Below are 62,170 nucleotides of genomic sequence, written 5' to 3' on the forward strand. Positions count from 1 at the left end.
AATCCATGGGCCGGCCATCAATGATGACCCGACCATCTCGATAGAAGGCCTTCTTGCCTTCTCTCCTCGCGTGTAAGACTCGTGGCATGCAAGCTCTCCTATGCTCAAGCTGCATCCTCGTGAGATCATCATCCAAGAAAATAGGAGCTCCCTCTAAACCTCGTAGTATGACCCTCTTCCTCATGAAGGTGACCCTCTTCGTCACATGAAAGTGACCCTCTTCCTCATGAAGGTGACCCTCTTCGTCCCTGCGAACTGTAGGATGAGGGCTCGCTTGCGTGTTGAGTCTTTCCCGGCTTTCCATGTTTTGGTGAAGGGGAGAGGGTCCTCTTCCCTGTAGCCGAGCTTCATGCATAGAAGCCGTCCATCTTTCTCGGGAGTGGAGTCGGGTGTCTCGGCTATACCTGTGACTCGAATGTTGAGGCGACGGGCATGCCTCATCTTCTCCTCCTCAATGGTGGTGTGAATGATTTGGTGTTCTTCCCTTTGAGTCTCCTTCCTCACTTCTTTACGGATGTTCTTCTTCACCACCTCAACCCATCCTGACGAGAAGAGAGATAACTGTGTGTGTGTGTGAGTGGAGAGAGAGAGAGAGAGAGAGAGAGAGAGAGAGAGAGAGAGAGAGAGAAACACAGAGAGAGATAGAGACATGGAAGTCTATGTGTGAGAGTGTGTAGGGGGGAAGAGTGTGTGTTTGCATTAGTACGTGTGTGTGTGTAAGAGAGAGAGAGAGAGAGAGAGAGAGAGAGAGTTTTGACATTTGAGAATGTGTGCATGTGTATGTGAGAGAAAGAGGGTGTGCATGTGCATGTGCATGTGTGTGTGTGTGTGTGTATGAGAGAGAGAGAGAGAGAGAGAGAGAGAGAGAGAGAGAGAGAGATTACATGTAAGATGCATTTATTTGACAGTGAGCACACCTCACCACTCATCCCTACCATTAAAATTTAATCTAAAATTTAATTAATTAAAATTATATATATGTGTGTAAATCTATTTAAGTGTGTGTGTGTGTGAGAGAGAGAGAGAGAGAGAGAGAGAGAGAGAGAGAGAGAATTTCTATGTAGGAGATAGTTTGTGTGGGAGGAGATAGTGTGTGTTTTCATTAGTGTATGTGCGGTGTATACATGTGTGTGTGTGTGTGTGTGAGAGAGAGAGAGAGAGAGAGAGAGAGAGAGAGGCAGATAATTTCTACGTAGGAGATAGTTTGTGTGGGAGGAGAGAGTATGCGTTTAGATTAGTGTACATGTGTGTGTGTGTGTGAGAGAGAGAGAGAGAGAGAGAGAGAGAGAGTATATGCATGCATGTGCGTACATCTGCATCTATGTGTAGAATGTGCTTGAGAGAGAGTGAGATGGGGCAGACCTGGAGAGAGAGAGAGAGAGAGAGAGAGAGAGAGAGAGAGACATGTAATGAGGGAGGATGAAAAGAGAGAGAAAGAGAGTGAGAGATAGAGAATAAAAAGTAGCTTTTAATAAAATATAAATTAAATAGAAAACATATATGTATATGTGTGTATACATGTGTGTGTGTGTGTTTTTTTATTTACATTTATATATACATACATATATACATATGTATGTATGTATGTATATGTATATGTATATGTATATATATATATATATATATATATATATATGTTTGTGTGTGTGTGTGTGTGTGTTTAGATGTGTGTATGATATATCTATCTATATATTTAAAAGTGACCACAACTTATCACGCATCTCCGCACATTAAAGTTTAATCAAAATTAATTAAATTATGTCGATGTTTGTATTTATATTTTTAAATACATGTATATATGTATAAGTATATGTGTCTATGTATAGGTTTATGTATCTAAAACATAATATTGTATATACTATATATTTACATGTGTATGTGTGCGTGAGAGAGAGAGAGAGAGAGTGTGTGTGTGTAAGTGAGAGAGAGAGAGAGAGATTGAAAGAGAGAGAGAGAGCGCTTCTATGTGTGGGAGAGTGTAAGAAGAGAGAGGGAGTATGTGCATGTGTGTGTGTGTGAGAGAGAGAGAGAGAGAGAGAGCAGGTGTGTATATGTGTGTGCATGTGAGAGAGAGAGAGAGAGAGAGAGAGAGTTTCAACATTTGAGAGTGTATGTACGTGAAAGAGAGACATGTGCATGTGTATGTGTGTGTGTGAGAGAGAGAGAGAGAGAGAGAGAGAGTTGTAGAGAAGGAATAGTTCTTTTCTGGAACCTTGGTCGGCCTCAGCAATGGGCGGGTGCAATACTAGTAATATATTTAATGGAAATGGAAAAAAACATTTTGGTGCCATATTTTAAAAGCTCAAACCCAAGTAAATTTTATTGAGGAGTAGCAGGCCTTGGTTGCAGAAGCCATGGCTGGGAGCACAGAGGGGGTGCAGTTGCCCGCAAGGGAGGCGGGCGTCCTACGGGGGCACGAAGGCGCAGTGCTGGCGGTGCGCTTCAATGCCGACGGAAACTATTGCCTCAGCTGCGGCCGCGACCGCACCCTCCGCCTCTGGAACCCCCACCGCGCCATCCCCATCAAGACCTACAAGGCCCACGCCCGCGATGTCCGAGACGTCGACGTCTCTAGGTTGGTCTACCTTCAGCACCACTCTCTCGCCTTCTCCATGGCTTCCTGCACTTGAAATGGAAAAAAAAAGTGTTTATTTTCTTGTTTTCAACAAAGCTGTGCTTAGTCCATCGCTCTGTTGTTAGTTTATTGTGTTCAAAGGCTTGCTGTATCGAGAGAGAGAGAGAGAGAGAGAGAGAGAGAGAGAGAGAGAGAGAGGGGGGGGGAGGTGTTTTTTTGCTTGCACTCAACAAAGCTGTGATTGGTTGGAACTTTTCGTAATTATCATTTGGATTTAGGTTGGGACTTTTGGTAACTATGATTGGGATTTATCATCTATACTCGCCCCAAAGGCATCTTGGGAACTTGTGGGTTTGGCCTTTTTCATGTGCATTATGGGAAAAGGAGGTAGCGGTGTCTCAATTCCTCTCAAAGTCACTTCACCTTGAGACGGAATAGGCCAATGCATGACTAACAGAGCTACCCAATAAACCTTGAGAGAGCCCGAAAACCCTTATTGTATAAGCATTGTGTCTACTTCCTATCTCATAGTAGAGAGGAGTTCTCGAATCAATTGTGATGGTCGCAGGCTATATAATCTACTCACAATCCTATAGTAAAGAGGGCACGTGAAAGTTTCAGATTAAAGCTTCTTCAGTTGATTATGTCCCAGAGCATTGTTACATGCTCTTTTACACTTGCAAAAAACCAACTACTCTTTAACAGACAATGAACTCTCATGTGCTAGCAGTTAGCTGTCCTACCATTGATGGACATACTCATGGCAACAAACGCAGCACACGAAAACAGGCATGCATCTTATGAGTGATGCAAACACACAAATACACTGGAAATCTCTTGTTCTCTTAGCTTGGACGTGTACGCTCAATTCTAGTCACACTAGGGTATCCCATGGTTGTCCTTCACACAGAATGTGTGCTACTAGTCACACTGGCTACAGTGTGAGCCTGCTAATTGGAGTCATATTAGGTTGCTAGTCACACTAGCTGATTCTAGTTACATTGGATAAAAGAATGCTATTTTCACTAGTTGATTCTAGTAACACGAGCAATGAGGATTTCTAGTCACACTAGCAAGATCCAGTCACATTGGGCTCTCAAACTCAACCAGCAGTTAGACACAATGGCTAGTCACATTAGCTCATTCATTATGCCCCAAAAATATAGCCATAGAGGCTAATGATGTACTCACATTCTACCAAGCATGATCAAGTGGGTCATATGGTGACAACATCTCTAGTCCTCGTAGTACATGACCCATGTGAGGGGGCCAAATATGTCATAGAAGAGAGAACGAAGTCTCCCTCCAATCTCATAGTAGGGTGGGCATCTGAACAAATAGTGCTCCTCATCCTCCCCCTCACTAGTGGTGCATACTTTGTATATACGTGCAATGTGCATCTTGTGGGATTTTCCAGACTTGAACCCTAAGGCGATGAGAAGATACCCTTAGCTATGTAACATGGGTGCTTGCTTGATTGCGATTAGTGCTTAATTAGAGACTTCAACCCATGCACATACCGCTGCTTCTTCATGCTTAGTACACAGTAGAGAGAGTTGACCTAATATACTATGTATTACTAACATGAAATGTATACAATGTTGAATAGAGATACTCAATGGTAGCACTGCTCCTGAGCTTTCAATGACTCAATGATGTTTGACTTATCAATGAATGAATATGGTTAAAGCATAGATTCCTATTTATAGTGTCTAATGTCGCTACCAACTCTATCAACCCTAATAATAATGTCCAACTAAGTGTGTTCACACAATAACTGAATAACTATGTCCACACCGGGCTGCACATTGTGTGCCTGGACAATATTACAATAATGTGTCACAATAGCCTACATGAATTTGGCCATGTATAGGTGACCAATGGGTTAGTAGCATGTCCACATTACACTTGGGAGAGCGTGCACGTGATATACAAGGTAGATTAGGTGATATAATTATGGTCGGCTCTTATTGGTGGGGTGTTGGATACTACCAAGGTTTAAACTGCAAAGCTCAAAGTGTAAGGATAGGCTAGAACAAAAATAGAAAATAGAATGGATATAGATAGGGTAGTTTGATACTCAAGGCAAGACAAAATTAGAGACTCATGCTTTTTCATATTATTGTTCATGTTTGTGTTTTTTCCTCTTAAGGAGTTAACAATGGCATGTAGAAGTTGTTAGAAGTCATCTCCTGTCTTTATGTTGACACCAGGGCCTTTGTTGTGGGTGTGCCCGCCCTTGTAGGTGTCACATTTTTCCTCACTCCCCGTATTTTTCCCCATTTTTATGTGGCTTGGATGGCAGTCTTGAGTTGGCAGGAGGCTCTATCTTTTGGCTGACTGTACCCGCATGTACCCGACCTTAGTTGTGTGCTGGCCGACACAGGACAGCTGGCCGATTGGTACATGTGGCTGGTCATGGCGTTTCTGAGCCTGTCGGCTGCCTTTGCTGTAGGCCGACTGTTGTATGGGGGCCATATAAAATGGCCCCACAGCCCTTGCCACATTGTGTATCATTACGGGATCTTCTTTGTGTATATAGAGCAGAGTTACACGCCTCTCTCTCTCTCTCAAGGTTGGATCAAAACGTACGTACGGATCCATTCCGTGCCGTACATCCGTACAGTACGGGGATCCGTACGTTTTTTTTTGGTTTTTTTTTTGGGGTGGTCGTTTCGGGTTTTGCCAGCGATAGCGTCTCATATCTTTTTTTTTTTTTGGGTTCGCCGATACCGCCTGGACTCCGTACAGCGTGTGGTGGTCGCCGATACCGCAAGCTGTTCGCCCGTCTGTGTGTTCGCCGCTTGCTGTTCGCCACCGCCCTCCCTTCTGTGTTCGCCGGCTGTAAGCTGTTCGCCTCCCTGTCCGTACAGCGTGTGGTGGTCGCCGATGATACTGTAAGCTTTTTGGCTCCCTTTCCCCACCCACCCTTGCTCAGGCCCCCAAGGCAGCAACATAACTCTCTCTCTCTCTCTCTCTCTCTCTCTCTCTCTCCCCCTCCCTCTCACACTCACTCTCACCTGAGCGGCCCACTAAATATTATGCATTGCATGATTGCTGAATCCTGATTGAAATTGTATAGTTGCTGGCATTGTGCATTAAATTTGTCAGAGCAATCATGCCGAAGCGAGAGAACCCATACTGGAAGGAGCACTGCTGTTGTTTTTTGCATTGCGTTTGCTCGTGTTCCCAGATCTGGTCATCATCTCTGCTGCGCATTCTGCATTTTCATTGTTTTTGGCCTATTGTTGCTTCAGTTCTTGGATCTCCTCCTTTAGGGTAGCGATATATGCATCATTGACTTTGAAAGCTTCTTTCATGAAGGACTTCAGGTTCTCCATCTCTTTCTTGATCTCACAAAATTGTTTTTCATGACCGTTAAATGTTCTATATGCGATCATCCTATTGTCTAATGTGAGGGATTTCAAGTTATCTGGAACCTTGTTGAGTTCTTCCTGGAATCCCATGTCCGCAGCACTTCTCACAGCGGGGAGTGTGTGTTATAATGTAGAAAAACCCCAAGCTGCAGTGGGAAGAAAGATCGCCAAAGCCAGCACAAACTTGGCACATGCAATATACTGTATTATGTGTAACAAAACCTTTCGCCAAGATTTCCCTTTGGAGAGAGAGAGAGAGAGAGTTATATTAACGTCTACAAAAGGCCAAAATGACCTATGAGACCAAAAGATGTCCATGGAAAACATCGTCATGGGTACTAAAATGAAATAAACTGACAAAGCTAAAGTGCAAAAGCTGAGATGCTAGGGCTGATCCATGTACAAAGGGCATAAGGCTCACATATCATCCTAAGACATCCCGCATGGGGCGCTGCAACATGGCACTCAAAGTGGTAAAGCTGAGCCGCTGTGAGGAAGTTGTGTGATGGTGTAAGATGATGGCCCTGATCCTCCTTTGGTGGTGCGGGCGTGGGCCTCTGGGTCGAGGTCATCAACCTCTGCATATATATATATATATATATATAGAGAGAGAGAGAGAGAGAGAGAGAGAGAGAGAGAGAGAGAGAGGGTTTTTGTAATGCCATGTACAACATATTCATAATACTAAGTTTTGGTGTGATAGAGACAATGCAAAGCTGTGCTCATGTGGAGGTGATCGCCAAATCTTTTATTGGGATGTCTCTACGGGACGGGTTATCCGCAAATTTCGTGGGCATGATAGTGAGGTCTTTTGTTATGAGGGCTTTTTTGAGTTTACTCTTTTCGTATCAATATCACATATTGAAGGATCCAATTGTCAATTGTCCTCTTTTGGTACATGCAGGTCAACTCGGTGAAATTCAATGAGTCCGTTTCAGTTATCATCTCAGGCGGGTATGATCGCTCTATTAAGGTTTGGGATTGTCGATCTCAAAGTGTGGAGCCTGTTCAGGTATGGTTTTGTTTTCTTTTACATGCACACACAAACATGCGTTCATCTCCTGGTTATTGTCCACCAATCACACTGAGCTAAACACACACACATTCTTCTTGTTCACCATCACCTACATACATACACACGCACCTAAGTCATTTGCAGTGACTATACCCATGGTTGGTTGCAGACGATTGACACTTTTTCAGACAGTGTTACATCTGTGGTGGTCACAACAACTGAGATTTTAGGTGGTTGTGTAGATGGGACCGTCCGCACCTTTGACATTCGAATTGGCAGGTATGGAATAGGGTACCCTGGACCAAAAAGCTTACATAAAAAGAAATGTTAACACGGTAGCATGCTTTTATGTTTTGATTTGATTCCAGGGAGTATGTGGATAACTTGGGGCAATCGGTCACAAGTATTTTTCTATCAAACGACAAGAAGTGCATATTAGCAGGGTGTTTGGATTCAACCCTACGGTTGATAGAAAGGTCTTCTATATATTCTTGTCTTTCAACCCTTAAGTCACTAAACATTACCTTGTTTCAAATTTTGGGACTCATATTTTATATATATTTTTTCAAGGTCCACTGGCGATCTTCTTCAGGACTACAAAGGGCACCTGTGCAAGGTGAAGTTTCACATGGAAATGTCCAAATACTGTCTATAGCCTATTTGCACTGCAGGTGGTCACCCTTGAGCGGTCAATGGTTTGTAGGTTAGCCTTGAAGGTCCACTGCAAATGATATAATTGGTTGTGGAGAAAGTCTTGTTTTGCATGTATGCTTGATGAGGCTCATTAGAGGTGGGAAACCTGGATTTTTCTTGGTTAACTTTGGATTTTTAAAGCACCCATGGCCAGCTCACTGTTGGGTCTACTGCTGGATGCTCCATACCCACTCTGGGTTCCTTTGGCCCCTGTCGTTGCTAGGTGCTGCCTGGCATGCAGGTGCCTGTCCAGACGATGTGTGTTCCATGAGACACTGTCCGTATGAATGCACTGTCTGGTCACTGCACTCTTTGCTCATCCCAGCCTTATGGTGGCCGTATGAGCCATGGACCTCTTGTCATGTTTGGGAACCAAAGTGGCTTTTCTTGGTGACAAGGGCCCTACACCTAAAGTGAGAGGGAACCCAGAGTAACAAAAAATGAGTTTAGTCGGGTGGTCTAGCTTTCTCTCTTGCACATGTTGGCATGAGCATGTGCGTGTTGTCTAACCTCTGCCCTTCACCTTACCATCACAAGCTCGTGGCACAAAGGCAGTAAAGTGCACTATCACAAGTTGTATGAGTTAGGCAAATCCTAGACACAATTTTGGGTCTTCTTGATTGAGATTTCTCTGGTTGATGGGGGTTCTAGTTTAGAGGTCATAATGAGCCTGGCATTTATGATGAGGCTAGGCTACCAGGTCGCTGTGGATAGGGACATACTTGGCTTTACGGGCTGGTTATAATGATGAGGCATCTAAAGTGACCGTGAAAATAAGGACACATTTTTTATAAATGATCCAATGCCTACATAAGTGAGTGGACTGCAGGTTCCCTTTTGGTGGATATGGACCAAGACCTGGATGAGGCCTTGTGAAGCTTTAGCCATACATTCGAATGGTGGGCTTTGGTGCATGGGATGTTAAGGTTTGGGCAAACAATTAGTCTTGTTGTTGGTCTAGCCTTAGGCTTGGGTTACTTCCAGAGGAGTTATAGCTTGGTGGGGTGCTAGCCAACTTTCCTTCTATGGTCTTTGCTACTGATTAATGTCTATGCGTAGGTTAGATTGGGAGTTTATGTACAAACACTCAGGTGAGGACTTTGTTGAACCCCAATTGCTGTGGGTTTGTGCTCCAGCTAGAGACGTGTCATTGAGCTTGTTTAAAGCACGGTCACCACGAAGTGCGTTTCGTTGCTGCTAAAACGTGAAACACGTTTTGCTATTGAGACGTTTCAGGCGTGGACGTTTCATCCAATGTTTCAGGGCAGCTGAAAAGTCGAGAAGGAAGAAATAAAAACGTTCAATATTGAACATTATTGCAATTTGTGCTTGCAGCTCCACTTTGTTTGTGTAACATGTATACAGTATGACTCAAAATGAGGAAATCACTCAGAATTGTCCATGGATACAATAAACAATGCATCGTAGTTTTAAACTTTGTTTGGTTATTCGCTATTGGATTTTGATACTTTTGTTTTCTTGATTGTAAATATTAGAGTAAAATTGTAAATAAGTTTGAAGGCCCAAATTGGATACTTGGGAGTGGATTCTAGACAGTGGTGCTTTCAGGCACATGACTCCTTCTCGTTCAGATTTACAGGATCTCTGCAGGTATTCTGGTCACATTCTTACTGGGGATACATCCACTATCCCAGTTCACAGTGAGGGACAGTTGGAGATAGTTCGCGATGGCAGCGGGGGGAAGCATTCCCCTCAGGTGTTGTATGTTCCGTCACTTGGTTTTCATCTGTTGTCAGTGCATCAGGTTTGCAAGATTGGCGTACGGGTGGAGTTTGATGAGCATTTTGTTGCTCTCCGGGACAAAGCAATAGGCCAGGTGGTTTGGGAAGGCGGAGTGGAGAATGGAGTTTACAAGCTTTCAGCACTCTCTCTCCCAGGTCCTCAGGTTTGTGATGGGTAGCAGTTTGGTAATGGCCACTTAAGTGTGGATATGCTGTAGGTGCAGCTTTCCGGGACCAGATGGTGGATAGCTTGCCGGTTGATGGCAGTAGTTGGCAGGAACTTTCTAGTACTGATGTTGGTGGTTCTTGTGTTCGTCAGTCAGAGGAAAACTGAACAGGTAACTTATGCTCTGATGTCTCGTAGTATTCGGGACAAAGAAACTCCTGTAGATGAGGATGTTCTTTCCACGGGAACCTCTCGGAAAGCCAGGCCGGTGGCAGTTGATTACTTGCAGAAGGAGGTGGATTCTCCAGGCTTTGTGGTTCCGGGTTGAGAGGGGGTGGTCAACAGGTTCAGAAGGCCTTGCGTGGTCTTCAATAGGTTTCCAGGACTTGGCTTTGCACCGTAACAGGTGTTGATCCTTGTGAGGAGTGTGATGTCTTTTTGACTCAGAAGCAGAATGGTTCATTGATTTGGTTGATGGACACCAGATTGGACGGGAGCTTCTTGATGTGGCAGTTGAGCTCATGGTTGCTGATGACTCTTTGGGAGGCAGGATTGCGTATCTTGTGGTTTCTGCGGCATGTGAAGGATCATGGACTCTTTTACACAGGAGAGGGATTGATTGATGGAGTCCGACTCCACGGTTGGAGTGACTCAGTTTGTGGAGGAGATCCGGACACGAGGAGATCTACTTCAGGCCCAGGAGCAGTTTTATGGAGCAGTAAGAGGCAGTCATCTTTTGCCTTGTCGTCGACAAAGGCAGAGTACCGGGTTGCTTGTGATGCTGCTTGTGAGGTGGTGAGGTTGCAGAGGTTGCATTGCAGGATTGGGCTTCCACTGGAGGAACCCATGGTCATCTAGAGGCACTTTGTTCGTGAACAGATTGTTGCTGATGACATCTTGCTAGAGTTGTGTTCGACGGAGGACCGTACGGTGGACCTCTTCACGAAGTCGCTATCTCAGGATTTGCTTAGGCGGCACCCCAGCTCCCTGTGGTTGGTTTCACAGCCAAGAGCTGAGAGGGGGTGTTCGAAGTCATCTCCTGTCTTTCTGTAGACACTAGGGCCTTTGTTGTGGGTGTGCCCGCCCTTGTAGGTGTTGTTCTCATTTTTCCTCACTCGTATTTTTTTCCCCATTTTTCCCTATTTTTTGTTGGCTTGGGTGGTTGCCCTGTAATGTCAGGAGGACCCACATGCTGGCTGACTGCTCCTTCAGGTCCCCGACCTCTTATGTGTGCTGGCAGACTGCTGTAGATATCTGGTCGTGGAGTTTCAGGCCCTGTCGGCTGCCTTTCTACAGGCCGACTGCATGCTTGGGGCCATATAAAATGGCCCCATTGCCCCCATGCCATTGTGTATCGTATACGGGATCTTCTTTGTGTATATCGAGCAGAGTTACAGGCCTCTCTCTCTCTCTCTCTCTCTCTCTCTCTCTCTCTCGTGCTGTCGTTTTCTCCATTGCGTTTGCTCGTGTTCCCAGATCTGGTCATCATCTCCGTTGCGCATTCTGACACATCATTGAAGAGGGGAGAGCGCATGGGCATCACATATACTATTGCTTTGTGGATTTCTACAAGGCTTTTGACACTGTCCCATGGGCTAGATTTATGAGGAGACTGCAGGATATGGGAGTATGAGCAGATATGCTTTGGGAGATTCTCACTGTATGAGTCCGTCGCTAGCAGAGTACGGGCCTGTGGAGGGTGACTCAGATGTCATACACAACACTATCGAAGTGAAACAGGGCTGCCCCCTGTCTCCTACTCTCTTTGGGCTATACATTGATGAGATATCTGACTGCATAGATAGACAGGGAGGACCAGGAGCACAGTTGGCAGGAGTCTTGATACCTATCTTATTGTATGTAGATGACATTGTCCTTATCTCTGATTCACCAGAGGGGTTGCAAAGGCACTTGGATGCATTACAGGCTTTGCGAGGATCGGGACCTCACGGTGAACCTTGGGAAGACCAAGGTTATGATCATCTTTAACACATCCCCACAATGGGTAGACAGATTCGCTCCTCAGTTTACATATAGTGGGCAGCCTGTGGAGTATGTGGCTCTTATGTATATCTTGGGATCACTTTTGCCGGGCCTCAGTTCTCTGGGCAGCCGAAACCAGATTGATGTGAGGTTATACACCTCTGGGCTCACTTGAGAGGCATTGCACACAGATACAGTTTCAAGAGCCGAGGACGAAGCTTTGGCTGTTTGACACATTAGTCACCTAGATAGATACCCCGGGCTTGCCGTAGAGTCTTCCAGAGAGCGAGCACTTGATGGAGACTTGCAATATTAGTACGCACAGGTGAGCACTTGGTTTGGTATGCATGGCATGCAGATGGGGGCACTCCCACCGTTTTAGTACAACATAGAGGCCCCTTCCTTTGTTCTCAGGCGCACAGAAGTGAACATAAGGACATTGTGAGATTGGATACTCAGAGGACTTGGCATCCACCCCTCGAACCCCTAGGGATGAAGATGGCTCTCTATAGAGACCATCTTCTTCACATGATGGGGGATGGCTTCATCATACACCCACACTACATGGATACACATCTCTCATTCGGGGTGTGGTGTGCGATTGGATAGATCTGCACCTCATCCCACTGGTTGTGAGTGGAGACCCTCCATATATGGGCCAAGAGCAGTTGCACTAGAGGACGAGACATGCCAGTTTTGCCATAGAGAGGCTGAGATAGAGGCTTATTATGTATGCAGATACTGAGTATACTATGAGATCAAGGGGTCGTTCCATTGCCTCTTCCGAGAGGGATTTGGACCGCTCTCTAGGATCATGGATTTTCCACACCAGAGATTCGTTGGGCTTTTTCTTCTGGAGCTCTGTAGACATAGGGAATCCCTACTGCGGCCCACATCAGCTGCACCCGCCCGACGACCAGCACAGAGAGCTCTCGCTGACTTCTTCCAGACTAGAGCTTTGAGAGCAGATCCACCCACTCCCCCTGACCTCTAGGCTGATACAGGAGCGTGGCCGAGAGGAGTGACATTAGACAAAGCCACTGAGCTATGTAGAGCCCGATGCCCTCGGACATGGTGGCCACCGCCCACACTCATATCACCTCAGGAGGATCACAGCCATCATTTCCCACCACTGTAGGACTCTCCCACCATGTAAGCTTCACTACTCAGGGTACCATGTTGCAGCGCCCTATGCGAGATATTCTTGGCTGATGCAAGAGCTTGAGGCTCTTTGTTTTTTTTAACGGATATTTTCTTTTAGTTTTACTTTGAGTACCATGATGACGTATTCCATGGGCATGATGTAACATTTTGGTCTCATAAGTCATTTTGGCCTTTTGAAGACGTTAATACAACTCTCTCTCTCTCTCTCTCTCTCTCTCTCTCATGCAGGATTCAAGAGGAACTATTCGACCCCAGACCACATCTTTACACTGCAGGCTGCCGTTGAGGAGTCGAGAGCTGGAAGCAACTGGTCTTTTGTTTTCAAGAAGGCTTTTGACGAAGTGCCAAGATCATGGCTTCTCGTTCACCTACAGGTGCTCCAGAGATGATGCGGGGGGTGGTGGCACTGTATGGGTCAGTGACTGGCCTGGTTTGGACTCCAGCTGGTATGTCAAGTGAGATTTGTAGCACCATTGGGTCAAACAGGGCTTCCCACTCTCTCCACATTGATGAGATCTCAGACTCCATCGACAGAGGGGGTGGTAAAGGGTCACGGCTAGCGAAAACAGTAGTACCCATCCTCTTCTCTGCAGATGACATTATCTCGGATTTAACAGAAGGTTGCAATGACATTTGGATGCAGTTCAGACTTTTTGCGAGGGGAGGAATCTCACATTGAACCTTGGTAAACCAAGATCATACTCTTTAACCTGTTATACTGGGTGGCAGCCAGACACTCCCTTCTCATATACCATGGAGATATTTACTTCCGAGTCTACCTGGGGATTACCTTCACCGGTCCTATCTTCACCATGCGCCCAGCTGCACAGGCTTGCCTGTCAAGAGGATATGCAGCTTTGGTCTGTTTGGAGCGAGAATGCTTCTGGGCCCACTTCCAAGAATCTAGCAGAACGGGTTGGTTTTTTGACACATTGGTGAGGCCAGCTATGATGTATGGGGCTCCGTTTTGGGGAGGTGATTTGGGAGATGAGGACTCAAGCAGGACAAAGAGAGTGCAGGTGATGATGTTTTCACACTTGATCAAGAGTAAGTCCTCTGTATCGCATGAGATAGTCTTGGTTGAGTTCAGGACAGCACCATTGGTTATTGATGCCCCCTTCATCACCTACTTTACTGCGTATACACTTTGGACAGGGATCGTCTTCCGAGGTTGGCATTTGATTTTTCTAGATGACCTACACAGGAGGGCTATAGCAGGTCCTTGTCCTCACAGATCGTGAATTCATTTGACATGCATGGTCTGCAGATGGACCGCCTTCCCCCTTTCGAGAATCTAGAGTCTCTATCTGACAAGAGATCAACCACACCATCCACTTGGACTTGAGCCAGCTTCTCACACGAGTCGGACATGGGTGTCCCCACAAGAGCGTCCCCTTAGTTCTACAGAGTGTACTTTGTGAGGGTTTTAGAGGATGGGTTCATTGAGGCACTTGGGGAGGCAGTATCCGGAGGACATCTCTCAGACCATATTTTGTAGGTACTTGATATAATCTTTTTCTCCATCCATGTAGTTGAAGTCAGACCCACCATCACTTGGGATGTTGACATCAGTAGTAACAGCCCGTGAGAATTACGTAGACATCACATTCCACACCAGGGAATAGAGAACGCCAATTCTTAGGCAAAATCTAGGAGTCTAAAGGGCACTGCCTTCTGGAAGTTCAAAGAACTCACACTAACAAAACGCAGACAACATCAGTACAGTCAGCCAGCAGTAGGACAGCAGCCCGGCTCACATGTGTGAAGCAATGATGGGATACATGGCATTTAATACTTATTTCAGCAGTCATGGGCATAATTGAACAGGCCGACAGCAGTAGCATAGACTGACCAGCAGCAAATAGACATATATAAGAAGCCGCTCAGTCCCAAGCATAAATCATCTCATTCCTCATATAGAATTCAGCAGTCAAGCATTTGCAGAAGTATGTGCGCTTAAGACTTTGGTCTTTGTGCATACATCTATTCAGCCAAGCACTTTTTGTGCTATAGTCCAAGGAAACCGAAACTATCTTCAGCATTATTCAAGTCAAGAGCTTACTTTAGCCTTGCGGAAGTATGTGTCATTGGGTCTTGCCTTAGAGCAACCTACAACCAAACCTATTCAGCATGCATCCATCAAGCAAGCAAGATTCAATAGCATACAAGCAAGCAAGAAGAGGGAAGAGGAGAGCTCACAAGTAAACTATTGCAAGGGAATGATTGTGTATTGCTTATTGTAAAGAATGACTTATATACAAGTGACTAGTTTTCACACTGGGCCGTCCAAACTTCAAAATGGTCCGGCCTCTATTACTAATCTTAAGCAAGAATGTACCCGGAGCTTGTAGACTTTCCCTATTTGACATTAAGCACAAGGTAAGGCTACTTTATATGTTTTAGCACTGTCTTACAAAAGATAAGTGCCCGTTTGAGCGAGTAAGATTGCAAAACGCCTTACGGTAGGTTGGGCTGGTGAAACCATGTTAACCTACGAAGTGGTTAACACATCCCCCTTTCTAATGATGATAGCATCTTCATGTTAGCCAAGTCGGCAGTGAAGCTGTCTTTGGGTGGTGGAAAGATGTGGATGATCCAAGATACGCCATGAAGTTGGCATGTGAAGCTAACTGGTGTGATTCGGGACCAATCCGCAGCCGGTTGCACGGCAAGGTGGTGAGAAGATTGGGGAGTCCAGGTGGTATGTAGCGTGTTGAGGCGGCATGGAAGGTGATAGACAATGTAGAAGTTCTTCATGCTAGGCCACGGGTGGTTGTGGAAGTGGTGTTGATCCTTCAAAATAAGGTAGTTGGTAGAAGCGGTCCGCACCTTGTGATTTGCAGAATGAGTGTTCGAACCACAATGGAATGATTGGCATGGGGAGATGGCGGTTTGGATCTTTGTGGCACGACATGAGAGTACGTCCAGATCTCATAGCGTGATTCTGAGAGATGAGGCTTCTTCGTGGTGAAAACGTCGACCAGGGCAAGGGTGTGTTGGTGATGAATTGGAGGTGAAGCCGGGGTTACATGCATTAAGCTCTTTGGAGGTACCTGCAAGGTCAAGGGTTTTCCAAGCGATGGGTCGTGCCATGGACTAGGCTTGTGCCTGCCATGGTCCCCCCATTTAGAAGTCATTTAATAATTCTCTCTTTGGCGGAGTAGCATTCAAAGGATGCATATGGCATTTTCTATTGTAGGTTGTATACACAGTAGTTTTTTGGCCATTTTGGCATTCTATAGACGTTAATGAATCTCTCTCTCTCTCTCTCTCTCTCTCTAGGGGATGATCTTACCCAAAACCAAGTAGAGCACAGATGGGTGAACATGCCCAAGGTGCATGAGGCCTGCAAGCTGAGAAGTGGGCAGTGTACACGGATGAGCGATTCATCATCACAAAGTGACGTGCTAATAGGAGCGCGACATCTCTGGGACCATACACGTGGAGCTGACCGTTTGGAACTGCAAACACTATGCTCAGACATTGAGGGACTTAGGGAAGGTTTTACAAAGAGGACATTATCTTTTGCACAGAGACTCACTAGAGCCTTGAGAGAGGGCTACCACGCATTTCAAGCTATGAGTGGGCATCCGCCTACTGAGAGGAGACACGCACATGTGGTGGGGTACGTGGGTCTGGCGGAGTGGCGGTACTATTTAGGACACACCTACAACCCATGGTCACCATAGTCCGCATGGGCACAGAGGCACACTTTATGTGGGTCTGGTTATAGGTCAGAGTGGAGAGATGTATACACATTGCAGTATGCTACTTCCCACCTAGGAAGTCCTCATATGCTATTCTAGAGGAGGGAGAGCAGTTTTATCCCCTCCATTCAGACATCATTGAGTTCTCACACTTGGGCGAAGTTCTCCTTTTAGGGGACTTCAACACAAGCACTCAGAGTGAGTAGGCATCTGTATATGACTAGGAGGAGCCGACCACGCAGGAGATAGACTCGGAGGAGATTGGCATTCAACGGGGGCATCACAGGATAGAGGGGACATTATAGCATCAAGGAGAGAGTTCCTTGTGCTGGGGACCTGTCAAATCCCCACGGATCCCCTCGTGATCGATCTTGGTTTGAAACTCGAATCCTGCAAACAAACGAATAAACAAACAAGCAAGGGGGTGCAGGCCTGACTCACCTCCGGATGACGTACTGACCAATCTCCTCCTCGCGACGTCCCATACCGCCACGAAGCTGCCCTTGCGGGCCTCAAGACTGCTGTCGGCCTCGACTGCGTAAAGCAGGTGCACGTCTGCACTAGATCCAGGCTCCAAGACCATAGAGCTCTCACAAACTCGCGAGACTCTCTATATCCAATAACTAACCTTGGCCACCCTTTTATAGGCTCTTGGCCGGTCATCGGGCGTCCACACTTGGGTGCCCGCCCGTCCATACTTGGGTGCCCGCCCGTTAGTATATCCCTAACTCAGCTCGTCAATCAGCCTGCCTAGTTCCAAGCTTTCCCAAGCCTCGAAACTAGTCTTGCATGCGTATAGCACACGATAGATACACACTGTGCACATGACATACTCCCCTTCCTCTAAGAGCTCACTCCTGAGCTCACTAAAAAGCCAGGGTAATCTCTCTGAAGAGTAGTCAATGTCTCCCATGTAGCGTCCTCCTCAACACGATCCTTCCACTTGATCTTGTATTCCGTGATAAGCGTATTACGCAATCTTCTTTCACGAAATCCGAGAATCTTTTCAGGTTCGTGCGGAACAAATGTCATGTCCTCGACATCTATAATTTCTTGAGGAGTAACTAACTGATCTGCTCCACCCAGGACTTCCTTAAGTCTACTGACATGAAATACAGGATGAACTTTCACATGAGAAGGCAAATCCAATTCATATGCAACTGAACCAATCCGTCGTGTAACACGAAATGGTCCACAGTATCTAGGGGATAATTTCGGAGATCTACCTGTCCGTAAAGTCTCGGAATCTTTCGGAACTCTCAAATACACCATCGTTCCTTCAGAGAACTCTCTAGGTGAACGATGTCTATTACAATAAAACCTGTCTCGGTCTTGAGCACTTCTAATAGATTCCTTTGCAACTTGTAACATTTCTTGCATATCTTGCAAAAAATTACGTGTTGCATCATGCTGAAGTCCTGAGAATCCTACTGTAACAGGTGATCTAGGTTGAAAACCATACATAAGCATGAAAGGACTAAAACCTGTACTCGTATGCTTAGTAATGTTATATGCAAATTCTAACATAGGAAGATAATCCTCCCATGAATTTTGTCTTTTGGATACATATGCTCGAAGCATATCCTCCAAAATCTGATTCACTCTTTCAGTCTGGCCATCAGATTGAGGATAATCAGAGGAACTCAAATTCAAAGTTGTTTCCAACTTCTCAAAAACAAGTTTTCAAAAATCACTCGTAAACTTAGAGTCCCTATCACTGACTATGTCCTGCGGTAACCCGTACAGTCTAAACAATTGCTCGATAAACTACCAAGCTAATTGCGTAGCTGTAATAGTCTTCCGGGTCGGTAAAAATCTAGCCATTTTTGTCAAGCGATCTACCACAACCCAAATAGAATCGTGGCTTTGATGTGTTCTTGGTAATCCGGTAATAAAATCCGGATGTGTTCTTGGTAATCCGATAATAAAATCCATGGAAATACTTTTTCATTTATTACCTGGGATTTGCAAAGGATGCAACAACCCAGCCTATCTAAAGCGTTCAGCTTTATTTGCCTGACAAATCTGACACTTGAGAACATAATCTTCTACATATCCTTTCATCTTCGGCCAATAAAAAGTGTGTTTCACTAATGATAGTGTCCTGTGTACCCCAAGGTGTCCAGCAAAAGGGCGTCGTGATACTCCTTAAGAATCTTGGACCTAATGTCCGGGGTCTGTGGTACACAAATTTTGCCATTACGGAATAGTAAACCATTCCGAATCATCCACCACTGGCCTCCTGCAGCCTGAATAGTAGACTGCTCAGTCACCGAGTCTTGGTCAATCAATGAGCTCCCGTCCTGGATCTTCTGCCAAAATGGACCAAAATAACTATCAGTCCTGCAAAGCCCTCTCAATGACTGAAATAAGTCAGTAGAAATCTCGGTGAACGACAAAGTATTCACCTCTCGAATTTGACTAAGTGCATCTACAATACTATTCATGGACCCTTTCCGATAACGGATCTCAAAATCAAAATCTTGCATTAACTTTGCCCAACGAGCTTTCGTACCTCTCAAATCATCCGCATCACACATATACTTGATTGACTGATGATTAGTCAATACCACAAACTTGGAGCCATATAAATAATGTCTCCAAACCTTGAGAGCATGAATCACAGCATAAAGCTCCTTCTCAAGGGTTGGCCAACGAGATTGAGTGTCGTCTAGCTTTTTACTTTCAAAAGCAACCGGTCTACCATCTTGAAATAAAGCAGCCCCGATAGCATAGTCACTGGCATCAGTTTCAAGAACATAAGGCCGACTAGGATCAGGTAATGCTAAGATAGGTGCTTCCTTGACTTTATCTTTCAAAAGTCTGAAGGCCATATCCAAATCGTTATTCCAAGTGATAGGCTGATTTGACTTACGTCCACGACCTTTCAATAAGTCGGTCATCGATAGTGTGAGCTGAGAGTACTCCCGTACAGATTTCCGAAGAAAAACAACAAAACCGAGAAAAGAACGAAGTTGTTTCACTGTTCGTGGTATAGGCCAGTCCAAAACCTTTTGAACTCGGTCATAGTCAATGCTCAACCCATCTCTAGTGATCTTGTGTCCCAAGTAAATGATGTCGGTCATAAAGAACTCACATTTACTTAACTTAGCATATAGTCGATTCTGTCTTAAAATAGCTAAGACAATCGTGAGGTGTTTGACATGATCCTCAAGAGTACGACTATATATCAAAATATCATTCAGGAACACCACCACAAATTTTTCCAAATGTTCACGAAAAAGATCGTTCATCATTTGCTGGAAAGTGGATGGAGCATTGGTTAACCCAAAAGGTAATACGAGAAACTCGTAATGGCCATACCTAGTCCGAAAGGCGGTTCTTTTGACATGCCTTTCATGAATACGTATCTGGTGATAGCCAGTACGTAAATCTATCTTCGTGAAATATTTCGCTCCTGCTAACCGGTCAATCAGGTCATCTGATCTAGGGAGAGGATAACGGTTCTTAATTGTCAGCTTGTTCAATCTCTTGTAATCTATACACATTCTCCAGGTATTGTCCTTCTTTCTCCTAAGCAACACAGGTGCACCCCAAGGTGATTTACTTGGACGGATCTAGCCCATCCTCAAATAATCTTCGAGTGTTTAGCCAACTCATCTTCCTCAGCTTGGCTCATCCTATAAGGTGGAATACTGGCAGGATGAGCACCAGGGATCAAGTCAATACGATGATCAACTGCCCGTTCAGGTGGTAAACCCGATGGCAGTTCCTTAGGAAATACATCTTGAAATGAATCAAGTATCTTTTGTAATTCTTTGCTTTCAAACACACATAATTCATTTACATCCAACGAAGGGATGAGAAAAGAAGAAAGTGGAATCAATACACAATGGAAAGCGGTATACAAAGAAGAATTCATTATATTTCCAAAATCAATTGTATTTACAAGAGGTCCCTGAGAGGGATGGATACAATCACCTAAAATACTATACTTGGTGTCCTTATGCTGAAAAGAAAAAATATGACTAGACCAATCTATCTGGACGTTAAGAGTCTTAAACCACTCAATCCCTAATAACAAGTCTACATTTTCCAGATGCATAACATAGCATTCCAAAGTATCTTTGTAGTCCTGAATCTGGATTGGAAGCATCTCCACCTTGCGATCCCAAACTTGCCTTCCCGCAGGTAGGCGTACCTCATAGGTATGGTCGCTGAGTGTCGTATCAAGACTCAATTTCTGCACAAGTTTGTAGTTAACAAAGTTATGCGAACTGCCAGGGTCTAAAAGAATGTGAATCTTATGGCCCTTCACTTCTCCATAAACTGGGAGAAGATCATGCATGCCAAATACCTTAGAATTGAACAGACAATCAGAACAAGTACTAGGGCGAGAAAGTACAGTAATTGACGTACCTGTCAAAGACAACTGGTTAGCTGCCTTTGGCTTGGCTTGGGTCCTGCGTTTGACTTGGTACCCTTTTGCTTCGGGCACTCGTTACGCATGTGTCCTTTTTCTTCGCAGATAAAACGACGTCCTTCCTTCTTGAGCTTTAAAGCCCTAAGGAGTCGTTTCTTCTTCGCTGGTGTCGAACTTGAATTCTTCGAAGGTTGGTCCGAAGACTTGTCTTCAGTCGTGTTAGCCATAGGTGTGGAGAACTTTCTTTTATGCTTGTTTCCCTACTCGGTAATAGGTTTCGACTTGGAAGAGACCATTGTATCATCATAGATACGAGCTGAATGAATGGCCTCGTCCAAAGTTTTACATTTGTTATTTTTAACCTGTAAACGGTACGAGTCTGGTAAACCAGCTACGAAAAACCCCAAAAGAGTAGTGGGATCCATCTTTGTAGCTTTCATCTGCAAGTCACGAAACTTCTGGAGGTAGACCTCATAAGTGAGGTGCTGCGAGGTCATGGTCAAAGCTGAAAACCGGGCAACAACATCGTAATCATCCTCTTTCTTGAGGAATTCTTTCTTGAAGATATATTCAAATTGCGCCCAAGTCGTTGGCTTAGGGTTGAGTTCCTTCCACCAAAGCAAAGCTTTGCCGGACAGGAAACCTGCTGCTAATTGGATCTTCTTTCCATCATCATATGGATGAAACTGAAAGTGAACTTGCCACTTATGTAGCCAAGTGTCCACGATCTCCTTGGTGCGCTGCTTTTGCTCGCCCCCAAACGGTTCCGGAGTAATATTGGGGCCTAAAGCTGAAGCCAAGGTATCCATACCCGAGAAAGTAGAGAGGGTAGTGGTCAAGAGAGCGATGGAGTTCTGCAAAGCTTGCATCTGGGCTGCGATTTGTGCCTGACGTTCCGTCGAAGAAGCTTCGAGAGCTACTTTGAACTCCTGGAAATCTGATTTTGACCAAAATCGTCAAAAAGATTGGCATCGGTACCTTCCGTAGAGCCGGCAAGCCTTCGCGTTCCACAAGGGGCTCCAACTCTGATTCTTGGGTCAACATCATGAAGAGGGTACGCGGAGAGAAAATTCGATCTTTGCACAATGAAAGTGCGAGCGAACTTGAGAGCTTGAGAGCTTGAAAACTTGAGAGCTTGAAAACTTGAGAAGTTGAGAGATGTGTGGCAAGAAGCCCACTTGAGGGGTTTATAAAGGTTTCCCAAAAGCCAAAAATCTTCAAAAGCTAGGCTTAGCTTTTGTGTTTTTTTTCTTGAATAAATAAATAAATAAATACATAAATATATATATGGATATATATATATATATTCTAAAGTCTTAAAAAAAATATAAACACCTTGGAAACCTTGGAGAGGGGGGTTCTTTTAAAACTTAAAAATTTTAAACTCCCAAAAAAAAAAACGAAAGCTCTAAAAAAAACCTGGCTTTCCTTGTTTTTTTTCTCCTCCTAGATTAACTGCCGGCTCTTGGATTAGCTGCCGGCGCTTGCTGTCGTCGACTCCTGCTGTCGCCAGCGTTGCTGCCAGCGCCTGTGTGCAGGCTGCGCCTCCCTCGCACAAGATTGGCCACAAGGCCACGTGGCCTGGGCTGGCTACACAGGCCTGGTCTGGGCGCTGCCTGGGCTGGTTGCGCAAGCCGCCTGGCTGCCTACACGGCCTAAGCCGCCTGTCTACCCAGCCTTGGGCGCCTTCGCATGCTTGGCCGGCTGCAAGCCTGGCCGCCTGCAACACGTCAACCAACAGCTTATACAACGCCTCGCATACTTCGTTCTCTCTCTCACACGTTCGTTCAACGCAAAGCAATATGCTCTTTTTCTTTTTTCTCTCTCTACAGTACATGCGACTGCACAACGATTCAGACCTCTTCTTTGCCAAGCAAAAAGACCCTACTTCTTGCAAAACAATCAACCCTTCTAAGACTACCACCTCCCATCAACATGGGTCTCTTTGATGAAGAAAAAACACATACTAAAACTGAAATCTGCAGTATGCACAGCAAAAACAGCAAGTTTTTTAACACATACCGTTCTTCGACCTCTTCTTCTCTACCTACCGACTTGCTCGTTCACGAGGTATGCTCTGATACCACTGTCAAATCCCCACGGATCCCCTCGTGATCGATCTTGGTTCGAAACTCAAATCCTGCAAACAAACGAATAAACAAACAAGCAAGGGGGTGCAGGCCTGACTCACCTCCCAACCATGACAGCCGTGGGCAAGCCCACAGTCTTGGTTGTCCCCACCGAGCCACGAGCTGAGCTAACTAGGATGACGTACCGACCAATCTCCTCCTCGCGACGTCCCATACCGCCACAAAGCTGCCCTTGCGGGCCTCGAGACTGCTGTCGGCCTCGGCTGCGTAAAGCAGGTGCACGTCTGCACTAGATCCAAGCTCCAAGACCATAGAGCTCTCACAAACTCGCGAGACTCTCTATATCCAATAACTAACCTTGGCCACCCTTTTATCGGCTCTTGGCCGGTCATCGGGCGTCCACACTTGGCCGCCCGCCCGTCCATACTTTCCCGCCCGTTAGTATATCCCTAACTCAGCTCATCAATCAGCCTGCCTAGTTCCAAGCTTCCCCAAGCCTCGAAACTAGTCTTGCATGCGTATAGCACACGGTAGATACACACTGTGCACATGACAGGACCACACATGGCTTAGCCATCTTCAACGAGATGTGCCATTGGCCTTCTTCTAGAGCTCTCACATGCTTCCCTCATGGCGGAGGCTTGAGTGTAGCGGATTACCCGGTTAAACACATCCATACATGCCTTTACCATTCCCACCTGCCCCCTTGGAGCCGACCATGCCTCTCTCTCCTTCAGTCTTAGCTTTTTCCGACCATCCTCACCCAGATTCACTTCCACCATGATGGGGACTCGACTTACTCCAACCATCTCTACCGACATCTAACGTGTGTAGACCCCAATCTCCCACTAGGCGACCTCACCTCTTAGCTCACCACAATCTTACACACCTTTGCCATAGCCGCATTCCCATCCACCAGCCAATTCACTACTAGATCCCCTACCGGCACCATGATGGGGACTCGACTTACTCCAACCATCTCCACCGACATCTAACATATGTAGACCCCAATCTCCCACTAGCCGACCTCACCTCTTAGCTCACCACAATCTTACACACCTCTACCGTAGCCGCATTCCCATCCACCAGCCGATCCACTACTAGACCCCCTACCGGCACCATACCCAGAACAATTGGTATGGCAAGGAATGCCGCACAACACTTGAGCGTCTCCTACACGAGGTTGCAACTGGCCATATCTGAGAGCAAGATGCTCAAAGGATTAACCAGTACGCAACTAGACGTAAGAAATGAGCACATGTTAAGGGCCAATACAAGGACATATACCAATCTTTTAAAGGTGTGAATTGTAACGGGGGCTGAAAGAAAATCCGAGAAAAATGCCCACCGACACCCATCACATCTCCATCCATATGGCACACATATGCCCGATCTCGAACGAAGTACCGGATTGGCCCTCCATCCCACCACCATCACATCCATGTCCCATCACATCCACCTTCTTTACACCCACCATGACAGCTCGACTCAAAAACGGTAGATTCCAAGACCACGAGGGCCTCTTTGCATAGCACCTCTCCCATGTGGGGAGACTCTGGCACCCCTCCTGGCCCATACTGTCAACTAGGCTCCCTCGGAAGGCTTCCCATCCCCCTAGACAGCCCATATCATCACACCCATCCATAAGGAGATCCCATGGACCCCAACAATTATAGGACTATTATGATTGGCCACACACTGGCCAAACTTTATGGGTCACTACTTGAGATGGAGCTCAACACACTTGCAGAGAGACATGGGCACAAAGCATCAAGGCAGGTAGGCTTTTGCAGGTCATTCTCCACTTTGGATCACATCTTCACCCTCCGAGCCATCATAGAGGAGGCCAGATGTCACCAATTGGCCGACCATTTGGTCCATTCCTAGTTTTTGCGTCTCGTTCACTTGAGGCCAGGCCGGTGTCTCATGTGAAGAGGCCAGTATTTTGCTGACATGGACGGGAGCCAGACTGGTGCCACCCGTGTGTTAGCAGGATGGTGTCGTATGGACGGGAGCCAGATCAGTGCCACCCGTGTATGACCTGGACTGTGTTCGATCCATGGGACTGTCACGCCATGGAAGAGCCAGTATTCGTGCCGTGTTTTGCCTATGGGACTGTCACACCATAGGGAAACTCATGCCTGGAACTGTGTCTTACCTATGGGACTGTCACTCCATAGGAAGACCAGGTTTTTATGTTTTTATGTCGTGCCAGTTTTGTGCCGACAGATATTTTGTACATGTTCCATGAACGGGAGATATGTCCATGTTACTATTTGCACATGCACACATGATTTGCATGCTTGAAACTGTTTTCGCATGACATGTATTTGTGTGTTTGCCTGCCTGATGTGTTACTTACTGAGCGGGGACGCCTGCCAGTGAGTCGTGAAGTCTGCCCTGTATTCTGACAAGTTTTAGTGCATGTGAACAGGTGGTAAGTATGTTACATATGTTGTTTTAATATTTTATTCTAACCTTTTAATTTATAAGGTTAGGTGTTCACATTCACTTAAATGTGGGCACCCCCTTTGGGCACCCACTTAGGGGCCAAGGTGGGGAGCCCCACTTTGAGTGAGTGTGGGGGTGGGCATGGGCACCTACCCAAACTCCCCACCCACATGCAAGCGTAGAAATCTTTAGTGGTAACTTCACTTTAATTATTATTAAAAAAAAGCATCAATCGTTTTTCTCTGAAAGAAGCGTGGGCATTCATCGCTTTGATTCATCAACCGGCGACGATCTCTCCCTCTAGCGCACGCTTTTCATGAAGGCGACTGCTGCAGCATCTGTTGCTGGCTGCGCCTGCCTCTCTACAGGAGGCTGAATACTGTGGTAGATGGCTGTTTGCTCTTCGAGTGTTAACTCCACGCTGCTCTTTCCCCCAGGCGGCTGGCTGCAACTATAGGCGGCTGCCATCTTCCCCTGTACTGCTGCGCCTATCTTCCCTGCAGGCGCCTACACCACCTCCTCCTCGAAGCCAGGTGGCTGTGTTGCTCCATCTACAGCAAACAGCTGCGCAAACTCCACCTCCTCTCCTGCAGGCAGTTGTGCTCTCTCAACAAGGTGGTTGCTCCCTCTGTCTAGCAGGCTGCAGGTGGCTGTGTGCCTCCATCTCCTCCATCAGGCTGCCTTTCATCCACTGCAGTCAGCAAGGCATTTCTCTCCTAAGGCGGCTACTCCAACTTCTTTTTGGGCAAGAGGTTGTGTCTTCTTTCATAGGCGGTTTCGTCACTAGGAACTGCACACATGGGTATTGGTTTCCTATCAACCATCTACAAGTAAGTGATTTACAGATTTGAGTAAAGTATTATATGTTTAAATCTGATAAAAGATTCGTCCCGCTCGGCCAACACCCGTTCGGTGCCGGGTTGTCCAAGCTGTATTGGCGAACCTCGGTCCAAAGGTGCTGAGATCGGGAGAGCCAGGCGTTAGTACGAGAGCGCCTGTTTGTGCGTGGTCTCGGAACACCAGTGAGGCGCTCTCCGCGGAGTCTTGTGAAAGCACAGGACCGCAGAGATGGGACCACACTAGTGGTCATTCTGCTTCGAGTTTTCTTCATCGAAATCCGAGCCTATTTGTTTGGTATTGTTTTCATATGTACATGGACATTATCTGGTTCTCAGAACCCATGGAGCATTGTATTCATTAAATACTCCCAATAAATATATCATATATTGAGGGGGGGGTCGGCCCGTTCCGGCCCCAGTGCTGGTGTCCATCTTTCCATTTCTGTTCATTTAATTTCAAGTTGTTTTAAGTTGTCCATTTCATATTTGTGGTTTTAAAGTTGTGCTTTTAAGCGTGTGGGTGTCCAACGGAGTCTTTCCCACTTGACGGGATCGGTTTCATTGGTATCAGAGCACGGTTGTTTCCCTCTTCCTAGTGGGGAAACGAACCTGTGTACTGGACATCCTGCTTTTAGCAAACTTTGAACACAATGGACAGCCAAGGCAACCCTTTGGAAGTACCTAATTCGAGGGGTCCATCTAGTGCTTCATGTGGGTCTGATGCCCTGCGAGGTAGACACAAGCCCCTTGAAAGGGTAATGGATAGTGAATCCAAGGGTCAATTGTCTCCAGGGAAGACAGTTATGCTTGAACAAGACCCTGATGCTATGAGGGCTGAAATGGAACATATGAGAAAACTTTTGCAGGCTCAAGAGCAAGAATTAAAGTTTTTGCATGAAGATCTTCATCTACAAAGTGCTATTGAAGCCAGGAAGGCTGATGCTATGGTTGATGTAACCTTTGAATCAATGGCTCGTGAAGTGGGCAAGAAACCAAGGGAGTTGGCACTTGCCTATCTCCTTCGCAAAGGTGATATCAAAGAGGGGGATGACGGAGAGCTAAAATTCAGAAATCCACCTCGTTTGAAGCATGGAGATCCCGCATCTCAGAGGCTGAAATCTTTTATGCAAAAGGAAGAGGTGACTGTCACGCATCCTCTCCCCAAGGCACTAAGCCTGACAGATTTATGTATGCCAGTGCTCATGGAGGGCACGAAAGTCACATGCATGCAAGATATGTATCTCATGGTGACAGGTCTACTTCCAGAAAAATTTTGCCTTCTGAGTTGTCTCATGGAGAGACCATGCCATATGCAGGTAAGTCACATGCATCTGAGCTTCGAGTTCGTGGAGCACATGCCACCGTGCCCCATGAAGCTTCTATGACGGCCCATGGAGCCCATGCAGACAGGGCTACCCCGTTGGATAAGGGGAAAAGAAAAAGAGAGGACCATGAGCCTCATGCCAGGAAGCTCAAGGAGTTCAAAGCAGGTGATAAATCTGTCAAATTTGATGTCTTTCATGGTGAACATGATGCTTCTAAGGTGTTAGCGTTTGTGGCACAGTTCGACATTGCTTTTAGCGATGAGGACTTTACAGAAAAGTCGAAGGTGCGCCATGCTAGCATGTTTCTAAAAGGGACTGCTGCCCATTGGTGGATCACTGAAAAGATTACCAAGGATCCCATCTCTACTTGGAAGGAATTCAAAGATAGATTTTATGCTCAGTTCTTGCCACCCAACGCGGAGCACTCTCTCACTCAAAAGTGGGACAGGCTGGAACAAAAAGATAATGAGAGTGTGCAACAGTATGTTAACAAATTTTGGAAAGTGTTGCTGGAAGTGACTCCCTTCATGCTAATCACAGAGGATGAAAGAAAGAGGAAGTTTCGTTCTGGATTGCAACCAGCATATAGATCGGGTATTGAATTGCACCCAAAACATACGTTGCAACAACTCACAGCTTCTGCCCTTGCTACAGAGCAATTGGTGCTCAAGATCAAGCAGGATCAAGGAGGTTCCAAGGCGAAGGACAAGGCTGCCCCAAATCAGCAAAAGGGCGGACAGCCATCTAAAAAGAACTTCCGGGAGCCCTACAAGGGTGGTAAAGCTGAAAATTACACATCTAAAGAACAAGGCCCAAGAAAGAACAAATTCGGCTTAACCCCGGAGCAAAGAGAGCAATATGCTAAGGATGGAAAATGCTTTTCTTGTGGTAGCAAAGACCACATGTTCCGACAATGCCCAGATCGCAAACCAAAGCACGAGGACAAGCACACCAAAGCAAATGTTCATGCAGTTCCTGATGTGCAAGGTAATACAGGTCATGATGCAAAAGAGCGTATGGTTTGCAAGGCTTGGGGGCAAATCAAGGATCAGCCCGCACTATTCATGTTTGATGACTGTGCAACTGACAATTTCATCTCTATGCAAATGGCAGCTGCATTGGGAATTGAGGTTGAAAACATGGGACCTCAGATTGAAGCCGAAGCTGCATTTATTGGTAAAGAGGTGCAGGTTACCCCTTTGATTGGGAAGTTGCGTATCCATATACAGGGCTATCTTGACAATGAGCATTTCCTAGTTGCTCCACTGAATGGATGTGATGTATTGTTGGGCAAGCCGTGGCACCATAGGCTTGAGCCCCGCAAAGACTACAAGTCCAATATGATTTCTTTTATGCATAAAGGCCGCATGCATTTTATTGATGCTGGCAAAGAAGGGGATTCTATCCCAGTTGTATCACACATCCAAATTAATAAAGCAATGAAAAAGAGTCTTTCAGCGTACTTGGTTTTTGTGCGTGATAGTCTTGTGCCAAATCATCAAAATGTGGATGCTATGTCTAATGATAGGCTGAATTTTCTTAATGCATTCAACGACTGTTTTGCTGACTCATTGCCAGGTGAATTACCTCTCCAAAGGCCTGAAGATCACCGCATAGATCTTGTGCCTGGTAGTTCTCCTCCTAACAAACCCGCATACCGAGTGAGTGCTGCACAACAAGAAGAAATTATGAAGCAGGTAAACGAGCTTTTAGAGAAAGGTTTGGTTCAGCCCAGTTCCTCACCTTACTGCTCTCCTGTGCTTCTAGTTCAAAAGAAGGACGGATCATTCCGTATGTGTGTAGACTATAGAGCTTTGAACAAGCTTACCATCAAGAACAGATTTCCTATTCCACGTATTGATGATATCTTGGATAAGCTTGATGGCTCAGCTTGCTTTAGCAGACTTGATTTGAAGAGTGGTTATCACCAGATCCGAGTGGTGCCACAAGATGTCCATAAGACTGCATTCAGGACAGCCTTCGGATTATATGAATTCTTGGTAATGCCTTTTGGTCTCACCAATGCTCCTGCTACTTTTAATCGTATGATGGATAGGATATTCCGACCCCATCGCAAGTTTACAGGAGTCTTCTTTGATGATATCTTGGTTTTCTCCAAGAATGAGCAGGAACACAGAACTCATTTGATCACAGTGTTCGAAGAGTTGCGGAAGCATAAACTTTTCGTCAATGCCAAGAAAAGTGAGTTTTTCCTTTCAGAGATTCATTATCTGGGACATATTGTATCCAAGGATGGAGTTACAATGGATCCTGCAAAGATCGAGACTATTCGGAATTGGCCCGAATTGCAAAACGTACATCACGTACGTAGTTTTCTGGGATTATGTTCGTACTATAGGCGTTTCATAAGGCATTTTGCTATGATTGCCACTCCTCTACATGATCTCACAAAGAAGAAAACTGCTTTCAAATGGACTTCAAAAGAACAGGATGCTTTCTTGCAGCTCAAGCATGCTATTATATGTGGTCCAGTATTGATTGTTCCTGATTTGCACAAGTCATTCGTGGTTGAATGTGATGCTTGTGGTGATTGCATAGGAGCTGTCCTAAATCAAGAAGGGCATGCAGTTGCATACGAGAGCCGTCGTTTGCATGATGCTGAGCTTCATATGGATATCTATGAGAAAGAGCTCTTGGCTGTAATTCATGCCTTAAAGATTTGGAAACACTACCTTCTTGGGGCTGAATTTGTAGTCAAGACAGATCATCAAAGCTTGAGATACTTTCTATCTCAAACCAAGCTTTCAGAGAAGCAGATGAGAATGGCAAATTTTCTTTCCATGTTTCATTTTCAGATTGTGCATACTCCAGGAAAGAAAAATGTGGTGGCCGATGCACTATCTAGGAGGCCTTATATTGCTGCAGTCTCAGTGGCCTCTCATGGAGATCTATCTGCTATGAGAAATTTGTATCATTTGGATGCTGATTTTTGCCATATATGGACTGATTTGATGGCTGGTCATTCACATGCCTCTTATGTTATCAACGAGGGTTATCTCATGAAGGATAATTGCCTATGTGTGGTGAAGGATTTGCGTCCAAAGGTTATGGACGAATGTCACGCTCCACCATATGCTGGTCATCGAGGTATTATGCCTACTACTCGCATGATTCAGACGTACTTTCTTTTGGCCAAGCATGCGTAAAGACATTGAGGCTTATGTGCGTGCATGTATCACTTGCCAAAAGGTGAAATTTGATAGGCAAAAACCTCCAGGTTTGCTTCAGCCATTGCCTATTCCCTCGCAACCTTGGGAAAGTATCACGATGGATTTTATTATGGATTTGCCTAGATCCCAGCATGGGAATGATGCTATTTGGACTATTGTGGACAGGTTTAGCAAGCAAGCTCATTTCTTGCCCGTCAAGAAAACCATCAAAGCTGATCATATGGTAAAGCTTTTTCTTGCTAATATTTTCAAGCATCATGGTATGCCTAAATCCATTGTTGGGGATAGAGATCCCAGGACTACAAGCCTATTTTGGAGGGCTTTGTTTGATAATATGGGTACTAAGCTTGAGTTTTCATCAGCTTATCATCCCCAAACGGATGGCCAAAGTGAAGCTGCAAATTCAGCTGTGTTGGATTTGTTGAAATGTTATGTGGCAGATCAAAAGAGTGCATGGGAGAAGTATCTTCCACTTGTTGAGTTTGCCTACAACAATACAATCCATGCTTCCACAGGAAAGGCTCCGTTTGAGATAATTTATGGCAGAGTGGTCTTGCCACCCATCCTTCGTACCAAGGATGAGATTTTTGCAGCTGATGAATATGTTCGTGACTTGGATGTTGCCTTTGGTCAGGTGCGGACAGCCATTGCAAGATCTCAGGATAAGCATAAAATGGCTGCTGACAAGCATAGAAGGGACATGGAAGTCAAAGAAGGTGATTGGGTATTGCTGAAATTTGAGAAGGCTAGGCTTCGGAAGAGGCCAGGACGAGAAGGATCATATCCTAAGCTTTCTCCTCGCTATTATGGACCCTTCAAGGTGATTCACAAGATCAATGAAGTGTCCTACAGACTTGCTTTACCTAGTCATTGGAAGATTCACAATGCTTTTCATGTGAGTCTATTTCGGAAATATGTGGGGCCAGATCCTGATGAGCCTGTCACAGAAGATCCGCCAGAGGAGCTTGAGGAGATCCTCCAGCCAGAACATATTGTTTTTCACAAGGAGAGAAAGCTACCTGCAGGAAAGCTTTCCAGGAGATACCTTGTGAAGTTTAAGAATTATTTGCCTATTGATGCCAAATGGGTAAATGAAGATTATTTTGCAGATTATCCGCAATTGTTGCAGGCATATCTTGAGGCTTTTAAGTTGAGGTCAACTCTTTAGAAGCCCGGGGGGATGTCACCAATTGGCCGACCATTTGGTCCATTCCTAGTTTTTGCGTCTCGTTCACTTGAGGCCAGGCCGGTGTCTCATGTGAAGAGGCCAGTATTTTGCTGACATGGACGGGAGCCAGACTGGTGCCACCCGTGTGTTAGCAGGATGGTGTCGTATGGACGGGAGCCAGATCAGTGCCACCCGTGTATGACCTGGACTGTGTTCGATCCATGGGACTGTCACGCCATGGAAGAGCCAGTATTCGTGCCGTGTTTTGCCTATGGGACTGTCACACCATAGGGAAACTCGTGCCTGGAACTGTGTCTTACCTATGGGACTGTCACTCCATAGGAAGACCAGGTTTTTATGTTTTTATGTCGTGCCAGTTTTGTGCCGACAGATATTTTGTACATGTTCCATGAACGGGAGATATGTCCATGTTACTATTTGCACATGCACACATGATTTGCATGCTTGAAACTGTTTTGCATGACATGTATTTGTGTGTTTGCCTGCCTGACGTGTTACTTACTGAGCGGGGACGCCTGCCAGTGAGTCGTGAAGTCTGCCCTGTATTCTGACAAGTTTTAGTGCATGTGAACAGGTGGTAAGTATGTTACACATGTTGTTTTAATATTTTATTCTAACCTTTTAATTTATAAGGTTAGGTGTTCACATTCACTTAAATGTGGGCACCCCCTTTGGGCACCCACTTAGGGGCCAAGGTGGGGAGCCCCACTTTGAGTGAGTGTGGGGGTGGGCATGGGCACCTACCCAAACTCCCCACCCACATGCAAGCGTAGAAATCTTTAGTGGTAACTTCACTTTAATTATTATTAAAAAAAAGCATCAATCGTTTTTCTCTGAAAGAAGCGTGGGCATTCATCGCTTTGATTCATCAACCGGCGACGATCTCTCCCTCTAGCGCACGCTTTTCATGAAGGCGACTGCTGCAGCATCTGTTGCTGGCTGCGCCTGCCTCTCTACAGGAGGCTGAATACTGTGGTAGATGGCTGTTTGCTCTTCGAGTGTTAACTCCACGCTGCTCTTTCCCCCAGGCGGCTGGCTGCAACTATAGGCGGCTGCCATCTTCCCCTGTACTGCTGCGCCTATCTTCCCTGCAGGCGCCTACACCACCTCCTCCTCGAAGCCAGGTGGCTGTGTTGCTCCATCTACAGCAAACAGCTGCGCAAACTCCACCTCCTCTCCTGCAGGCAGTTGTGCTCTCTCAACAAGGTGGTTGCTCCCTCTGTCTAGCAGGCTGCAGGTGGCTGTGTGCCTCCATCTCCTCCATCAGGCTGCCTTTCATCCACTGCAGTCAGCAAGGCATTTCTCTCCTAAGGTGGCTACTCCAACTTCTTTTTGGGCAAGAGGTTGTGTCTTCTTTCATAGGCGGTTGCTCTCTCTTCTTCAGGAGGCTATATCTTTCTACAGGCCACTACTCCCCTCGACGTGCTGTTGCTTCTTGGTGTTCGTCACTAGGAACTGCACACATGGGTATTGGTTTCCTATCAACCATCTACAAGTAAGTGATTTACAGATTTGAGTAAAGTATTATATGTTTAAATCTGATAAAAGATTCGTCCCGCTCGGCCAACACCCGTTCGGTGCCGGGTTGTCCAAGCTGTATTGGCGAACCTCGGTCCAAAGGTGCTGAGATCGGGGAGCCAGGCGTTAGTACGAGAGCGCCTGTTTGTGCGTGGTCTCGGAACACCAGTGAGGCGCTCTCCGCGGAGTCCAGTGAAAGCACAGGACCGCAGAGATGGGACCACACTAGTGGTCATTCTGCTTCGAGTTTTCTTCATCGAAATCCGAGCCTATTTGTTTGGTATTGTTTTCATATGTACATGGACATTATCTGGTTCTCAGAACCCATGGAGCATTGTATTCATTAAATACTCCCAATAAATATATCATATATTGAGGGGGGGGTCGGCCCGTTCCGGCCCCAGTGCTGGTGTCCATCTTTCCATTTCTGTTCATTTAATTTCAAGTTGTTTTAAGTTGTCCATTTCATATTTGTGGTTTTAAAGTTGTGCTTTTAAGCGTGTGGGTGTCCAACGGAGTCTTTCCCACTTGACGGGATCGGTTTCACCAGAGCATGACATCGACGGGTTTTGCCCAAAAATTGGCTGATGCACTTCTTTGACTAAATGATGACCTAATCCCAAAGGAGGGAAGAGATGATATGTACAAATGATGTCTATTGCTTATATAGGCCTTTGGAGCGCTGGTCGGTCATATGAAAGGCTGTCTGTCACCATTTGGTCCCTCAACCGTCTCAACCAATGTTTTATACACTAGGTAGAACCAAGGTGTGAACGGGGATTTTTCCACAGAAGCAGCAAAGCCACAGGATGGAAGATGCCGGTGTAAAACCAAGTTTTGTCACAGAACGTGTGTGAAGGCTTATCTGGCTTATTTCTATTTGAAGGTGGTTTACAGGATTTTACTTTATAAGGATACATGTTCACACTTATAAGTGGGTGGACATGTGGGGTTTTGGTCAAAGAATATATATATATATGAGGTGGACCAAATCTTTTTAACCAAGTGTGAACACTTTAAGTGGGCGCCTCTTTTGTCTCCCAAAAAGAGAGGTTTGTGGTATTTTTGGAGGGTCTGCCACTTTTGATGTAGGAAAAGCAAAGATAGGCTGGAAATAGAGGAGGGGGTCGACTTTATAAAAGTGGAGTGATGCGCAGATAAACAGGAGGTGGCGGGCAGCAGTTGAGAAGTGTTCTCCCCCCCTCTCCTTCTCCTTCTCTCCCGAGTGCTGTCCGTACAGTGGGCAGCAGTCCCTTCTCTTCTAGGCGAGCGTAGACGGACAGGCTTTTTCTCTGTTTTCGTGGCCATACAGGACCTTCAGCATCAGATGCACTGGCCGCTCAGGGGGCAGCAGGAAGAAGCGTACCGCCTACAGCTCTGCACTCAGGAAGGGGCTGCAAGTGACACTGCTTATTCCCTCCACTCCCTCTACACTGATCGTACAGAAATTCAGTCGCCAACAGGACCTGTCCGTACAGTTGTACAGGGACAGTACAGGCCGCACGTGTGAAGCGTAACCGACCAGCCTTGAGGGCAGATTTGGACCAGATTTGGAGGATAGTTTTGAGGGCTGTTTTTGAACTATCTTTGCATAGATCTTGGGAGATCTTTGTGGATCGTGGACTTATCGAAGTACTGTGGTAGGCTGTATAGTGGTACAGTGGCCAGGCATGACTTCTCTCCCTTTTTGCTCAGGTTGTACAGTGGTACAGCAGCTGGGCCATTTCTTCTTCTCTCTTCACCACTCCCTTCTGGGCATTGGTTCAGGGGCTGTGTTGTTTGGAGGAATTAGGGACTGTGTACCTGTTTGAGAGCCTCTTCAGGGCTGTTTTGGCAACATTGGGTGGACACCGCACCGCATCGGGCTGTTGATTTGTATTGACTCTTGGAGTAGTTTGTGCTTTGATTCCTGTGCAAGTGCTTGTTGAGGAAGCTTGTGGAAAATCCGGTGCTGTATGCACCCGCACCTTGGTATCTTGTAAAAGCTTCTATGTGAATAAAGAAGTTCCTACGGGGGGCCGGCCGTTCCGGCTCGGTGCGGTGTTATTGTATTATTTAAGGTTCTTCCGCTGTGTTGTGATGCTTTGTCGTTCGTATTTGAAGTGTTGGTCTATTCAATTGTTCTGGGTCCCCTATCGGTTTCACTGTTGGCCTGTTTATATGTCCACGATTGATGGAAAATAAGCATTAAATCCTGTCGCTTGTTCACATGTGTGGCTCTTGATGCTGTTCATTCTGTCGACTGTGCCCATGCTACTGCTGCCTAGGCTGAAAGTCTCATAAGACCATGTAAGAGCCTTGCTTGATGGGGAGAAACCTGAATTAGGGTTTAGAGTTCATTCATGGGAGACATACACAGAGAAGCAAGGGAGAGAGAGAGAGAGTTGTGGGGATAAGTCAACTCATCAATCAATGAGTGTGTGACTCCCCTATCACACATGTATATTGCACTAGTACACATAGTGCACTTAGTACATTAAAAGTACTAAGTGTACTATGTACTATAACTTATGGGCTTGTACACACTATAAGGGTGGGCATAACGCCTTTACCCCAACAACCTCCCACTTAAAGGCAAAGTGCCCTTAAGTAAAGGAAAAGAAAAAATCAGCATGTACATGATAATATACAAGGCCATATCAAGGCTGAAACTGGCCTCATCCAATGCCCATCAAGTGTCTGCAATGAGCAAACCGCTCCGGAGGCAAACTCTTCGTCAACAGATCAGCCGGGTTGTCATCCGTATGAATCTTAACAAGCTGAATTTGCTTGTTCTCTATCACCTCTCTGATGAAGTGATACTTCACATCCACATGCTTCGTCTTTGCATGAAAGACAGGGTTCTTTGCCAACTGAATGGCACTCTGACTGTCACAATGCAACAATGGAATATCCCCTGTATAACCCAAATCAACCACTAACCGAGATAGCCATAATGCCTCCTTGCAAGCCTCTGTGGCTGCAATATACTCGGCCTCTGTAGTAGATAAGGCAGTGCACTTCTGCATCCTGGATATCCATGACACAGCACCTCCTGTGAATGTAAATACATAACCGGTAGTAGACTTCCGGTTATCTGGATGACCGGCATAATCCGAATCCGTGTAACCATGCACTAATGCATCCTGTTTGCCAAAGCAAATGCACAAATCCTGTGTGCCCTTCAGGTATCTCATGACACCTTTCACTGCTTCCCAATGCTTCTTGCCAGGGTTGGCCATGTATCTAGAAACCACTCCCACTGCAAATGCAATGTCCGGCCTAGTAGCAACCATGGCATACATGAGACTGCCACAAGCTGAAGCATACGGAATCTTGGCCATATCAGCCCTGTCTCTATCTGACTGTGGGCTGTCCATAGCACTGAGTTTCACATATGGAGGCAAAGGAGTACTAGCTTTCTTCCCCCCGTCCATATTGAACCTCTGCAAGACTTTGCCAATGTATTCCTTCTGAGACAAATACAACACATGCTGATTTCTATCCCGAAGTATCCGCATACCCAAGATGTGATTTGCATCACCCAAATCCTTCATATCAAAGGTTTGATGCAGCCTCTTCTTCAAAGCATCCATCTCTTTACGAGATTTCCCGGCAATCAACATATCATCAACATACAAAATGAGAATCAAGAGACTGCCATCCAAAGCTTTCTTGGTGTACAAGCAGTGATCTATGTCACTTCTCCTGAATTTCTGAGTTTTCATGAATGTATCAAATTTATGATACCATTCTCTTGGTGCCTGTTTGAGCCCATAAAGACTCTTTTTCAGCTTGCATACAAGCTTTTCCTTTCCACTCACTGCATAACCCTCTGGCTGCTGCATATATATCTCCTCATGGAGATCACCGTGAAGAAAAGCAGTCTTCACATCCATCTGAATCAAGTCCGGATCATCATGCGCAACCAAAGCCAACACAGCTCTAAGTGTGGTCATTTTGACCACTGGAGAGAAGATCTCATCAAAGTCCACACCATATTCCTGCTTGAAGCCCTTAGCCACTAACCTGGCTTTGTATCTTGGCTTTGCATCTGGTGCAACTTTGAGCCTGTAAACCCACTTGCATGGCAAAACCTTCTTGCCTGCAGGCAAAGACACCAATTTCCAAGTTCCATTTTTGTGCAGAGAATCCATCTCTGACTTCATGGCACGCTCCCATAGAGCTTTGTCTGCCCTCTGTAAAGCCTCTTTATAACATGAGGGCTCCCCACAGTCAGTAAGCATCAAGTAGTCAACCCCTGGAACAAACCTGTCAGGGGCTCTGGAGGGTCTAGTGGACCTCCGTACCCAATGATCATCATTTGCAGGTTGCTGTCCAGCCTGCATATCACCCATTGGTGGCTCCTGTTCCATGCCATAAGGCTGAAAAATCATGCCCGGTATCTCCTCTAACTGTGGTATATCCATAGGGATATCTTCTGCCATATCTGGCTGTCCATTTGGACCATTTTCAGCACCATTTAAGGGCTGGTTTTCCTGCTGTAATGGCTGATTTACAGCCCTTTGTTGTTGTCCATGATGTCCATCATCATCAAAGATGACTCTGCCAGGCTCCTGTTGCCTTGCAGGCTCCTTATACATGCATGTTTCATCAAAAATGACATCATTGCTGCGTATGATCTTTCTATTCATGGGATCCCATAGTCTATACCCCATTTCACCTCTGTCACCATATCCTAGGAATATGCATTTGTGAGACTTAGGATCAAGTTTGGTGCGCATTTCCCTGTGTATGTGCACGTACGCAACGCAACCAAACACTCTCAAGTGCTTGTATGACGGAGGCTTCCCTGTCCATACTTCTTCTGGCACTTTCCCACCAAGCCTCGTGTTAGGTGACCTGTTTATAAGGTGAACGGCTGTCATAACAGCTTCAGCCCAAAAACCATGAGGTAATGCAGCATGTGACAACATAGAACGGACCTTCTCCTGAATGGTCCTGTTCATCCTCTCTGCTGTCCCGTTTTGTGGAGGATCATAAGGAGTAGAGAGCTCCCTCTTGATGCCTTTAGCATCACAAAAGTCCTGAAACTGTTTGGACGTATACTCTCCACCATTGTCGGAACGCAAAGCCTTCAATGTTTTGCCAGTTTGATTCTCAACAAGAGCAACAAACTTCTCAAACACTGAGAATGTATCACTCTTCAAACGAAGAGGATAAACCCACACCTTGCGTGTGGCATCATCAATGAAAGACACAAAATATTTTGCCCCTCCCAAAGAAAGCTGAGGCATCTCACATACATCTGTATGCACAAGCTCTAACTGAGCATCTTTCTGTCCAAGAGCTTTCTTGTGGGGGCACTGTAGTTGCCTACCATATATACAATGCTCACAAAACTGAAAACTTGAAAACTTTAGAGAAGGCAAGTAACCCAAACGAGACAATTGCTCCATTCCTTTGACACTCATGTGTCCCAACCGGCTATGCCACATAGAAATTTCCGGCAGCTCGGTTGCATTTACATTAGCATGGTGACAAACACCTGCATGCATGAAATAAAGAGTGTCCACCTTAGAGCCTCTGGCAACAACCAGTGAGCCCTTACTAATCTTCCACTTTCCACTACCAAATGTGGTAACATAATCAGCATCATCAAGCTGTCCAGTAGAAAGCAGATTCTTCTTGATCTCAGGCACATGCCTGACATCATGGAGCATAAGCTGTGAGCCATCTGAAAATACAAGCCTTACATCACCTCTGCCAAGTATCTTGCATGCATGGTTATCACCCAAATAAACCACTCCTTCATTGCCAGCAGTGTACCTGACAAACAAGTCTCTGCAACCTGTGACATGAAAGGAGGCACCTGAATCAATGATCCATGAGTGCATACCATGACCACCTGTAAGAAGTGAATGGGCATCAAGTGAAGAAGTAAATAGGACCTCATCCTCACTGCCACCTGCATGTGACACATTGATTTCTTCGATCTTGACTCCACTTTTGCCCTTTGGCTTTACATCTGTGGCTTCATCCTTCTCTTTGTCTTTGCCTTTTCCCTTTTCCTTTTGATCATTTTTCCATTTGTAGCATTGCTTTTTAATGTGTCCCTTCTTGCCACAATAATGGCATTCCAAATCCTTTTTGGAGCGAGACTTGCTCCTTCCCCTTTCTTGGCTTTTCCCCCTTTGCTGGGATCTCCCACGTGCATTCATTGCATTAGACTTGCCAACAGAGTTGTTTTTCCTGTTCATCTCTCTTCTTGAAGAAGAGCACCCTCAACATCTGCATATGACAGCATAGCATTCGAATTGCTAGTGGCTGTCCTGAATGTGTCCCAACTCTCTGGCAAAGTGCATAACAAAAAGGTGGCTTTGAACTCATCGTCCATTGCCAACTTTTGATTGATGACCTGGCTGACAATACCATTAAACTCATTTAAATGGGCTGTCATAGACGCCCCTTCCTTCATCTGAAGACCTATGAGTTTCTTCAACCAATACACTTTGCTTGAGGCACTTTGTTGGGCATACAAGTCCTGCAATCTCTGCCACATTCCCCAAGCTGTCTTCTCTTCACGAATGCTGAAAAGTAATGAGTCTGACACAGACAACATGATAGTAGATCTTGCCAGCTCATCCATATCTTCCCACTCTTCAGCTGTAAGAGAAGCGGGCATCACACCCCTTTCTTTGATAGGCTTGTGCTGCTTTTTCTGGAGCAACACATTGTAGCACTGGGTTTGCCAAATATCATAATTCTGCGAGCCTTCAAGCTTCTTGATGTGAAGCAATGAAGAGCTCTCACCTGTGGTTGCCATAGCAAAATGCAACCTGTAATGCCTGACTCCCTGCAAATGTGCAAACACTGCACCAAAAGATGTGCAAACACTGCACCCAAAGCACACAAAGTGCTCACAAATGTTCTCCCAAGCTTTATCTTCCACTAAGGAAGCAAGAATGCAACTTTTCTCCCACTTTATGTGATGAAAACACCAAAATCTGGTTGCTGCAGATTTTGGACAGCACCTTAAATGTGCTCTTTTGCCCTTCCAAAGTACTGTACAGCAGTACCAAGTGCTCACCAATGATGTACCAAACCTGTCCCGGCAAGTTCAGCAGCTGAATTTGAACCTTTTGATCACTCAAAACAGTGTACAGACATGCCAAAATATGCACAAAGCTGTGCCAAATCTGTACCAGCAGGTACAATAGCAATAAATGCTCTCCTGGCTGTCCAAATGAGTAAAAATCAGACTTTTACAGTCCCGAACACTGCATAAAACAGTCCCGAACAGAAATTGGGCAAAAGCCCCTTGACTGCAAGCTGATTTTTGAGGATTCAAGGCATAAATGGCTTGCCTGCTGCTTTGCCAAGCTCAACAAGCATACGAACTTGAAAAGCCCCTTGATTTGAGATCAATTTCTGATCATGCATGGTACATTGGCGCACATGAAGGCATCCAGAGTGTTCACTATGCTTCCCCCTGGCCACATATACATCAAATACATGAAAGCCCCTTGATTTACAGGCACATTGAGTGCTTGTAAGGCATCAGCACATTATCCACAGCATCAAATGCGATCGCCTGCATGCAAATCAACCAAATCGGCACAAAAGCCCCTTGATTTGCACTGCGATTTGCTGCAATTTGCTGCAATTTTGCCCAAATGTGCGATTTCTCACATCATACAGCATGTATGAGTGCTTAATTGCACAATTACATCAAAAGCCCCAAATTTCGACATCCAATTTCCTGCAAATTTCCTGCAAATTGATCCTGATTTGACCAATTTCCTGCAAATTTAGCCTGACTGTGACCAATGTCACCCAATTTTGCCAATTTTGCTCAAAAAATTGAGCAATTGGGCACCTGTACCTGCACAATTGCTTGAATTGATAAGAAATTCGCAAAATTGAAGCAAAAATACCTCTGAAATTTCTGATTTTTCTTGCAGGAAAGGAGAGCGTCGATTTTGCTGTTGATGCTGCTGCTTGCAGGCTTCTGTGCAGGTGATCCTTGCTGATGTGCCTCTTGATGGAGAATTCCTATGCAGCCTCGTTTGGTGGCGCTCTTGCTGACGCCCGCTACCACGTGATGTGTTGCCTGACGTGGAGCTGACTGATGCTTGTGCGCCTCCCGACGTTGCAGCCTTCGCCTGTTGCTTTCGCCTAGCGCATCTACGCGTAGTGCCAAGCTGCAAGACGGGCTCCGCCCAACTATTCTTTGCTAGTGTGCCTTCGCATAGCTGTCGCCGACGCTTAACGGCCGCCTCACGTATTCGGTTAGCGCTGTGCGCTTTCGCCTATCCACCTGCGTGTACCAGGCTACGGCTGCTGCCTTCGACCTTCGCTTCTTACGCTGAAGGGCCAGCGCTTTCGCCTATCCGCCTGTGTGTACCAGGCTACGGCTGCTGCCTTCGCACGCTATGCTGCCTTTGCCTAGTACCACCAAGGTGTGGTTTCGCCTGCTGGTTTCGTTCACACCCAGCACTGAGCTAACACAGGTTCACATAGAACTCCTCCACCTGCTCATTCCACGCAAGCCTGGCCAGACCTCGTGGCTGTTGGGCAGCCCACGCTGGTTGGCTGGGCAGAGAAAGGCGACCAAAAATTCAGCACGACCAGTTGATGTAGGCGCCTCACCACATTCACACGAGCAAGCCTGCTTGCACAGAGATTCGACGGGCACCGGCTCTGATACCAGTTGATGGGGAGAAACCTGAATTAGGGTTTAGAGTTCATTCATGGGAGACATACACAGAGAAGCAAGGGAGAGAGAGAGAGAGTTGTGGGGATAAGTCAACTCATCAATCAATGAGTGTGTGACTCCCCTATCACACATGTATATTGCACTAGTACACATAGTGCACTTAGTACATTAAAAGTACTAAGTGTACTATGTACTATAACTTATGGGCTTGTACACACTATAAGGGTGGGCATAACGCCTTTACCCCAACATTGCTAATGTTCTAGACTACTCTAAGATGCTGTCCTAAACCAGGGAATATGCTGAATATGCGGAGATTATGCCATGGCATGGGTGTGCATGTGACACTGGAGTGGCGGGAGGCGATCCATCTTGAGTCCTTGCCGCATGAACCAGGTGCATACTCGGCTATACCATGACTCGTGCCCATCTGTTGCTAGCTACTAGGAGGAAATGGGCCTAGTTGCACACTCTCTCCATGAGAGCAAGAGAAACATACCCTCGCATTAGTCTAGCCTCTGTAGCATGCCTCATCGAGAAGACCAATCCAGTAAAAGTGACTCCCAAGTACACAGTTGAGTGTGCAATCTCCACTCATGTAGGTGAAACTCAGTCGAGATGTGAAAAGAGGGGATGTGTTGAAGAGCATAACCTTGGTTTTCCCAAGGTTTACTGGGAGATCCCGCTGTGCACAAAAGTCCTATAATGTGTTGAGATGCCTCTGGAGAATCTGCAATAAGAACAATGTTATCAGCATAAAGTAGTATGGAAACAAGGATGCTTGCTAGTGATACGCCTCCTCCCCGAAATCTCGTCGATGTAGAGGCCAAAGAGATTGGGAGACAATGGGCATTCTTGCTTCACTCCGATGGTATTGGAGATCTCCTTTGATAATCCTCTTGGGCATCTCATCCGCCCTATGAGACCGACTCATATAATGCAACGATCCCCTAGATCATGTCTGATGGCACCCCCAAATCTTGGAGTCTCTGCACTAGTCTGGCTCAAGGCACCATATCAAAGGCTTTGCAGAAATCCACAAAGCAACAGTGGCCAAAGGCCTCATGAAGAGGCCTCTTCCTACTAGAGCTTCATTGCCATAGACTCACTGATTAGGGAGTCGAGACTCCATGGGAGACATCCACCCTAGCCCGAGGCGACCATCACTTAGTTCTTCCGACCACAAGAGGACACCACATCAGCCATGGATGACATACCCACAGCCTTATCAAGCCACACATTCTCGAGTGCTCAACCCCCTGCAAGACCCCACTCTGGTGTGACTCTAGATCGGGCCACGACACTACAGGAAGCTTGATGTCTTAGATTCCCTCCACCTCACCAGCAACACAGATATCAGCCCGAGCTTGAGGAGATCTTGGAGAGGCACACAGCCACCTTCCCATGCCCAACGGATCTGCATAGCCTAGAGCCTTCTATAATTCCATGCTCGATATCCTTGATGGTGTTGGAGAATGCACAGGCGGAAGCATAAACAATACTACAATGAGAGAGAGCAAAGGAGATGGAGAGAGTTGGACAAGACCACCTTTTATAATGGCAATAAGCTTTACAATGGCAATAGCTAGCAGTGGTGTTGAACTATGTGCATGGGAATGGACTACAACAAGTGAACAATGAGAAGATCCCTTTTATAGTGCATATGACTTGGCTGGCTGCATGGTACAACCGGCCGATTGGTTCAAGACATAAAAATCGTGTGAAAATAGATAAAATGCCCAATAAATAGTCAGAGTCCCATAACACTGAGATGCACAATTCTAACACCCCCTTTGTAGCTCATAGTGTGGAAGAGTCTGAAGAAGATAAGCTGATGAAGATGCAACCATGGACCCTCGAGCACCGCGAATACTGGAATCACCTCGAAGAGAGCCAGTGTGTTTCCTCGAAACAAAATGCCACCACGAACATCAAGGAACTTTGCTTGGCTACGAATTCCCACACAAGTGTGCAGGGAACTCCAAGAATAGATGATGAGCTGCGGGACACACCGTGCCCATAATCCCCAACAGTGGACGGAAAACACATCATGTCCCACAAGTCTCGATCAATGATCTCGGAACAGATCCAGTCCATAATCTCTGCCGTACCAAAGATAACCCTTTCCTGTCAGATGTCTAATGCTTGGAACTCCAAATCATGGTTTCCATTCACCAGTAAGTGGAGTTGCAATCAATCCCCTCTCCCGTCTACAAGCCTCCTCTGACTGGAAGCACATGGTGGAAACTGCATGTATACTAGAGAAGTGCACCATCTGGGTCCTAAGCTGGAAGCGCCCTGGGAGCCCTAGAAGTGGTACTAGAAGAATCTGTTATCACTGTCGTGCACGCAAGAGAAGCAACGATTCCGACCTTTCTTCTGAACTGAGGAAAGTGCCTGATTAGAACTGTTGAGAGACACCTTCAACTTACCTTGCGAAACGAGGACGGACTCTTCCCCCAAGAGTAGGGATCTAAGATCATCAAAATCCAACTAAGTGGATGTGACTTGGCACCGCAAAGATCGAGAAATCACATCATAGTCCGGGGGAAGCTTGGTGAGGATAAGTGTCACCAACTTGGACATTTCCCAGTATGAAAGGGGTTTGGTGGACTCTAGGATGTCTAAATATTTGGAAAGTACAAGCTTTGGGAATGGGGGATTATCCTAGAATACAAAGGACCACACTTCTAAAATTTAGGAGAGTTGCTATTTTTGGCCCAACTTTGATGGAAATTCTGTTCGCGTCATTACATCCAGAACTGAGCAGATACCAAGAGTTGGCAAAGTGCCTATGATAGAATGTCTACTAGTTGGGATATTTTTAGAGGTAAAGATTATGGAAGAACCCATCTCTTAGATTGGGACACTTGTCAGAAAGTGGATCAAAGTGAGACAAGTGGCCTCACACTCGTCACTTTAGCTTTTGTGTGGCTCTCCACTTGTCATCAGAGCCTTCTCTTTCCATTTTCACTCATGGGAGCCCCAAATCTATAAATTGGAGCCCTCTCTCTTCATTAATGGAGGCTCTCTTTCTGCACACTAGCCTCTACCACCGTTACAGGCTGCCCTAATGATGGCTACACTCTTTCTCTCTCTCTTGAAGGCTGCCCATGAAGAATACCGGCTGTTGGGGACTTTTGGAGGCTTCCATCGCGAAGAAATACTGAAGGCAAGGGTAATTAATCATTTATTATGATTTCTAGCCATTGTACTTGTTGTACCAGTCCTTGTACCTACTATACCAGCCACTGTACCGGTTGTACCAATCCTTGTACTTGTTGTACTTATTGTACCTATTGTAGTAGCCATTGTACCGGTTGCAGCAGCTTTTGTAGTTGTTGTACCAGCCACTGTACTTGTTGTACCAGCTTTTGTACTTGTTGTACTAGCCACTATACCTGTTGTACCAGCATTTATACTTGTTGTACCAGCCACTGTACCTACTGTACCGGCTGAATGGAGCGTTGTACTTGCTGTACCAACTCTATTGCTTGAAGACCGGTGGTGTTTGGGGACGAATCAGTATCGACACGGAGGTATATGGATTATATTGTTGGTTCTGCATTTCTATAGCCTGTGTTCTGGCTCGGTTGCCTTGTGTTGGGCTGTGTTATGGCATTTGTATATGGATAATCAGGCATCTCCCGTGGGGAGAGTAAGGCCCTCAAAGCTTGTACATGATATTATTCTCCTTGGGTAATAAAATACGGGAGGGGGTTGGCCCATTCCAGCCTCTATGCGGTGTCACACGTGCAAGCTCCATTTTCAGCATTTGTGGATGTTTTGTCCATCTTTTATGTTTTATGCAAAGTGATGATGGATATGTGTTAAGGCTATGGCCATGTTTAAATGTTTTAATATGCATTGATGGTATCAACAAGTGTGTCAAAGGCCCTAGCCCCCTGGGCACCCATCGCGAGTTACATTGGTATCAGAGCATAGGCTCTCTTGGAAGCGGAGGCTTCATTCTATCAATAAGGAAGAGAAAAGATCTCAAGCGGGGACCACACTTACCATCATTGCTATATTAAGCATGACCAGCCGCTTCATAGCTTATGAAGCAAGAGCATGAGGAGTAGACAGCTTGTTGATCTAAGGATTTATGAATTCGCAAAATTTTATCTTGGAAGTGTGGAGCTAGCTTTATGTGCACACGTTTAGCACTCTTTCCATATGGATGTTGTGGATTATATTATCAAGCTTATAGGCAAGCTATATGGAGATATATCTCGGGATATCTTAAGGATATGGTGAGGAGATATTTCTTTTGGCTTCATGACCAACCTGGCAAAGAAAAGCAAAGTATACTTTGAGTTTGCAAAGTTGGTGCTTTTGCTATTTACTATGAAGTGTTTTTGATGTTCACTAACCCTTGTATAGCCATGCAAGAAGAAAGGTGGTGTTGTTTGCCTTGAGATGGTTTCAGGGAAACATTGTTTATGGCTCCCTTTATTGGGATGGATTATATCTATGGAGATTTCTTTCTTGGACGAGATTTATATAGATATTGGGCTTCACAAGCAATTTCTATGGACGAATCTGTCCCAATTTATAGAGAAGAAATATTTGGATATCTCATGGATATGATGCTTTTATGGATAAAAGTCCACCTCTACTCCAAGGTGTGTGGTTATCACGGAGTATGTGGTAAGAGTTATGGTATACAGGTCTATGGATTCTTGGACTTCTTTTCTAGGGATTTGGATCCATCCTCAGGTTTATGGATTATGTTTATGACTCCCTTTTACTAGGATGGATTATACTTTATGGCTCCCTTTATTTGGCATGCATTGGACTTATGGAACTCATGGTTCACATACCTTGTGTAGTGTTCTCTTGTCCTACGTGCTCTCATGAAGATTGTTTCTACCATGTGTGGTGGAACAATAGAGAGCAGATGGAAGGGAACATGGGCACTTCAAAGGGTAGTGACAAGCACAACATACCCTGTGTAGTGCTCTTGTCCTATGTGCTCTCTTGAAGATTGTTTCTACCATGTGTGGGTGGAACAATAGAGAGCAGATGGAAGGGAACATGGGCACTTGAGAGGGTAGTGTGAGTTGGTGGCCGAAATGCCTATAAACTGTGTAGCAGAAATGCTTATGGAACACCAGGTTATCTATGCCTGCGAGTGATTGTTCTATCTTGTTACTTGAGCCCACCTCTCATCCAAGGTGTGGTCAGAGTACCAACACGGAGTGCAAGTGGTAAAGTGGACATGACGCGTGGTTGGCACGGGACTTATGTCTATGTCAAGGGTCATGTGGACTGATGCCTTGTTGGCAGGAGACTTATTTTGTCTCGCCCATTTACTTGGGACATGGATTATGATATCTGGACTCATGAGACTGATTTGTCTCGCCCATTTACTTGGGACATGGATTATGATTTATGGACTTATGGGACTGTTTTGTCTCGCCCGTTTATTTGGGACATGGATTTATTTATCTTTATGCCATATTAGAATAACACTCTCCCTATACAGAGGCCAAGAGGTTCATTGTTCATCTCACCATGCATGTGGATTCATGTTGGGATTGTGAGAGGGCAACTCAATGAACACTCCACCATACACATGGATTCGTGTTGCGATTACGGAGTGAGTGTTTCATTGTTTCCACACCATGCTTGTTGATCAGAGTTGGGATTGTATGGGAGAACATGGGAACTGTTGGGATTGGGAGAAAGGATTGCCAGAACTATGGAGAACCAGCTTTTCTGTCACCATGGTTTGTGCTCTTGAATGGCACTAGTTTGTGTGCATAGCACATGTTTCTGTGCGAGGCACTAGTTTCTTGTGCATGGCACTTATTTAAGTGTCTTAGCTCCTGGTTGGTGATTTTCATTGGCATATGATTATCTCATTGATATTGGTGATTGAGACACAATTGGCTCTTGTGCCTGTGTCTAGCATATCTTCCATGGAATTCTTGCCCATTTATTTTGGGACATGATTTTGATATTGGTATTATGGAGACTAATTTAGTCTCACCCATTTCTTTGGGACATGGATTCTTCAGTTATATTGGATTTTTTAGACTGTCTCGTCTCGCCCACTTGATGGGACATGATTATATCTTGAATATATGGCTTGAAGCTTAAAGTTGCGGACAACTTTTAAGAAGCTGGGGAGGATGTCACCAGCCTAGACATTTCCCAGTATGAAAGGGGTTTGGTGGACTCCAGGATGTCTAAATATTTGGAAAGTACAAGCTTTGGGAATGGGAAATTATCCTAGAATACAAAGGACCACACTCCTAAAATTTAGGAGAGTTGCTATTTTTGGCCCAACTTTGATGGAAATTCTGTTCGCGTCATTACATCCGGAACTGAGCAGATACCAAGAGTTGGCAAAGTGCCTATGATAGAATGTCTACTAGTTGGGAAGATTATGGGAGAACCCATCTCTTAGATTGGGACATGTGGCAAGAAAGTGGATCAAAGTGAGACAAGTGGCCTCACACTTGTCAGAAAGTGGATCAAAGTGAGACAAGTGGCCTCACACGTCACTTTAGCTTTTGTGTGGCTCTCCACTTGTCATCAGAGCCTTCTCTTTCCATTTTCACTCATGGGAGCCCCGAATCTATAAATTGGAGCTCTCTCTCTTCATTAATGAAGGCTCTCTTGCTGCACACTAGCCTCTACCACCGTTACAGGCGGCCCTAATGATGGCTACTCTCTTTCTCTCTCTCTCTCTCTCTCTCTCGAAGGCTGTCCATGAAGAATACCGACTGTTGGGGGCTGTTTTGGAGGCTTCCATCACGAAGGAATACTGAAGGAAAGGGTAATTAATCATTTATTATGATTTCTAGCCATTGTACTTGTTGTACCAGTCCTAGTACTTGATGTACCAGCCATTGTACTAGCTGTACCAATCCTTGTACTTGTTGTACGTGCTATACCAGCCATTGTACCGGTTGTACCAGCTTTTGTACTTGTTGTACTAGCCACTATACTTGTTGTACCAGCTTTTGTACTTGTACTAGCTACTGTACTACTTGTTGTACCAACATTTATACTTGTTGTACTAGCCACTGTACCTGTTGTACCGGTTGAATGGAGCGTTGTACTTGCTGTACCAACTCTATTGCTTGAAGACCCGTGATTTTTGGGGAAGAATCAGTACCCACACGGAGGTATATGGATTATATTGTTGGACATTTCTATAGCCTGTGTTCCGGCTCGGTTGCCTCGTGTTGGGCTGTGTTATGGCATTTGTATATGGATAATCAGGCATCTCCTATGGGGAGAGTAAGGCTCTCAAAGCTTGTACATGATACTATTCTCCTTGGGTAATAAAATACTCTAAGGGAGGGGGTTGGCCCATTCCAGCCTCTATGCGGTGTCACACGTGCAAGCTCCATTTTCAGCATTTGTGGATGTTTTGTCCATCTTTTATGTTTTATGCAAAGTGATGATGGATATGTGTTAAGGTTGTGGCCATGTTTAAATGTTTTAATATGCATTGATGGTATCAACAAGTGTGTCAAAGGTCCTAGTCCCTCGGCACCCACCGCGAGTTATACAATAAGTGCTGCCAATTGAGCAGAGGACAAAGCAGCACCCATAGCCAGTAATTGGTCATGGATAACCTTGGCCTTCTTGAGGAACGACTGCATGGAACTGCCTGCAGGGAATAACAAACCGTAGAGTTGCCGTTGCAAGGTAATTGCCTCATCAATGAATCCCGAGCAAAGAGATCCTCCAATTTAGACCCTACCTAATGAGCATTGGTGAGAGTTTGCACGACCGGTGAGACCTCCTCCATGATGGTCCTCACAAGCATTGAATGTGCCTTCGAATCCCGATTCTCCCAGTCTTGTAATTCCGCAACGAATTCATCCTCTTGATCCGGAATCCACCTCCTAGAGTTCCGAGGACGCTCCGGCTTCTCAGTGCCCTGAACAATCTCTCACAAACCCTTGTGGATGAACCAGATCCGCATTTGAAGCTTCCAATGGGCATAGTTGCGTCCTTTCAACTTGTCATCCTTGTTCGTACAAGAGGGAGCCATATCCACAGCAACAAAGAACACAAATCTTAGCTCCCAAAACTCCTCTCAAGTGCTTTGCAACGAAGCATGGCTCCAGAACCAATTAGCCCTCTCTCAAATCTGAGAGAGACAGAGGCTACCTCCTACCAGAAGGGTAGGGACTCGTGGAGGAAGAAGAAGATGCACAGCCACTTGTTTGGCAACACCACATGCAAGAAGCTCACCCCAACTGATGCTGACCAGAAAACGCAGCCAATAACTCCACAACTTGCTTCTGAAGAGCAAAACGCAGCCTGTAGGGCTGGCCGACAGCAGCAAGAGGGCTGGCTGGACCAGAAAACGCAGCAAGGTAGTGAAACACAGCCACTGGATATGCTGATCTGCAGCCGGAGAAGCAAAACGCAAAGCATAATAGAAGACGGCGAGCAGTTTGCAGAAGGATGGAGCAGCCTGAACCTAAGCGAATGATACCATGTTGGAGAATGCACAGTGAACAGTACAACAATGAGAGAGAGCAAAGGAGATGGAGAGAGTTGGACAAGATCACCTTTTATAACAGCAATAAGCTTTACAATGGCAATAGCCAGCAGTGGTGTTGAACTAACAAGTGAACAATGAGAAGACCCCTTTTACAGTGCATATGACCTGGCCGACTGCCTGATACAACTGGTCGACTGGTTCAAGACATAAAAATCATGTGAAAATAGATAAAATGCCCAATAAATAGGCAGGAGTCCCATAACACTGAGATGCACAATTCTAATAGATGCCCCCCTCCTCCTACTAGGGGGTTAGCTCCATAGGTTGTATGATGATGATGGTCCCACTTTGTATCATATGGCTTTGATTCGACATTCCCAGCTCATAGCTCTCGTCTTTGTTTTCTTTTTGTACCATGATGAGATTACATGGACACACTATTGAATCGGTTTTGGTCTCATAGACGCACTGGGTCTTTTGAAGACGTTTAATAACTCTCTCTCTCTCTCTCTCTCTCTCTCTCTCTCTCTTTTATTTTATTTTCTGAGATATGCAATGGACATTATTGTATCGCTTTGGTCTCATAAACTAGGTCTAGAACTTCCAATAGAGCAATCTTTTAAATAGAGCTCAAGTTATGAAAGAGAAAGCAAGGAAGAAAGAAGGAAAAATATATTAAGCATCTACTAAAGAAACAATGGGCCTGAGTGGGGGTTTATTCTAGCTTGTCTTGATCCAATCTTGAAGTGTTTTAGTTGATTTGTGTAAACTATGTAATGCTAAGCTCATATGGTGAACTGAGAGGATTGTTCCTTTTTCTCTCCAGTCGTACAAATTGGACAGCTGCTTGACAAATACAGATGCTCATGTTGTGAGCGGTTCGGAAGATGGGAAGGTTTTCTTCTGGGAACTTGTAGATGCCTCAATTGTCTCGTCATTGAAAGCGCATGCTTCTGTGGTAAGCGTGCTCTTTATGCTTGGGTAGATTCTTTCCCATTGTGTGTAATTTTTTATACTGTTGGCTTATTGTGAACCTACAAGGTGAATATGATAAATCTGTGTAGATTTTAAAGGTAACTTTATTTCTTGGACTTCCAAAGGTGCTATTCTGGTGGGGAAGTTCATTTCACCATCTTTGTGTCGTCTTCTAGGCAAATCTTTGCAAGTCCTGTCTCATGTAGCAAGTTTCCATCTGTTGTTAGAAATCGATGGTCCACAGGCCTCTGTTATGAAGAGGAGCTGTTTGAGCAGGGATTTTGGATGTCATGCCTGATGGGCTTGTGAGAAAGTGCAGGAGACAGACATGGGTAGGTCGTCTTGATAGCCAAGTGGAAGACCTGGTGAGATTAGCCTGGCACACTGGAGGCTGCAAGAAGCAACAAATTGGGCTGCATTTGGAACCACAGCTAGGCATCCAACTGTTGGTTGAGGAGGGCACCTACAGGACTGCTGGGCAATCAGCCCATTTGTGAACATCATGGGCAGCTGACTGCTGACCATAGCCTTGTCTGCCCAATATGCACTCCTCCAGTGACCTCAATATTGCAGCATTTGCAGCCTAACACTTTGTGGTACTGCTCTCCAGCCCCTTGCCATTGAAGCCACATGGAGGTGAGATGCTAAAAAAATGGATCTGAAAGCACCTTCCACTCTTGAACCTTTGCACATGGAGATTCTTGGAATGGAAAGGTTGATTGCACACATTCAGAAACTACCCACACAGACTCCTGAAGTTTGGGTCACAAGGTGCAATGGTTTGTTTTCTTGGAAGCCCTACATCTCCTCACCCACCCATCGGGAGACCCAAACGTATACCAGAATTTGCTTTAAAGGAAAGCCTAACTGAGTGAGGAAGGTACTTTGGCTCCAAACAGGGCCATGATCAGCCATTTGTACAAGGATCAGTTTTCTGGACAGAGGACGACCAACTACTAGACATAAATAGTACCGCAGTACGTTATTCGTCCACTGTCTGCCTTTCGCCGGGCAATCATAACCTTATATGCGAGACGTGATACTGGCATGGAGGATCAGATTCACATAGGACTTGCGAGGTATGGTGTGAGACTGAAGCACACATTGCTGGAATTCCTTGCTTATGACTCCATCCATGCACGCTTTGCTCATCTTTGAGCAAGGAGAAGGCATCGAAGGTGCTTCATTATCAGGAAGCATTACATGGAACAGCTTCATTCTTTTCAGACCTCTGGAAAACACTGTATATCTAATTGGGTCTATAGGTGGTATTTGCCGCATCCTCTACTACCCCCCCCCCCCCCGCGCGGGCCCCTCGGGGGCTTCTTCCTTTCCCTTCTCTCTCTCTCTCTCACACACACACACACACACACACACACATGTGCTATTGTATTCCTGAGGATGCTACTTGTATTTGTAGCTAGTAGTCTTTTTCCAGTGTTTTATTTTTCTGTTTTACTAGGATCAGTGTAACACTTGGATACTTTGTAACACCTTTTATGTGCTATTGTATTCCTGAGGATGCTACTTGTATTTGTAGCTAGTAGACTTTTTCCAGTGTTTTATTTTTCTGTTTTACTAGGATCAGTGTAACACTTGGATACTTTGTAACACCTTTTTTTTTCTCATAGACTGTAGTGGTCTTTTGAAGGCGTTAATAAAAGTTTCTTTCTTTCTTTCTCTCTCTCTCTCTCTCTCTCTCACACACACACACACACACACACACATACACTCACGATCACGCTTGCTCGCTTCTTATTTCATTGTCTGGGGCATGTACTTGTGACCTAAAACCTTCGATCTCAGCGGATGACTTAGCTGGTGTGGCGTCCAGTAAAGGAACCAGTTTCCTCCAGCCAGTCCATCCCAATCATCTCAGGTCAGGTCAGCCTTGACATCTCTTCACCAAGTTTTTGTGCCTTGTGTTCCAGCAAATATTTACCTAGCTGTAGCCAGCTGGTTGCAGCAACTGTTGTACACAGCTCCTGCCTCCAAACTTGGGACATCGGGGTATACTTTCCGTGTTTTGGGTCTTTAAATGTGCCCACTGCCTACAAAGCTGGCCGAGTGGTGTGCCTGCTAAAGTGGGCTTTCTTGTGCCTATTTGTTGCTCGGATCGTGCAGACTGATCATCCATGTGTTCACATTGTCTTAACATCATGTCCAGTACAATCTCTGCCTTGTGTAAACCAAGATCCCAAACATACTAGTGCTTAAACTGTCAGAATACGCAGCGGAGATGATGACCAAATCTGGGAACACGAGAGCAAACGCAATGCAGAACAACAGCACAAGAGAAGACAATTGGCCACCTCCAGCATAAACAGATGCAGTTGGCTAGCATCAGAGGTCCACCTGCCACCACAGGAGTGCCCCCCAAGCCACAGAAAAAATGGGAAAAAATACGGGGAGTGAGGAAAAATGAGAACAACGCCTACAAGGGCGGGCACACCCACAACAGAGGCCATGGTGTCTCAGTAAAGACAGGAGATGACTTCTAACATAAACATGGTTTCTCCTCATTATGCCATATAAACACGAGCTAGATGCCTAGTCCGACATGAAGTGGGAGTGTTTTTTGTAACAAACTCCTCAATGTCTGTCTGCCTTTGTGGTTCATTCTTGAGTTGATGAAGGTGGTGATCTCTGTCTAGAGGCTTGGGATGACGATGATTTCTAGCAACCAATTCTCCTTCATAGGAAAATAGGCCATGCTAATGCTCCACCAATAATGGGTTTGTGCACAAAAAGATAGTGGACCTCAGTGTGGTTTGTGCGATCATAGAATACTAGGTCTCTTGCAATTGCCATACAACTTTGGTCGTCTGGCTTGAACTTTGTTAGCTACTTCAAATCTCCCACATGACCTCAACCTTCGTCGCAGGATCCAAAACATGTAGCCTTGTGCTACAGTTGAACCTTAAACCAAGAGTGAAATAGTACCCCGCCACTCAGTGCCTTGGCTCCGAATACGAGTCACAATAGCAAGAAAAGGTCTTGCCTGATGAGTAGATGACGCCAAAGTTCTGCGTACCATGTGCGTACAAATGGTTCTTCTAGGGTTGATTCGAGAACCCACGAGGAGTCAGGACACCAGTGGTATTTGACCAAGCATTGGCTAGGTAGCTGAGTCCTACCCAGGACACCAATTGTGTTTGACCCATCATTGGCTAGGTAGATGAGATACTACTCCACAAGTCTTTGGTACAGTGTCTTGTCCACCATTTTATTTTTCTTCATTGGTGTACTCACTAGGTTGCATTCTGTCATGACAATCTCTTTCAACATACATCTTCTGAGAGATGAAGATGTTGATCGACTTCTAATACACCTTGATTCCTAGGCAGTAGTGCAAGAGTCATCTCAAACTCCTTTCATAGTAACTCTTTGTAAGGACCTGGAAACCGGAATAAGGTTAAGAAAACCCGCATTGAATTTACTGTTGATGACTGTGATAGATTGTGGCTAGTAGCTCACCTCCCAGCCATAGGTTCCCCTTCCGGAACCACCCTCAAGCGTAAGATGAGATTGCTATGAGTCAGCGTGCCTGCAACTACTCTGGCTCTGACGTCTTGCACGCCTTGGAGACCTCCCTCTCCACGTGGATACCTCATAATCTCCATAAGTGAGGCCAACCTCACTGATATAGTAATAACCAGGCTATTATTGGCCCATTGCTTATATTATAAGATTTTAGCCATCATAAACCTCTAGCTAGCTTTTTATTGACTCTTGGTCAATCTCAACCTCATACTTGCTAGCCCTTTGCCCTTGGGCCGGTCTTATCAGCCCCTACCCGTGGCTAAGCCCTTATCCTAATCTTGGGTTAGCACATCCCTTAACCCTAGGCCGCTTAAAACTAGTTCTAGCCTAGTTAGGGACGTAACATTATCTCCCCCTTATATTAGATTCACATCTTGGCTCTACCTAAGTCAATGTGGAATCACTATAGCAGATCCTTGCTAGTGCAATAATATAATTCCTATGAGGTAACTTGCTTTCCATTCTTCCACTTGAAGGTCAGATACAACGAAAAAAATCAAATGTAGTGAGCCCCACCAAGTACAACCCTAGCACCAGTTCACTGCACAGTTAGCCCTTATGCCAAAGTGCTTGTTAGAAGTAACTAGCTGACTCTGGGCTACAAACTTCTCAATGCCTCTTGTATGCACTTCGTTTCGTGTGCGGGATTTGGAGTAATAGTTACCAGAAACGAGAAACGGGAATGGAAACGGGGAAATGAATTTTTAGGGGTGGAAATGGCCGTTTCCTGTGACAACATCACTTGGGAAATGAGAAACGGCCATGGAAACCGATGGGATCCTGAAACGGAGAAACACGTTTCTAGGGGTTGAAATGGCCGTTTCCTGTGACTATGCTTGGAGTACATGTTTGTACAGTCGTCATGAGTGAACTGAATCAACCCATAAGTTGTACCAACGAACATTCCCACCTCATGCATAGACTTATGTGTTAGAAATTGTGCATCTCACTGTATTTGGGGTATTGCCTATTTATGAGGTTTTATCTATTTATCTTCTTTTTAGTAGGTCATGGGCAGTCGGCCAACTCCTAGGGGCAGTCTGCCAGCTCCCTAGCATTACTATAGAAGGGGCCCTCCCATATTCACTTGTTCATCCATCTAACCTATTTGACAGGCACATGTTCTACACCATTTGCTGGCTGATATTGCCATTGTAAAAGCCTCTTGCTACATGACATGATGTTCATTGTCTAATGTCTCTCTCTCTCTCTCTCTCTCTCTCTCTCCTTTGCTCTCCCTCTCCCCTATGTTTTGCTTCCGCATTGTGCAACTTTATCATGGTATCAGTCGCTTAGGTGACCGGAACTTCAAGGAGGCGGCGGCGGTTCTATTTGGGGTATTGCCTATTTATGCGGTTTTATCCATTTATTTTCTTTTTAGTAGGCCGTGGGCTCTCCTTTGCTCTCCCATGTTTTGCTTCCGCGTTGTGCAACTTTATCATTATGAAGCCTACCACTAATCATACACCTGCCAATAGCTATCTCAAGCCATGCTGGTTGCATCCATGCACAAGGAAAGTCATCTAGGACAACCACAATAGTATGTATCCGAAAGTACGATAAACCGATCACAAGATCCCCTTTGTCAGCAACCCAAATCAAGTATTGAACTAAGACCTCGCTTCAAATGGGTTCAACAGTCAGTAGACCTTGCTACTTCTTCACGTCTTTTCGGCTACCACATTCTCGTTACCAGGCAAATTTTCTATCACCGTAATTTGCGGGGAGATGAGCTCTTTTGTGACTGTGTCAACAAATATCTGAGAGACAAGGGTAATCCGTACGGATCTGGAACTTTGAACCAATCAAATCGTGGAACCCCTTCTGAAGGGTGTGCACTACCGCTTGGAGCAGCCCCTGGTTATATGTGGAATACCACTACTAGCATCACGTAGCTTTCGCCTCACATAGGCAAGGGGATGCCCATGCTGCTGCAACATTGCTCCAAGGTCATCTCCACTAGCGTCCTAGAAAACCATGAAGGGACCATCCAAATCCGGCAACCGGAGAGAACGGGAACAGCCACAAAGGACATCCTTGTTTAGCCCCAATGTTGCTGCTGAGCATCTCTGAGATTCGATATCCCATCAGCAGCTGCTGACAAGTGTGTGTGTGGATGTGACGCCAAATTTGTGGACATATTATATGACCTTTATGTGTGGATGTGATGCCAAATTTGTGGACATATTACATGTGCTTTGTGTGTGCGTGTGTGCAGGGATGCCATTTTTTTGTGTGTGGCTACAAGCGAGAATATAATTTAATGCGGTTTTGATATGAAATTGGATCATATATGTAGGTGACCAGTGTGAGCTATCACCAGAGTGAGAGCTGCATGATTACATCATCTGTTGATGGTACAGTAAAAGTTTGGAAACCTTGAGAAGTTTGGAACTTGGTCAGATGATCAATTGCCCCAATATGCTTCTTGTACTATGGAACTATCTACCCATGTACAGGTATTGTAAAAAACACAGTATAGGTCTTTGCAAGGCAATGGAGAAAATAGTTTTTGGAGTTTTCAAAAGAGCAGTTTTTTTTCTTCCAAGATGTTACAGATAGGTAGGCATACATGATGAGGGGGTGTAAAAAGATCACCTTCAAACTCTATTTAATGCCAAAATCATGAAGTTGGCAGGACTTTACCAGAGTGGTTCGCTCATGCGGTATGCACCCTGCTTAAGAGGTCATGAGTTTGATTCCTGTCACCTGCCGAAGAAGGGAAAATAATGAGGTCATGCAGTGACCTTTCAGTACCGCTCTCCATAGTATAAAGAGGCTCAAGCTTGGTTGGATGGAATCTTTGACAGTCTAAAACATCAAATGTGAAGGGCAATTCACAGTTTTGAAGAGTTTGATGATGGAGTAGAATGAATAGCTGTGTGTTTTATGTTTAAAGTCCACCTATTTTAAAAATTCAGTCTTAAGATCTAAGAGGTATCTATTGTTTTAGCCCTCTATATCTTATTGAATCTTTGAGGAAGAAGATGCCCACAACTCAACTAATAAGCTTTTGGACATTTAGTCTATCTTTTTGTTCTTGAATGGCTTGAAACCTGATGGACCCTATTGTATTCTCCTTTGAAGAAGAAAGTCTCGTCTTTAGATAAGTGAATCGTGTCAAGAAAGTCTCGTCTTTAGACAAGTGAATCGTGTCCACACAAGGCAAGGCTACAAAGTTTTGATGGCAACTTTGCTGCACATACCAAATGAATCTGGCTTGCATGTGCTAATTAGTAAGAGTATGCTTTCATAAATTTATTATTGGTTAGACTTAAGTGCACCCATAAAATATTTGATATAAAGAATGCAAAGCATCTCTTAGGTAGTATAATTCTAGATTGAAATCTTGTGCCATCTCAAATATTTTTGGCTACTTACACAATGCATATTAAGCTACTTACACTAAGGATTTGGCCACCTACACAATGCACCATATTTTTTGGCTTAATATTTTTGGCTACTTACACAATCCATAGTAGAGCATCCTCTTATGTGGCCTTATTTTGGCTATTTAAGGGTCAAAAATTCCATAGAGTTTGGGGAAATACAATATACATTTCTTGCATTCACAAAGGCAACATAGAAATCTCATTGAGAGATACCTCTATAGTGGCTTGGATAGTGATGGTTAAATGTTATTTATGACAATCATATTTTGTTTTGAAGGGGTGAGTCGGGAGGTCCCCCCCCCCCCCCCCCCCCCCCCCCCCCTCTTTTGGTTTGGGAGATCTCCCCTTTACAACACAGCTACAACCTTGGAGTGCCTTGAGTCATCTGCCATCTTGTGCCCAAAATGATGAGATTCATGGGCAGCCAGTTTATGTTGGACATGGATGGGCATCCTAGCTTCCAGCCAAGGGCATGGGTGGGCCTAAGGGAGGTGTGGTGAATGCTGATGCTTCTCGTCTATCAATTACTCAGTAATTGAGAAATGGGTCCTCCATTGAAAGGAGTCAGTGTGGTGGTCGTCCCTTCTTGTCGCAAGTAAAGATTTTTCCTGTTCATCTCTCTTCATTTTGCAGTGTGGAGACTCATTTCTCCACATTAACACTACCCCAATGGTCTCAACCTCGTCCCTGTTCATCTCCCTTCATTTTTCAATAAGGAGACCCATTTCTCCACATTAACGCTACCTCAATGGTCTCCCGTTGGTGATTAGTGTTGATTTTCATTCATGTCATGGATCTCACTAAGAAGGCATATCCTTCAAGCACATGGTGTCCCAAAGGCCTAATAAAAGTTTAGGTCTATATTTTTGGTTTATTTCTGAGAAATTGCATCATGTTTCCTTAAATTTATTGAAATTATTTGCGCCCATTTGTTGATAAAGCAATCTATAATACATAGTATTTAATCTTTTTTGAAGTATGGTTGATGTATTTTTTTTTCTTCCACTATAGCAATGATGATTTGTTATTTTGAAGCTAGTTAGTGTGAGGGTATTGTAATGTGTGTGTCTTTTGCTATCCTATTTTGTTCTCTTTTGTTGTAGTTCCTTTGTTAAATTGAATCGCCTCATTGCTTTCCTTTCTCATTTAATAGGTGAAATCTCTTGTATATGTCATCATAACTCTCTGTGATGTTTTAGCTATGGGGAACCATTCATGTGCTTTTGATAGCAATGTGCTCCTTTCCCTAAGTTCTATTTGTAGGTTTATTCATGTGCTTTTGATAGCAATGTGCTACTTTTCCCTAGGTTCTCTTTGTAGGCTTTCTCATGTGTGCAAGATATTCATTACAATGATAGCTATATATGGATGCCTTAGTCTTAGTTAATTAATGTCTTTTTTTCATGTAGTTAATTAATGTCTTCTTTTTTTCATGTCTGATGGTCTAGAGGAGTGCCATATATGTTTTTGTATATGATTTTGTTTATATTTTTCTTCTTGCATTTCTTTTGAACCGATTTGTCTCATAGGCCAAGTTCGGTCTTTTGGAAGACATTAATAAAATCTTTCTTTCTTTCTCTCTCTCTCTCTCTCTCTCTCTCACACACACACACACACACACACACACACACACACACACACAGCCACATGTAAATATATATTATCTATAATATTATGTTTTATTATATTTAGAGACGTATACCTATATATACATGTGCATTTATAAAATAAATAAACACATATACACATATATATTTTTAATTAATATTAAATTTTAACACATGGGGATGCATGATGAGGTGTGTTCACTCTTAAATAAGTGTATCTTATATACAATGTCTTTTGTCTTCTCTTTTGCATACATATGTATGTGATTGTGTGTGCACATACACACGTATGTGATTGTGTAATGTCTTCATGCATGCATGTGTTGTGCAAGTGTTTTGATTGTGTGTATGTGTTAGTGTGTATTTGTTGTGTGTGTGTGTATATGGTGTGTATGTTTTTATATTTGTGTATCCATAGCGAGTGTCTGCATGTACGTGTGAGCATGTGAATATACTCGTGTGTACATCTATGTGTGTGCACGTGCAGGTGCATGTGTGTGTGTGTGTGTGCATGTCCATGTGTGTGCACATGTACTTGTGTATGTGAGTGTATTTATGTGCTTGTGTGCATGTATACGCATGTGTGTATGTGCAAGCTTGAATATGTGTGCAAGTGTGCATATCTCTATATGTTGCATGTGTGTCCATGTGTGCGAGTGTGTGTATGTGTGTTTGTATGTGTGTGCACGTATCATGTGCTTGTGTCTGTGTGTTGTGTGTGTGTATGCATGAACATACATGTGTGCGTTGATATACATATAAATCTATTTATATATACATGCTTACATACCTATGAATACACATACATACATAATATATATACTTGTGTGTGTATGTATATTCTCTCTCTTACACATGCACATAATATATATGTTTGTGTGTATGTGCAAGCTTGAGTATGTGTGCAAGTGTGCATATCTCTATATGTTGCACGTGTGTCCATGCGTGCGAGTGTGTGTATGTGTGTTTGTATTCGTGTGTGCACGTATCATGTGCTGGTGTCTGTGTGTTGTGTGTGTGCATGAACATATGTGTGTGCAAGTGTACATATCTCTATATGTTGCACGTGTGTCCATGCGTGCGAGTGTGTGTATGTGTGTTTGTATTCGTGTGTGCACGTATCATGTGCTGGTGTCTGTGTGTTGTGTGTGTGTGTGCATGAATATACATGTGTGCACATCAACATACATAAATCTATTTATATATACATGCTTACATACCTATAGATACACATACATACATAATATATATAAGTGTGTGTATCTAAAGGTATGTAAGCATGTATACAAAGATTTCATTGAAAGATGTGAGATGAGATCTTAGATTCAAATTCAAAATTGCATTGGAAGATGTGAGATTTGGCTCCTCCTCACGCTTGCGGGAGGAGTGGTTATTTTGAATTAGCCCCACCTCCTTTGCCTACGTGGAGGGAGGTGGGGTTGTGGTTAATCTTGTATAGATGTAAGATTTTCAAAAATAAGAGTGTTTTTCTAATACTGGTGGCTTGACCCATCCTGACGAGCAAGAGTATTCTTATTTGTCGATCACAAATCAGTGCAGTAGAGAGAGGTGTTGCTCTAGAGTCCCAAGATCACAGGTTCAAGCCCTCATTGCAAAAGCGATGGCACGCACAAGGTATGTTTTGTTCTTACTTTTTAATTCTAAACAATTGAAAAAAAAAACGATGATCTTTGAAGGGTAAGTAGGGATAAGTCTTATATTTGAAGCCCATGATGGGCCCCATGGTCCCTAACTTGTCAACCTATATATAAACACACCAAGCTTGTCATATATATACTCCTAAATCACTTAATCTCATTGAATAAAACACCAAACTTGGCGTAAATAAACAGCCAGCACTTCAACCCAAAATAATGTTGACAATCTCAACACACCTGAACAAAGCTTTAAAATAATCTTCAGACAACTAGATTATCTCTCCTTGGAAGCCTATACTCCTTGCTTCCATCTGGCAAAAAAACATTAAAGAAAAAAACATTAGCTAGTGTATAAGAAGTTAACTACTAATACGTATAAGAACGTAATTGGCACAATGTATACTACAAAGTTAACGCGTACATACTAACTACATGCAATTCAAATCACAAT

General features: G+C 44.9%; 1 protein-coding gene across 4 annotated transcripts; it reads left to right on the forward strand.

Moving 5' to 3' along the window:
- Nucleotides 1-2,287: 2,287 nt before the first annotated feature.
- Nucleotides 2,288-58,172, forward strand: LOC147607368 (Transducin/WD40 repeat-like superfamily protein). Of its 4 annotated transcripts, none has more exons than XR_015264680.1 (9): nt 2,291-2,575; nt 6,656-6,758; nt 6,857-6,964; nt 7,137-7,246; nt 7,336-7,443; nt 7,538-7,583; nt 51,371-51,502; nt 57,362-57,521; nt 57,694-58,172. XR_015264680.1 is itself a non-coding variant. In XM_086790338.1 (8 exons), exons 1-8 carry the CDS (start codon nt 2,355-2,357, stop codon nt 57,443-57,445), a joined length of 912 nt encoding a protein of 303 aa, XP_086646464.1. In that variant the 5' UTR covers nt 2,291-2,354; the 3' UTR covers nt 57,446-58,172. The 4 variants fall into 4 exon arrangements, 1 of the variants encoding a protein (XP_086646464.1); XR_015264679.1 differs by having other exon boundaries at nt 57,701-58,172; XR_015264681.1 differs by having other exon boundaries at nt 2,288-2,575; nt 7,538-7,638; nt 57,362-58,172.
- Nucleotides 58,173-62,170: the final 3,998 nt, after the last annotated feature.

The sequence above is a fragment of the Cibotium barometz genome, chromosome 55 (assembly GCF_041138505.1).
Source record: "Cibotium barometz isolate CiBa-2024 chromosome 55, ASM4113850v1, whole genome shotgun sequence".
Taxonomy (NCBI): Eukaryota; Viridiplantae; Streptophyta; class Polypodiopsida; order Cyatheales; family Cibotiaceae; genus Cibotium; species Cibotium barometz.

Bases quoted from the DNA above. Each gene is read 5' to 3' on its own strand.
- LOC147607368 (XM_086790338.1), top strand. From the start codon at position 2,355: ATGGCTGGGAGCACAGAGGGGGTGCAGTTGCCCGCAAGGGAGGCGGGC. The intron at 7,444-7,537 runs GTCTTCTATATA...TATTTTTTCAAG, and splicing joins ACCCTACGGTTGATAGAAAG to GTCCACTGGCGATCTTCTTC. The intron at 51,503-57,361 runs GTAAGCGTGCTC...TCATATATGTAG, and splicing joins TGAAAGCGCATGCTTCTGTG to GTGACCAGTGTGAGCTATCA.